The sequence below is a fragment of the Monodelphis domestica genome, chromosome 4, assembly GCF_027887165.1.
Source record: "Monodelphis domestica isolate mMonDom1 chromosome 4, mMonDom1.pri, whole genome shotgun sequence".
Classification (NCBI taxonomy): Eukaryota; Metazoa; Chordata; class Mammalia; order Didelphimorphia; family Didelphidae; genus Monodelphis; species Monodelphis domestica.
In genome coordinates, this window is record NC_077230.1 from 58,819,287 (window position 1) to 58,891,375 (window position 72,089).

The 72,089-nt window shown below is 37.9% G+C and overlaps 2 protein-coding genes across 3 annotated transcripts; both read right to left on the bottom strand.

Annotated features, from left to right (window-relative positions):
- Positions 1 to 3,036: 3,036 nt before the first annotated feature.
- Positions 3,037 to 33,315, bottom strand: ZBTB11 (zinc finger and BTB domain containing 11). 2 transcript variants are annotated; one of them, XM_001370237.4, is made up of 11 exons: positions 32,761 to 33,315; positions 19,233 to 19,468; positions 18,310 to 18,541; positions 16,573 to 17,414; positions 16,156 to 16,335; positions 14,624 to 14,860; positions 13,488 to 13,632; positions 11,323 to 11,440; positions 10,680 to 10,838; positions 10,386 to 10,561; positions 3,037 to 5,420 (listed from the first exon to the last, which is right to left on the bottom strand). In XM_001370237.4, exons 1-11 carry the CDS (start codon positions 33,068 to 33,070, stop codon positions 4,903 to 4,905), a joined length of 3,153 nt encoding a protein of 1,050 aa, XP_001370274.1. In that variant the 5' UTR covers positions 33,071 to 33,315; the 3' UTR covers positions 3,037 to 4,902. The 2 variants fall into 2 exon arrangements, with proteins under 2 accessions (XP_001370274.1, XP_007493601.1); XM_007493539.3 differs by lacking the exon at positions 32,761 to 33,315 and adding an exon at positions 21,536 to 21,726.
- A 6,290-nt stretch (positions 33,316 to 39,605) lies between these two features.
- On the bottom strand, positions 39,606 to 44,556 carry RPL24 (ribosomal protein L24). The gene is made up of 6 exons (XM_001370173.5): positions 44,396 to 44,556; positions 44,195 to 44,270; positions 43,354 to 43,464; positions 41,183 to 41,319; positions 40,553 to 40,616; positions 39,606 to 39,733 (listed from the first exon to the last, which is right to left on the bottom strand). Exons 1-6 carry the CDS (start codon positions 44,398 to 44,400, stop codon positions 39,653 to 39,655), a joined length of 474 nt encoding a protein of 157 aa, XP_001370210.2. The 5' UTR covers positions 44,401 to 44,556; the 3' UTR covers positions 39,606 to 39,652.
- Positions 44,557 to 72,089: the final 27,533 nt, after the last annotated feature.

A 72,089-nucleotide genomic window follows, 5' to 3' on the forward strand; every position in this document is an offset into this window, starting at 1 on the left:
TCTTATTCTTATAAATTTGATCAAGTTCTCCATATTTTTTAGATATGAGAACTCTAAGAAACTGTCTCTAAAATCCCCCCCCCCAATTTCTGCTTTCCTTCTAATCTTGGCTACATTAGTTTTATTTGTACAGAAACTTTTCCATTTTACATCTCCCAATAGTCTCTTATCTATTCATAAATTCCTCTCCTAATCATAATACCTGATAGGTAGAATGCTACCTGTTCTCCTAATTTGCTAATGATATTTCCTTTTATATCTACATGTGGCTGTATTTTCAAAGATGCTGTGTCAATTGGCTCCAAATGCCTGCAAATCCTGGACTATTTTAGTCAGTCAGTAAACATTTATTCAGTACTAACTGAGGAGGCAAAGAAAAGCAAAAGACAGTCCTTGAATTCAAAGAACTGGCAATCCAAAAGGGAAAGACAATGCTTAAATAGTTGCCAGTACCCAGAAGTGGGGTGTGTGTATGATTGAAGTCTTGAAGCCAGGTGGGAAAGGATAAAGTAGTTGAAGAAGGGAGGCTTGGGAAGAAGCTGGGGGCTCCCTATGTAGAGCATCTGGCAGGAGCTCTGTGATGTCTACCTTCTCCATTCAGAAGGAGACAGGCCCAAAGGTAGGGGGTACACGAAGGAGGTATGGGGTTTCAGTGTTTATGATGATATTCCTTCTTGCAAGAGGATGAGACCATGGGAGAAGTCCAAGGGAGCTGTCAGGTGGGAAGGGATTACTCTGTGCTTCCTTACAGCCTGCTAATCTAGACTTTCCTTGGCTTTCATGCTTGTCCTCCCAATTTCCAAGAGTAGTTCTGACTCCTAGAGTCTTGGCCACATGGGCATCTAGAGACCTGTTTGCCTTTCTTAGGTAGCAACTCAGTCCTAAGAACTTGTCATAAATACCTTGGGAATAAACCTTCATACTTATGGCAAAGTAAATTTTAATTTAAATACATCATCTACTCAAAAGACTGAAACCTTTTTGAAAGCGTTGAAGGAATGAAAAAAACTTATTAAGCTCTTCTTATGAGCCATACACTGAACAAGGCGGATAGGGTCCTGATCATATAGTCCTGAGATTTGAGTTTGCGTTCCCACACTAACTTTCTAGCCAAGATACCTTGAACAAAACTCTTGGCCTCAGTTTTCATATCTCTAAACAGAGAATATAATACTCATACAACCTACTTCACAGAATTGTTGTACAGAACATGCATTTTAAATTTTAAGGCATTATATGAATGCGAGTTCTTATTTCATCTTTGTAATGTTCTCTGCACTGGATGACATTTTTTTAATAAACTCTCACCTTCCATCTTTGAATCAATACTGTGTATTGGCTCCAAGACAGAAGAGTGGTAAGGGCTAGGCAATGAGGGTTAAGTGACTTACCCAGGGTCACACAGCTGGGAAGTGTCTGAGGCCAGATTTGAACCTAGGACCTCCCATCTCTGGGCCTGAGTCTCAATCCACTGAGCAACCCAGCTTCCCTAGCACAATTTTTAAGTATCCTAGAAGACATGTTTGACACAGAAGATTGGTCTGGATGAGTTATAGATTTAAAAATGTCTTGCTTGAATTGCGCGTCGGCTAGGGAAGGGGTGGCGGGGGGTCGGGGGAGGAAAAGTAAATGATCTGTTTCCAATGAAAAATGTATGAAAATGACCCAATAAAATAATGTTTTAAAAACTAAAAAAAAAATGTCTTGCTGAGTCAGACCTTAGGATTTTTCTATCAGTGACCTAGCATCCATCACAAATGATTGCTTCTGAACCATAACCTCCTTGCCTGAGAGCATTGGTTCTTTCTTCATTTTTTGCTTCGCAAGGCATTTATATACATAGGCACCAGAAATTTTTAGGTATAAGGACCAAATTCTCTCCCTTAGGAACTGGGGTGGGTGGGAAAACAAAAGATCAATCTCAAAAGTTGAAGGTGGTTTAGCTAAGATTATATAAGCAATTATCTTTCTGAGACACTTTGGTTACCCCATATCAACTTTAATCCTGTTAACCTATACAAATAAGGCATTTCTTTCTTTCTAAGAAGGGGAAGGAAAGTAAACCATGAAAATTATCCATTCATTTTCAAATGCAGAAATACAATGCCAAATAGGATTTTATACGTGCTTGTTACTGATTCTGCTCTAATAAATTCATAATCTTTAACTTTTTCTTTCAAATAGATTTCTTACAAAAGGATCCAAGATAAGGCTGCTTATTAACATTTTATACAACAAACATTTTCATTAAACAGTGTTATGAGGAATTAATTTTTACTGATGGTTTAAAGATAAAGTAGCATTTATTTAAAGAGAACATTTTAAGATTGAATGAGACAAATAAGGGTTTAAAATGGGGTTTCTAGGTTCTACTTAGTTCACTAATAGAAGGAAAAGTCTACATGGGTTACTTTTTCTGGAGGGTTTTTAAAAAAACTTTTATTTTGTGGCATTTTGTTCTATTTAACTCCACATTTAACAGTCTTTATCTAAGAAACATCATTTTAAGTTTATTCAAGCCCTCATTTAAGAAACACATGAAAATGATACTATTTTGGGGGAGAAGTTACTTTCCTTGTTTCCCTAATGTGATTAGCTGTTTCTTAACACATTACTTATTGAATAATGATGAGTTAAAGATGAAATAGTTTGTCCTATAGTAACATGAAAATATATTAAACATTCAAATGTCTTTAAACATTTACTTCTATGCTTAATACCAACTTGTGTTCATTTAAATACATTTTTCAAGTTAAGTTGGAAATTATTTACACATTACATTTGATTTGGAAGTAATATTAAATTTAATTAGAATTAGTTAGGATTGTAGCCACTTTATGGCCATATGGCCCCAGTATTCCCTAAAGGACTAGTAAGGATTTATTAAGAAACAAAACTATTTTTTTTTTTGCCCCAGTAAAAAACTATCAACTTAATTATAGACAAAATGTTATCTGGAAAAAGAAAAAATTATTTGCCTTATAGAAAGCACCATAAGTTTTAAAATATAATGACAAGCCTCTATGCAACTTCAAAGCTTTTAAACAAGATTCAACGGCTGGTTTTATTTACATATTTATGACATACATTAATGGTCTATTTGTCTTACAACTCAGTAAATCCAATACTATAAACAAGAGTATGTGTGAACAAAAATGACAGAGTTCCAAATTTTAGTCAAGTTGAAAGAAATTTTCATAAGACCTAAAAAAAAAAAAAAAGCCCTAATCACCCCCCCCCCCCCCCATCTCCCAAACAAGCAGTCTTTTTAAAATGGACTATTTTTAAATTTTCTCCCTAAAATTGAATTTGTCAGCCATAAAGCTATTACAAGATTGGAAAATTTGCAAAAGCAAATATCATATATTCAAATCTGACGCATGCATGGCTAACAGATTTTACCCCTTGCCCTTAAAGTCATGTTAAAGGCAACCTGGAATAAATATCTTGGTAATGTGTATACATCAAGGCACATCCTTTTCTTGTGCTTTAGGAACAATTCACCTGTAATTTCTTAAAAAGCAAACAAACTAACTTTGTGCGCTTTACAATTGTTCCAAACACTTAAAAGTTGAATTTTAATAATTATATCTTAAATAGTAGTTTCTTAGGTGGAGTTACCAAGGGTCTCCCCATGGTGATTTTGGAAAGGTGGGAGGCTGGTCAACATGACTATAGATGTGGACATTTAAAAAAATATACACATTTGGATAAATGTAATTTTTAGCTTCCATGTAATCTACTTTTTATTGAATTCATTTTCAACAATCAGGTGAGTTACAAATGACTTTTTATTAAGATTAGTATACTGTAGCGAGGGCTGCAAAGAATTTTCGTTATTACTGAACTTGACTATTATGCAGTATTCTTGTAACTTGTTGCATGTGTTGGTAGCTATTCTATTTCCAAATTGATCCAGTTTTTCAACTAATTAAGCAATTAAACATGATACAGTGGCTGAAAACATCAAACCCAGTTTTGACTTGTTCATGCAAAAGAACAAGATTTTCCATTTATTGTGCCTAAAGTTAACATGGAAGGATTTTCCTCATCAACAATGTTCAATTTCAACAATAACAAAGCTCTCCACCCTCAGGGTCAACTCCCTTGCCTTGAAGAGATGACAGAATAAGGCATTATTTTACTGGACATACAAAGCAATTTCATGGCATCAAAAAAAAAACAAAAAAACAAAAAAAACTAGAACTAACTAGTCAGTTATAGATTGCCTACATAGTCAAGTGCAAACTTGATTTATAACCATGTGGCTCAATAAGTGCTTTAAAATGAAAGAGTCCTTGACTTAGAAGATTGAATTTCAACAGTAAGTCACAAATCACAGATTTTAAAGACATTAAAAACCAATATTGTACACAACAGTGTACCTTCAGACACTAGCAAAATGCGTTAGTATCTGAATTCTCTTTTCAATCTGTAAATAGGGCAAGTCAAATCACAAAAATTTTACCTCCATATTTTTGATGATAAAAGGACAGAAAGCCTAATGGAGAAATATCCTTTTAAGCTCCAAATATACATTCAAAATAAAGTGAAAACAGGACTGCAACTGTACAGTTCTAAGTACAGTCTTTTATAAAAATTAATCCATTAAAATTATACCATGATAAACAATTAGAAAGATTTGTTTCAAATTTCTCTATACTAGATGACTAAAAACTGGATATTTACTGGGACAGAAAGAGAGAAAGAGAGAAAGAAGTTTCTGACAGAACCTGTGTAGGCTGGACAGACGGTTTAGCAATGCAGATAGTGTGTCATCAAGCAGCAAAACCTTGAAATAGGGACTCTGTGAGCTGTAAGTCATATGTTGTAAATATGTGCAAGTTTATGGCACAGGAAGGGTCATCATCACCAAAGTTTCTTCCAGCTCCATTACTGTGTTCACTCCGGTTCCGAAACATGCGCCACTTCCACTTCCACTGTTTCAATAGCTTCTGTTACTTCAGATATCTTCTGTCCTTGCTGTTGTGCCAACACATAATTAACTACCTGCATAATGCTTTGGTCAGAAAGAGTCGACACCGACGCACACTCCTCGGTAGCTGCAACAGCTTCGATAGCTTCAATGGTTTCTCCGGTCACGACGACAGTCTCAATCTCTTGCGGATCGCTGCTTTCTTGCTCTTGCATGCCTGAGGTTAAAATGCTGAAGGCATGCTCCACTTGAGTTCCCTGGTTATGGAACTGAAGGGTATCTTTCTCCAGCATAATCTTACAAGGCACATAATCCCTGTGGAACTTGGTCATGTGTTTCCGGAGTGTCCGAGCATCGATATAAGCTTCATTGCATACAGGACAGACATAGGGCCGTTCACCTGTGTGTGTTCTTACGTGGCGTTTCAAGGAACGGGCATCAGCCCAAGCAACCCCACACGTTAAGCATTCAAATGGCTTAACTCCTATAGGGAGACAAAAGCAATATAATAGTTAGAAGGAAATTATTTTAATTTTAATGGTTACTTAACACACATAAATATTTTAAGATTATAGAACTTAACTTGCTTTATAGTAGCTGATAGACTGAAAATATTAGAACAATAAAGATTATATTCCATATTTTGTGGAGAAAACGTGTGATTTCTCTCTTCAATCTATATCTTACATATAACATAATTTTAAAAAGGCACATAGGGGTGCAGCCGGGCAGTTCAGCGTATAGAGAGCCAGGCCTAGAGACAGGAGGTCCTAGGTTCAAATCTGGTCTCAGACATGTCCCAGCTGTGTGACCCTGGGCAAGTCACTTAACCCCCATTGCCTAGCCCTTACCACTCTTCTGCCTTGGAACCAATATTGGTTCCAAGACAGAAGGTAAGGGTTTAAAAAGGCAAATTGGGAAACTGACTGAGGTTAGGAGTCAGCTCTGTGGAGACAGACCAGAAAACTGTGCAGGGCCCTGAACTGTGGTTCTGATGCTTCTCTAGATCCAGATACAGGGCAAGTTTCAGACCAAGTTAGCCTACATAATCGACCCAACTGATGACAGAAGCAGTTCTATCAAGGACCTGGAGAAAAATATTGCTGACTGTATAACCCAATCAGGAGTGGAAGAAATAGAAAGGGGAAAATATAATACTTGTTACATGTAAGAGTTAACAGTTTTTAATCATTTATAGTCAATTCTGGAAAAAAAATTTTTTTTTCACAAACCAAGTGGTTGAATGAACAGTTTTTCTCAACTAACTATTGTGTGCAAACATTTTAAAATTATAACACTTATGATCCTAGAATATGCAATTTAGTTAGGTTTCAAGGTGATTTTTTTTTGCACATGGTAACTGACTATACAACATGAAATGTGCAGGCATAATAGTTAGTAACACATATTCTGATTACCTTTGGTTACAATTTTCAATTTCTTTTAGTACATTTTTTGTCAAGTCCTTAGTTTTGTTATTTATTTCTCTCTCCAAAGATGACTCCTAGATCAACATTAACTAGATAGCTCATCAGCACTTCAAACTCAGAATGTCCAAAACAAGTCATCGATTACCTCTTTATATCCTTTTCCTTTGGCTTTTTCAGTTGATGGCACCATCATTCTTTTCCAGGTTTGCAATTTTGGAGTTTTTACTTTGATCTTACCTCCTGCTCCTCCCTCGCTGCCCCTGGTTCAATCAGTTACCAACCCTTATTGATTCTACCTCCACACACTGCCTCAAATATATTACACTTTCCATTCATTTATTACTCTTGTTTAGCCCCTCATAGCCTGCCATTTCCTACCCAACAATCATCAATGGCTCCCTACTCTTTTTAGGATAAAACACAAACACCTCAGGCTGTGTCATTTAAAGCTCTACACAATGTGGGTACAACCTACCTTTTCAGATTTATTTCATGTTGCTCCCCTACCCCACCTTAATGAACTGTTTTAGCCAAACTGGTAAACTAGTTAGTTGATCCTTCAAGTCAGCATTCTATCTCCCATCTCCAGGCTTTCACACATGCTGTCCCCTGCTTTTACGATTCATTTTCCATTCATCTTCATCTCTTAGAAGCTTCAGGGTCCTGCAAGGCCCAACCTATGTGCTACCTCCAGCTCAAATGGAATCTGAACCTTCCTGATATCATCTAATCTGCTCTGTATTTACTCTGTGTACGAACTCTCTATACCTAATAGAGTATAAACTCCTTGATACTTTGTCTTTTTAACTTCCACCCCACTCCCATCCCCATCACAGTGCCTTGCACAGTGGTATGTGTTATAAACAAGTATAGTAAAGTCTTTTATCCCTGAAGACTGAGGAAAATGCTGTATATAGTAGTAAAACTATAAACTGAGAGAAATTGCCTAGATTTTTGCTTATATTTCATATGAACATTTTAAAAGATATCAAATAAACACTGTATAGTGATCATGATTTTCTCACTGTATTAAACCACAGCCTTCTCAATGCCTGGTTCTTCTATTGACTCTGTGAAGGCTGGTTCAAGAAAAAGCTGGAAAAGTATTAGCTATAGGGTAGCTAGGGGACTCAGTGGACAGAAGGTCAAGTCTGGAGGTATATATTGGGGGGTGGGGGAAGAGGGTGGGCTAGGTTCAAATCTAGCCTTAGACACTTCCTAACTATGTGACCCTGGGCAAATCATTTGACCTCAATTGCCTAGCTGTTACCTTCTTCTACCTTGGAACCAATACTTAGTATTGATTCTTTTTATCTTTTTAATGACTTACCTTCTATCTTAAAACAGTATCAGTTCATACAAGTATTCCCAGGTTTTTCTGAAACCATCTCCTTCATCATTTCTTATAGCATTTGATCATAATCATACACCACAATTTGTTCAGCCATTCCCCAACTGATGGGCAATTTCTAATTCTTTGATACTACAAAAAGTCCTGCTTTTAGTATTTTTTGTACATGTAGGCCCTTTTCTTTTTTCTTTGATCTCTCTGGGAAATAGACCTACTAGTGGTATTGCTATATCAGAGAGTAAGCAGTTTTATAGTCTCTTGGGCATAGTTCTAAATTATTCTCTACAATGGCTGGAACAGTTTTGAACCCCAGCAACAACCTATCAATGTACCTATTTTCCCTCATCTCTTATAGGATTTATAATTTTCTTTTTCTGTCATATCAAATTAATTTGCTACGTATGAGGTGGCACTTGTATGGTCAGCTTCATTGCCCTCAAATATAAGTGCTCAAGGTGTAGAACTTAAGCTTTAAAACATGCCAAAGACAAAAGGGCAACATTTACACAGACTCTATATATGCATTTGGAATTTGCCATGCAGTAGCTATGTTATGGCTTCAGAGAGGATTTTTAACCTCAGCTGGAAAAAACTATAGCCAATGGAAAAATTATTAATGAAGTTCTTTCTGCTCTCCAACTACTCTAAGTCCTAACTGTAAAAGGATTCCCTTTTCACAAGTGCAAACTCAGAATAGACAAAGAGAACCAAGAATTTCCCTTCATACACCTCAGAATTTTAACTTAAGTACTTTTTATTACTTTCTAAGCCACACAGAGCTCTTGATAAGTAAGAACAAATTTTATAAACTTAGTGAATAATCAACATAGGAAACTTCACAAATAGGTAAAGTTAGGTCAATAGGAATGGTTATTTCTCAAATATTTCATATATAGGGACCAGATAACCTACTTGCTGGGAGGCTCTGAAATTTCCAGATGTGAAACCTTTCCCTAGACTTGTAATTAAAGATTCTAAGGTTAGTCAAACTGCCTAAGCCTCTAAGATGTACCTGAATTTATTAAGGGAACTTTCCTGTGGTATAGGAAGATCTAGGTAGTTAATGGCTTTTTAGGTCTCAGAAGACTTCTCTACTCACACTTCCCCCATCCATCTAACTGATGAAAATAAAGAATCATCCCCTCAAATCTCCAAACCATACAATAGCATTTGAAATATCACATTTTGGAAGTTATTGTGCTTTGAACTTAATCCTGCTCCCTAAACTTCTATGGATACTGCATCACTCATGGAAGAAGCTACAGATACAAGGAGAAAGTGAATTCCCCTTGAGATACCACTGTTCTTGATATGGAATTGTATCTTTCATGGATAAGTATTCTCTTTACAATTTATTATTACCTGGAGATACTGAAGGCATATTGAATCACCATTTTCTGAAGTCATATCATCACAGTGTACTTTCTTCCTCTGTTTAGTGAGGAATATTATCTTCCATCTTAACAAAATTTAGTTAAATGAGTTTCATTATATATTGAGATGCTCATGCTTTAATCAAATTTATTCAAATAGGATTCTATTTGTAACAAAGATGATCAAATTGTACAGTGAGAAACCCTGCTCTCTCCCCTCTTAAGCCAGACAGAGGGAGAGATTAAAGATCCTAGAGACAAAAAGCCCCTTCCCTCAGAGGCTGCTTCCTTTATCTTCTCACTGACCAACTCCGTTTTACAACCTTCCTGCCAGAAAGCAATTACTACTTCCTCCCCTCAGTGCCCTGGTCTCTTTGGTAATGGAATCTTCAGCTCTGGCTCACTGCTCACTGAACCTGTCAGTTCTCTGATCCACTGAGGAACCCTGCTCTCTCCCCAATTAAGCTAGACAGAGGGAGAGGCTGAGAAAATCCCTTTAACAACAGGTAAGTTCTAGGGTCATAGCATGAATCATTTGCAATAGGAAAGGGATGGAGCCAGTGGGTACATAAGTAATAACAGAAAGCTAGAAAATGAAGAGAAAATTGTTAAGGGTAAATTTTTAGAGTTGAGGCTAAATATAATTTTAGTGGTTGCCAGGGATTTAAATTTTAAATCCCAATGAAATACTCAAGTCAGAATGGAATTTTATGGTGGTTTATTTACAATAGAAGGAAGAAATTAAGAATGAGGGAGAAAGAGGGAAAAGACAGGGGGAGTTCAGAGGCCTTTCCAGAAGATTAAATCTAGCTTGGCTTCCTCCAAGATAAGGGGCCTCCTTGGAGACTGGTGCCTTCAGAATGCCAGGGAAAGAGGATTCAGCCTTAACACTCACCACGTGGTCACCCAAGGGAAGCAGTCTCAGGTCTCCACACTCCAGCCCTCCAAGTCAAGAACTACCACAAAAAGCTGCCAAAGTCTCTCTCACAGGAAGTGATGCAAAATATAAAGACAGTTCTTTACATCACTTCCTGTGTCTCACATGTATCAATGGTGACTTAAACTTGTCTTAGGACAGCCCAGGGGGTCAGTCAGTTGTTTCTGATTTGTTGCTTGCTAACACACATGGGTCACAGACCATCCTCCTCCACACTTAATCCTTAAGTGGGGGTGTATACATTCCTGGTTGTGAAAATTCTAAAGACTAAGCAGGGTGGAATAAATCTAAAATTCACAAAACCAGTTCTAAAATGGCATCCCCTCCATCTTAACACATTTAGGCATATATAACCTACCTTCATGGTTGTTCATGTGTCTTCTATATTCCCGCAGCTGAGTGAATTTTCTTCCACACTGCTCACACACACGTTCCAGATTTTGTTTTGCTCTTCCTTTCTTCCCATGAGTAGCTTTCTTTACATGTCTTCTATATAAGGCCTTTTCATAGAATTCTTTTCCACATACATTGCACCTAAAATATGATACATTATTTTACTAAATAGATACATACAAGAAAAACCCTAAGAATCAAACCTGGAAGTACTATTTCAAATCTTAATTTGGATCAGAACTTTCCCGAGCTCACTCACCTATAAGGCTCTGTAACAGAATGAGATTTTACATGGGAATACCAATCTTTCTTCCAACTATAGCACTTTTCACAAAACTGGCACTGGAATGGCTTCACACCAAGATGTTTGTTCATGTGCTGGCGGAGATCTCGAGCTTCAAAGAAACTTTTTTCACATCTGCAATAAAGACATATGACCACCAAACTGAATCGTATTCTTATTCAAAATAAGTTTTTATTTTTATTGATGTCTGTTGTTCTTATATCACATTTGGTTTTTGATAGATCTATCTGCCTTCCTTATCCTACATGCCATCCTTTGTAACAAAGATTTATAAAGAAAAGGAAAAAAGCAGTTTGGCAAAGCCAACTAAAATATTAATCATTTCTAACAGTACATGTGACACTTTATAATGACAACTCCCATATTCTGCAATTAAATGATTGATGGAAATGTATCATTTTTCCTGAGTCCAAACTCATTCATTGTAATTACACAGTGCAAAACAAGTTTTTATAAACTTAATTAATAAATTTATGGGAACACCATCATAAGGTAACAAATTCAAACAAAGGAATTTTACATTTAAACTTTGATCAAATAACCCAACAGAACAAACTGTGTTGAAATTAATTGAATGTTTTATACTCTAAACACTTACTGAGTACACCGATAACCTCGAACCTCAGGCTTTGGCTGATGTTTCTTTAGGTGTTTGCTGAGTCCAGAACCCCTATGAAAAGACTTTCCACAGATTGAGCAAAGGTATTTTGACTCTCCTGTTAAAATATAAAACCTGTCAAGTTTGAAATTCAGGTTCTTTACCAATAGTATTTTTCTAGAAGTCTTGTATATTCTGAATTTAGGAACCAAGAAAAAAATGTTACCTGAAACCCTAAACTTTACTATTTAAAAGCTTTTTAAAAGTATATATCAATTTTAATAACACTAATAAAAAATGCCCTATATTCTTTTAAGTCCTCTTCCCAATGGTACTTATTTATTTTTAGTAGCTACTTTATGAATGTGATAAAGAAGTTAACATTTGGATAGTCACTTTTTAAGTAAAAGTCAGTATCTAAGGAATTGGGTCTGTATTGTTTATAGAAGGGAAAACTATAAATTGAGTTTTAAAACAAGTTATAAATTATAATTTTTAAAAAGACATTCCTATAAAATTTTTTATTAATGTTGCTACCACCCTTTTATTTCAAAGTGCATTGTTTAAAATGGTATATGTAGGGGGCAACGGGGTAGCTCAGTGGATTGAGAGCCAGGCCTAGAGATGGGAGGTCCTGGGTTCAAATCTGACCTCAGACACTTCCTAGCTGTGTGACCCTGGGCAAGTCACTTAACCCCCATTGACTAGCTCTTACCACTATTCTGCCTTGGAACCAATACACGGTATTGATTCCAAGACGGAAGGTAAGGGTTTAAAAAAAAAAAAGGTATGTATGGATAACAAAAAACAAAACAAAACAAGGGGTATCTAGGTAGTTCAGTGGATTGAAAGCCAGGTCCTAGGTTCAAACCTGGCTTCAGACACTTCCTAGCTGTGTGACCCTAGCCAAGTCACTTAATCCCCATTGCCTAGCCCTTACCACTTCAACGCAGAAGGTAAGGATTTAAAAGAAAAAAGTATTATCAATGCTATACCTCCCAACCTGCAGACTCTGAAGTTTTAGAGTAAGGAATTCCCATTACTATATCACATCATAAAGGAGCAAAAATATAGTTGTTGACAAAAATAACAGGATTTGCCAACATATATATTTAAATATCTGTAATTTGATTAATAATTTTAAGTGCTACTGAATTCATAGCAACTTTTTGTAAATATATATTTTCTTTTTTTAAAACCCTTACCTTCTATCTTAGAATCAATACTCTAAAAGTAGAAGAAGAGTGGTAAGGGCTAAGCAATTGGGGTTAAGTGACTTGCCCGGGGTCACACAGGTAGTGTTGGAGGCCAGATTTGAACCTAGGACCTCACACCTCTAGGCTTGGCTCTCAATCCACTGATACACACACACACATATTAAAAAATATAAAATTTTCTCAATCAATTAATATAGTCGTCCCTTACTATAGCCTAGTTCACTTACCACGACTTCACTGTATCGCAGGTTTTAAAAAAATATATCTAATTCTGTATCACAGAGTTTTGGGGATGAATACCATACTGTACACAATGGAAATGCAGTATGCCACTACTGCTTGTGCAAGTTTGCCAACAGGAATGAAAGGTGACTAACCATAGTGCTGTGTTCTGTATCCTGGGCACTGATTGGCTCAGTGTTTATAATAGTGTGGGAAAGGTTAATAAGAGTGTAGAAAAGGTTTATAGGAGAGTAGGAAGAATTTACAGTCTTAAAATATATATAAATAATAAAAGATAACCCCACTACTTCATGGATTTTCACCTATCACAGGGGTCTTTGGAACATAACTCCTGCAATAGGAGAGGGATCACTGCAAGCCATTATCATGCTAGAGCTTACAAAATTTCTTTTACATTAAAAAGTTAACATTAGGTTAGTTATTGAATCCATATCTGCCTACAGCCTGATTTCTTTTAAACATAGCCTAATTTCCTTAAGGTACTGAAGTTATAACAGAATATCAAGTAGTATTATTATTGTTAGCAGTTCTTTTTTAATAATGGAAATAATATGAATGTTCCCCAAACCAAACAAACTAATCTATTTTTACTGTCCCAACATAAGACAACTTCAAAAAACTTATCAGAATCAATTCCTTTCCCAGAACAAAAAATACATACACTCACACACATGCATTGTGCATATATCAGTATAGTCTCAGTACCTGTATGAATGCTCATGTGTTCTTGAAGACTACGCTTGGTGACAAAAGATTTAACACAGAGTTCACACTGGAACTGTTTCTGGGCTTCATGGAGAGCCAGGTGTAATTTTAAGCCATGCTTGTAAATGAAAGCTTTTCCACAGACCTATGAAATATTTTTTGTTAAAAGTTATTAATAAAAAAAGGCAAAAGGGGAAGAAGAACTGTTTCTAAAGAACAAGAGACTATTCTATTCACAAGCTGCTAAGAGACCTTGACTACTTTAAGGCCAGACTGTAAGAATTGACTGCTCCATCTGCAGAACTATACACACTTTACCCATCACACTGCTCATGAAGGGACTATAGAGGTACCCTTACATTATTTACTAACTGTCATGATAATAGCTCATGCTGTCTCTGTGAAACAGATAATTTATGTATTGGCCCTATTTTACATGAAGACTGACTCTGAAGGCAGTGATCTGTCTATGGTTAGTGTCCTGTGGTAAAGACCAGAAATGTCCCATTAGCCCATCTAACGCAAAATCGACTAAGGCATTTCAATGACTAGAAATCAGTTATGTTGTTAAATATTCCTGTCAGTCTAACCTCCCAGATGAAAGGTCAACGTAGAAGTACACCAGGAATATATAAGGTCTAGGACTCTGCTTTAACCAGAGATACCCCAAGAAATACTCTTTGGATTTTAGACAATCCAAATGTTTAAAAAAATCCTTAAGAATAACAGACTCAGAACCCATGAATGTATATGGTGGAGAAAAACAATCTGTTCCATGGAGGCTTTGATAAAATCTATTTCTTTAAAAATTTTGATGAATTTTGTTTAAACATAACCTCTCCTTTCCTACCCATGCCCAAATAAATCCACTTACAAAGTACATCCTCAGAGTTTATTATTCATTGTTAATAGAAAGGATGTGTCCTTTAATTTGGCTGTGATGGTATTCACATTGCAATTCCAAATAGCAAAAATGGCAGACCTCTCTGCAACATTTTACATGTGAGAGAGATTCGGTTATTCTGCCAGAAAAATATAGCAAACATATTCTGCCACTATAGTTAGTTCAGAGTTTTTTCTTTTGAGTTTAATGCATACCTATTCACATTCAAATACACACACATATACACACTTACCTGGCATGCATGTGGTTTAACACCTGTGTGCTTCAACATGTGTATTCTAAGAGAATATAATTTGGGCAATGTCCTTCCACATATAGAACATATAAACTCCCTCTTGGTTCTACCCTTTTCAGTTGATGTTCCTGATTCTTCTTCAGCAGTAGAGGAAGTAGGTACATCACTTTTTCGGGTATGTCGAATGAGGTGTGCTCGTAAAGAAGCACTATATTGAAATTCTTTTTTACACAACTGACAAGAAAAAAAATTGGTAATTTAGAAACACTTAACTTCAACCCAAACAATTAGAAGGAAATTTCATCAAATTCTTCCTCATTGAACATTAATTGAGCCTCTTCTTGCCACAGAACTCTGGAAGACTCCTAGACATAAGACAAAGACTTGGTTCTGGTCCCTGAAGTATTACAAACTAACTGGGAATGAGATAGTTCACATACACGTGAAAAAGAAGTCATTCTAAATTATCTCTGACATAGATTATATTTTTCATATAGAGATGCATTAATTTTTGAAAACCCACAAAACTATTGTCTAGGCTAAAAAAGTACTTAATATAAATTTTAAGAACACCCCAAAGTTACATGTGGAATTTATGATAAAAGGAAAAGAAAATGTGTATGAAATAAGAGATTCTCTGTTTCACATACAATCTTCTTTTTCTATTCTACTTTATATGTTGAAATGTTAATTTTATTTGGTATTAAGTTCAGAACAAAACAAGAATGCAAAGAGCCAATAAATTCTTCTATTTGACTTTGGGATTTTTTTTTTGCCCTTTTTCTATCACTCAGATGTCTTCTGCCTCTCTCTCCTTCAAACCAGATCAAGAGGAAGCCTTACTCTTTACCAAGGCTAACCCCTCTACCTACATGGGTGATCTCATTTCATCTCTTCTCCTCTGACAGATTGCCTCCTCTCTCTTCTAGACTTTATTATTTATTTTCAATCTCTCCATGTCTACTGACTCCTTTTCTACTGCCTACACACATGCCCATGTTTCCTCCATCTTCAAAAAACCTTGATGTGATTCTTTCATCCCTGCTAACTATCATACTTCTTTTGCCCTTTGGGACTAAAATCCTTGAAAAGGCTCCCTAGGCCTTCCGCTTTCTTAGTCTCTTAACCCCTTATAATCAAGCTTTCCAACTTCAGCATTTTACCCAAACTACTCTCTCCAAAGTCACTAATGACTTCTGAGTTGCCAAACCCAATGGCCTTGTCTCAATCCACATTTTCCCTGACCTTTCTGTAGCCTTTGATACTCAAGAAATATCTTTTTGATAAATAAAACCAAAATAAACAAATCTATAAAAAAACTAAAAATATGCTTCTAAGAGCAGCCTTACAACTATTAAGCCAGTTATTCTCCTGACTTTAACTTTTCTTTTTTAAAAATGCACAAAATGGTTACTAGAGAACAATTAACCTAAAATAGGATACCAGCATATCAAAATAACAAAAAATATCAATCCATCAGATTGAAGCCGTCATATATTTAGAGGCATTTTTTTAAGAGCAGAACTTACCGGGCATTTGTAATCTTTAGTTCTTTCATGTTTTAAAGTGTGCATGATAAGAGCATAGCGCCGCTGAAAATCCATTCCACATTCACTACATCTATGTACCGTTTCTTCTTCTGTGTTCTCATTAGTCTCTCTTTTGGGCTGCTTCATTTTTTTCCCCCTTTGAACTAATTTTAAGGCAACCTAATTGCAAGGTAGGAAACATACTTTAATGAAAGAATGTTAATTCTGATGTCCTAGTTTAATAAAAACCATTTTGTTAATATTATTTGGAGCTCCTAGAATAACTATTAGGAGCTCATTCCTGCCCCCTCCCCCCCCCAGTCAGTTATATCTTTTCTATAAGCATAATTTTTCTGAACAAATTAATTTCATCATCAGGTCAAAATGAGAAGTGTATGCACACATCAATCGTCATACCTGCTGAACCGCAGACTTAGGATTGGCTTTCCTATTCTGAAGTTTTTTCTCTATTCCTTTGTGTAGTCGTATATATCCACCTTCACTGACCGAGCGCTGACGGAGCCTACTTTTGTAAGTGTCATCAGGGCTAAGGGCTGCCTTTTCTGTTTGTATAACAGGGCTTCCCTGAACTTGTGTTGGTCGGCTACGTTTTTGCTTCTGTTCTTCTGTGATGTCTTCAGCACAGGCATCTTCAAATGATTTGTTGGACTCATTGTTTTCCATTTCTTTGTCTGCTGGAGTACTCATGTTCCCATCTTCTACTACAGAAGGCGTGGAAAGGGCACTGGAAACTTTGTCATCTTTTTTAGTTTCTATTTCAAGAATTATCATGTTGCTGTTTGTCACTGTTTCATTCTTAAGTGTAGATTGTGAGTGGGTTATATTTTCTGTTTGTACTAAAACAGACTGAGATGCTGAACAAACCTGAGGTTCTACTTGTGGTGTCGTCTCACCTTCCTGCCCAGCACCTGGAAATTCTCCATTTACTGGGGCCACAAATGCACTGGTTTCAAGTTCTGGAGGTACAACTTCTTCAATGTTGCCCACAGTTTGTGCTGTACTTTCATTCTGGTCTGGTAGATTTTGAGTAGATTCAACTGTTTGTACTTCACCTTTTTTATATACAGTAATCTGCTTTTCTTCCATTAGTTTATGTACACTTTCACAGATTTCTAAGACTTCAGACATGAAAAGATGGCGGGCCAAGATGGCAATATCTGCCATGCTACAAAAATCAAAACTTAGCACCGAAGTATAAGCAAACTCCAGCAAGGGAAGGAAACTTGATTTACAAAAGCCTGTACAAAACAAAGAGGGAAAGCAGTAGATTGTAAAAGGAAAAATCACCAAAAAAAGCAAAGATCTATGCATATTGAGCTGGTATAAATATTGATATAATGCTCTCCAATCATCATCACTAAGAAATAAGTGCATGGACTTCTATAGAATCTATAAAAAGCCAAATATAATAATTTAGTCTATCCTCAAACAATCCTTTCAATGCTCTAATCATGAACATTGATGAAAAAGAACACAAAATAAATGCCCAATATTATAAAATATCATTATTGTCACATGTCCTTTAGTGGTCAATTAAAAAGTATTACAATTTTATGCATATCTTTTATTACTCTTATCTAAAATGCTTCACTTCCCCAAGATTCACTTGAAAAGTCAAAGACACTAAATCCTAGTCAAGGCAGAGCAAAATTTCCAATGATCCATTTGAGGCAATGGATATAGAACCAAGATTACATTTGATTAAAAGTTTACTGAATTTGATAATTAACATGACTCTATATTTTCTAAATTAAGGTTTCAAAAAGTCAGATACATAGATACTTCTCCAAACAGATGTGCTACAACAATGATGCATACAAACGCATCAAGGATAGTTACACTTTGCTCCATGGTACCTAAAGCTCTGTGACAAATATCAGAGATTTGTCAGTCATTATCCCCATGGATACCTATACCTCAAGTGGTAGGAAAGGGGGGAGGGGGGGGAAGGTACTTTTTTCCAAGTCCTATCCTGTATATCATACTTAAAATAAGAAAAAGTCTAAGCAAATGCAGCTCAGTTTGCTCCCTGGCCCCACTTAACTATAACAGAAGCTCTCAGTGACTCCATATACTTCTCCCAGAAATTTATGCATGAAAAACTAAAAAAAAAAAAAAAGACTAAACGTTTACCTGACAGATCCACAACAGCTTCGTGACTGGAAACAGCTCCCTTTTCTATAAAAAGGTCTCGGAAGTACTCGCTATTAGCTGACAAAACAGATTTATGAGCTCTGTATTCTTCTCCCTCAATTAACAGAGTAACATCACAGAACTGATTGTTAAGTCTCTGCTGATTCAGCTGTTTTAAGACGGCTCGACAATGTTTGGGTGAAGACTGTTTCATAACACCTTTAGTGTCAACCTATCAAAAAGAAATTCAAGACCAAAAGCTGTATTATGCTGCTGTCTGTACTTTAAATATAAAACAAATCACTCTTCATTTCTGAAGGAACTGTCATCAATAAGCTGGTATGAACATCTTTGAAAATGTTTTTCAGTTTTTATTTTTAAATGTTTTTTTCAATTATCAAACATTTATTTGTTCTTACTCCTACTTTTCCTTGCCTGTATCAGCCTCCCACAACCCCAAAACCCCCCCAAAAGAAAAAAATGCTTACAACAATTATGTAAAGTCAAATAACTCATATTGCCTAAGGCCAAAACTCGATCTCATTCTTTGTACCAAATTCCCAAACATTTAAATAGACACAAAACCATCTTTAAATAGCTACTTTTTTCTCTTCTCTTTCCTCCTCTGCCCCCCCCCCCCAAAAGCCACAAAAGGTCATTGATTTACCACCTTCTGAAGGTAAGAACTGGAATATTTAGGAAGGTCTAAGGAGCATTACAGAACACAAATCCGATGTGCAACTATTTAGTAATATTAAACGGACAAATGGACTTTGGAGCCCTAAATCTGCTTACTCATTTAATATTAATGCCATTAGCCAAAGCTTCATAGTGGTTTTTGAAAAATAAAATTCACTAAGACCAAATTCTTTATTACAGCATTATAGTCACAAATTTTAAAGCAGTAGTAAAATGCCACTTACAAATACAAGTTCATGTTTGGATATTGGCTTCTTTTTCACCGTCTTGGGTACTGCATTTGGAACAGATGCAGGATTGCTTTGGTCATCATCTGTTTCATTACTCTCTTCAGTAGATTCTAGTTCTAATCCCAATTCTTCTAACATTTCAGAAGTATCTGATATTGGACGGGCTCGATCCAGCTTTTCCTGACATTTGCTACACTCTTTAATGTAATCTTTCACTTGCTTTAAAATACCTAAAGAGGAAATGAGAATGAAAATGTTAAATGCATATCTACTGTTAATTTAAAATTACAAGTGAGAGAATAATTTGTGACTCCCATTATTCAAGTCAAGCCAATGAGGATTTATTAAACACTCCAGGATTCATTAAGCACTCCCTATGTGCCAGGCACTGTGCTAAAAGCTGGGTTACAAAGAAAGACAAAAGACAGTCCCTGCTCTCAAGGAGCGAAATCTATTAGGGAAAATGACATAGAAAATAACTAAATACAAATAAGATATACATACAGAATAAACTGGAGATAATCAACAGAGAGAAAGCACTAGTATTAAGAGGATATGGGAAAAGCTTGTAGAAGGTGGGTCTCTAGCTGCGCCTTAACATATGCCAATGATGCCAGGAGATAGAGATAGGGGAGAGAATTCTAGGCATGGACAACAGCCAGAGAAAAAGCTCAGAATTAGGAGGTGGCCCAGCAAGAAGGCTAGTATTCTTGCATCGAAGAGTCCATGAAGAAAATGCAATGTCTAAGAAGTCTAGAAAGGTAGGGGATGGGGAAGCAGGTTATGAAGGTCTTTGAACATGAAGCAAAGGATTCTATATTTGATACTGGAGGTGATAGGGAAGAGGGGCTGACATGGTCAGATTTATACTTTAGGTAGATCCCTTTTGAGAACTGAGTGGAGAATGGACTGGAAAGGGGAGAAAACTGAGGCAGAGCATCCAACCAAAAGGCTATAGCAATAATCCAGGTGTAAAGTGATGAAAACCTGCACCAAGGTGGCAGCACTATGAAGAGAGGGATGAGGGCATATGTGAAAGATGTTATGAAGGTAAAATCAACAAGCTTTGGCAACAGATTGGATATGAAGGAGGTGGGAAATGAGAGGGTGAGTTATGGAGATACCTAGGTTGTGAGCCTCAGTGACTGGAGGATATGTTGTTGCTCTTGACAGTAGTAGGGAAGTATGGAAGGGGAGAGAGTTTGGAGGAAAAGATGAAGAGTTTAGTTTAAATAATAGGTTCAAGTTTATCATCACCATTATGTTGATTACAAAACTGTGCATCAATTGTTAGGAAGTCAAGGTGAATTTTCCACCAAAAAACATAATAATCCTAAATGTCACTGAATTTTTTGTCATGTCATCCTATTTATTAAGCTGTTTCAATGGGAAAATACAATCCCAAATTTTAAGTGAGGATAATAACGCATGTCCTCTTGCCCTAGGAAGAAGGGCTGCTCTCTTCTTGCTTCTTTGCAAAATCTTGGCAGTAGAACCAGAGGGCACTCAGCAATATTTTTCATAGTACATATTGGACTGAGGGGTTCATTACATGGTTATTCTAGTATTGGGAGTCTGAGATTCCATCTGTCAGGTCAAAAGCATGGATAATATATGTATAGAATAAAAGCTGTAGAGGCTGGGGAAGCAGTGGTTCTAGTGGGGATATAGGTCCATACTCTGCTGTCCCAGGCACTCCAGTTAGAGCAGTAGATCTAAAGATAATATCAAGAAAAGCACCTGGAAAAGCAGATTTTTTTTAAACATACAGGCCATTTCTATGCTGAGGATCTGCCCCTCAGGAACTGCCTTTATAGTCAATACTAGGAAAAATTTAAATATGAAAAAGTAGTTAAAAGCAAATTACCCTTGGAAATAAGGACAAACAAAAACATTATATGTTCATTTCCCCAAATACAAATCCTCTACCACAGTGTGTTAACTCATCACCAGTCATTCAGCTTTCTTACTAGATTACCCATGCAACAGCTGTGAAAGTTTAGTTTCAGTTTAGTTCAATGTCTGGATCTCCCTAAATTACAGAAGTATAGTGGCCACTGATAGCTTCATTGTACCACAGAAGCTTTGGCCCACTTCATTTGTGACCTAGGCTGGTTTGTCCCTTCTTAGGCAATCTGATACCCTCCCACAGTGACCCCCCCCATATTGGTGTCAGACTTAGTGTGGACACTGGATTAACTTAGTCTGCTGTACCCCAGAACTCTCTATTTCCAGTGATCCCCCAGGAGGCAGGGATTATAGGCATGCAGCATTGCTATGGAAATGTAGAGGCATACCTGTCAGATGGCTCTGCTGATGAATAAGGAGAAAGAGAGGAATGCCTCAAATCTAATTGGTATCAGGTACCATAAGAACCAGTGGATGGATTTCTTTCTTGTTGGTTTTTGTTTCAACAATTCTGGCTACCTCCATTTGCTGAAGTTTTTCAAGAAGTTCTGAGATCAATCAGTCAACAAGCATTTATTAAGTTCTAAGTGTCACGCACTATGTTCTTCTGGGAATAAAAAGGCAAAAGTGAAAGAGTCCCTGGCTTCAGGAACTTACTAGATTCCCATGACATTATAGCATCTGTTAACCCATTAAAATGGCTTAAGTAAAAAGCAAAACAAAAACCCATCTATTTGTTAAAATGAAAAAGTGATTGAAATCTGTCATCTCAGATGACAAAAGTTATTTCTTTCTTATCAATGTGACCTGGGCCTTTAAATCAATTTCTATAAGCTACTTTTGTTCAGTGAGCTGAGAATCTTGTCTCTTATTTTACTGAAAAATTGAGGACCATTCACATGGCTTATATCTTCTCTTTGTCTCAAAACTAGAAATCACACCCCAACCATGGTCTCCTTCTGTCCCCTGGTCTCAAACAATGAGGTGGTCCTCTTTGCCAAGGCTAAATCCTTCTCATTGGTCTTTGATTTCAATCTCTCCCTACTTTTTCTGTAGACTGCACTCCTCCTCTACTATTCCCTCCACCACGATCAACTTTCCTTCTCTACTAGTTATTTCCCCTATTGCCTTCAAACATGCTCAAGTTTCCCCCAACCTTAAAAAAAAAAAAAAAACTTCTCTAGATCCTACCATCCCCCTGAAGATGATATTTCTCTTCCCTTTCTCAACCAAACCCAGTAAAAGTGTCTACACTAGTTATCTCCACTTCTTTCACTAATTGCAATCTGGCTTCTTACCTCACTGAACTGAAACTCTTCTCTTCCAGGTTACCAATGCTGTCTTAATTGTGAAATCTGAAATTCTTTCTTAGTTCTTATGCTTCTTAACCTATCTGCTACATTTGACATTACTGACCACCCCACCCTGTCCTTCTGAATATTCTATATTCTGAATATCTCTATATTTTTGAGAAATTACTGTGTCCAGGTTCTCCTTTATCTCTGACCACCTCTTCTAAAATGTCCACTATTGCTTTATCATAGTCAACATGCCTCCTAACTTAAGGAGTTCTCCGAGGCTGTCCTAGGCCCCTGTCTCTTTTCTATTACCCTTTCTTGGTGACCTCATTAATTCTCATGAGTTCAATTACTCATCTCTAGATAGATTATTCCCAGGTCTATTTATCCAATCTTTTCCCGAATTTGAGTTCCCATCACCAACCACCTTTTAGATATCTTGAATTGGATGTTGCAGAGATCTCTCAAACTCAACATGCCCAAAATGGAACTTATCTTCTCCACAATCAAATTTCCCTATTTCTTTCACCACCATTTTTCTGGGTGTCCCAGTCTCACAACCTCACTTGTGAATTCCTTGATTCCTCATTCTCTTTCACCCCACATATCCAATCTGTTGCCAAATCCAACCATTTCTCACTTCACAACATCTCTCATATTTGACACCATTCACATAGCCCCCACTTTCATTCACATCCTCAGTGCTTCTCACCTCAACTATTACAATATTTTCCTAGTTGTTTTCACCACCTCAAGTCTCTCCCTATATTCATCCTCCACATTGCTGTCGAAATGATTTTCCTTAAGTACAGATCATGACCATGTAACGTCCATCCTCAAAATCCAGTGGCTCTCTATTGCCTCTAGGTTCAAATACAAACTCCTATGTATCTTTTCATTATACATCACTCCTTTGCCATACTCTGTGGGTTAGATAAACTGGTCACCGCTTTGTTTCTCACATATAGTCCTCCATTTCTAATCTTTATTATGCTAGCCACCCTCCCCCCACCCCCTCCTGGAATTCACTCCCTCCTCATCTCTTCCTCACTGAATCCTTCTCTTCCAGATACAGCTCAAGCATCAACCCTTCCTGATCCCTTCTACTGCTAGTGCCCTCCCTTCTAACTGGCTGGCACTTATTTTGTATTTGTTCCATCTATATTTACTCTGCATGTAGTTTTGTATGCCCACTAATCACGTATGCTCCTAATGTTAACCATTAGCCTCAGCCACCTTTTCTTTTCTTTATATACTCTCTTGCTTGATCTCATTGCTCCCATGGATTCAATTATCATCTCTATGTGGATGGTTCCCAGACCTGTATATCTAGTCCAAGTCTCTCTCTTGAGTTCCTGTCTAGTATTACCAACTGCCTTTTGGGCATCTTGAACTGAATGTTCTGTAGACATCTCAAACTCAACATGTCCAGGACAGAATTCATTATCTTTTCCATAAACTCTCCTGGATTCTCAATTTTCCAGGTACTGTTGAGAGTATCAGCATCCTCCTACTAATCAAAGCTTATGACCCAAGTAATCCTGGCCTCATTTGTATTGCCTTCAGACTTTCAAAATCTTTCTGTTCATTGACACTGCTATCACCACAGTTCAGGTCTTCATCAGCTGGACTACTGTAATAATCAGGAATTAATCAGTAGAACTAGTCTCATAGGTTGCAGACCCTCTCTTCCTTTTTCACTCTTCTTGACCTCACTCCCAGGGCAATGTCCAAAAACTTTAACTTAGCTGTTGATATTGTGAGATTGTCCATTCATTTAAGAACTGACTCACAGCAATCCTGATGTTATAAACCTATGTAATACCAGAAGAAGAAAAGGAATCTGTAGTTAATTGGAAAGATGGGTCACAGTTATTCGTTGAGGCAAAAAAAAAAAGAGCTGGCAATACAAGTTTTATTATATGTCCAAAGTAAAGTAAGAAACATATTACATAGGATATCTGGTTGGAGTGCTCCTGGTAAGTATTTCCAAAAAGGCCACTGAGTCAGCCTATTTTAATAACATAGGTAGCAGAGGACAATGAGTTAGAGAATTTGATAAGACTCTATGAATGAAAACATACATCTTGATACTCAATGAACTTCAATGCAAATGCAGGATTAGGTAGAGAGGGTGAAAAATATATCAGAAAGCTCAGTTCAAGAAGAATAAGAGAGGACAAAGACTGAGATCAATAAAGATCCATTGACTAGTCCAGGAATATTAACTAGAAATTGTTTAAGTCTGGATCTGAACTCAGGTCTCTGTGACTCCAGGCTGGGGGCTCTATTGTTGACTACATAGAAGCCTCACCCATTGCTTAATGATTAAAGTTTTAGATGTGGAGAATACCAAATAACATCTGAAAAACTTATTTATATTTTAAAAGAGGAAGACTCATTATTGATGTGGGAAATCATCCCTGAATTAGCTGTCTGCACATTCAGACCACTGACTTGTTAAAGCAAATATCAGAATTAATATATATCTAGAAAAAGAAACATAATGAAAAAATATGATGATCAACTGAAACTTAGTCCTGAACTACGCAAACAAGTTATTATTTGTGGAAAAAAACAGAAACAAGTGGTGGAAATGAAATCTCTACAGGTTATATAATTACCACAAACAGAAGTTTAACTGATTTTAACCAACTGCTATAATGAAAATATGAAAAGAGCCTTAAAAAGGCACCTTACTTAGTAGACACTTTGCTTATTTCCCAAGTGAACAGAGATGGAAGTTACTAAGTAAAGTCACTTATTCCAAGAATAATTAAGGATAAAAAATGGAAGGATATGGAAGATTTTTCACAAGAACTATTTTCAATATCAACAACAGGAAACAAAACCCTTAAGATTAACATCACAATTCTAGGGTGTGTTTGCACAGGCAGAACTGGCACTAAAGGGAGGAAAAAAAGTCAGGAAAGGAATAGACCGTGTGCATATAGGGCAGATCTATGCTGGAGGAGATGTAACTCTGAGGGTACTGAAGAACCTATTCACAAGGCATCCAAAGGAGAAGCTATAAAAGGTATTGGAACAATCTTGAACCTTACACTCAAAAAAAGTGACTAAAAGCATTTGAAACTATGTGTCCATTTTCCCATGTTACAAAAATGTTTATAAAAATCATCTACATTTAAGGGAACCTTTGATGAAGATTTTGGTAGGGATCGAGACTTCCAAAAACAATTTCCTGAATGAGAGCCAGGCCTAACTGGATGATACATATAATGTAAGATGCTACTATGTTGCCACTGACCATCCATGTGACTTTGGGCATATCACTTAATCTCCTTACATGTCAATGTCCTCATCTAGATGGTTTCTGCAGTTCTATGATTACTGGGGCAGCTGGTGGTGTAGTGGTTAAAGCACCCAGCCTGGAACAAGAACATTTGAGTTCAAATCCAACTTCAGACACACACTAGCTTATGGGGCCAGGAGCAAGTCACTTAACCTCTGTTTGCCTCAGATTCCTGATCTATAAAATAGCACCTACCTGCCAGGGTTGTTGAGAGTCAAATGAGATAATTGCACAGTACCTGCCACATAATAAGCACTATATAAATGTTAGTTCTTGTTATTATTATTGCTTAAAAACCATTTTATTATAAAATGCAGAACATTGCCTTAAAATTATTCTTCCAAGCTTAGGTGTTTGCCATTCATATATTAAAGTCATTCAAGATTCCCTGAAGCATGTAACAACAGAGATTCACATGTTCAATTACCCTCTGATCATAAACAAGAATATCACAAAGGGCAATGGTGGGTGTGAGAGCCTAATGCAACATATAATGAGAAACTTCAAAGAACAGGAGTAAAATAGTATGCTCATATGGAGAGCCATGAGAAGTGGAGAGCTCCATTATCCCAGTGGCATCCTAAGAGTGTTGGGAGAAAATAAAGAAGGCCTCTAGCACCTTGGATGGACACCCTCAGGTGAACTCAAGAGAGGACAAGGACAAGTTGGGCAGGCATGAATAGACTGCAATCTGCTTTGTTAGAGGGGCTATCCATTATAATGAGAACATTGACCTATTTGAGTTGTTTTATTGGATTACAAATATGTATAATCTCTAGATAAAAGTTTAATGTTGATGCCATTGATTATATTCTTATTACAATTTGTTTTATGTACACACAAAATCACACCTGGATCTTAGAGATCATCTACTCCATCTCCCTTACCAAGGTGTCAATTTAGAGAATAGCCTTTGTTTCTTTATAAAAATCTACGATATAAAACAAAATACACTAACAAGCATATATATGTATAGAATGGTTAGAAACATAATCGAAACAAATGTGAAAATCCAGTGTTGTATTTTAAAATTAAGCAATGATCAAAGATAAACTGCACTTTAGAAGTGAAGAAAATAGGTTGAATATATAATCAGAAGAATTATGAGAATTTAAAATTCAAAATCGGTTGTTTATGAAGAAGAGTCAATTTTTCTCCAGTTGATTTGGGGGATGTTCTATATAAAATGGATACTAATGTCCTTTGAATATAAATAACACTATATATTTAATCAAGGATTAATAAAATATAAGAAAGGAAATGCCATGAAGAATATATCTATAGAGTAAAAAACAACAGTGCTGCAGGAGAAGTGACAGGAAAGAAGGAAGAAAGGAAATAAGCATTTATTAAGTGCCTACTATATGCCAGGTACTCATAAAAGTCAATTAATCATCACAACTCTAGGAGATAGGTGCTATTATTATCAAGGAAACAGAGGCAAATAGGTTAACCAGGGTTACACAGCTGTATAAAGTATCTAAGGGTTTGAACTAATGTTATCCTGATTCCAGACCCAATGCTCTATCAACTATGATATTGCCTCTAAAAATACATGATCATTCCCTAACTATCCCTAACTTCAAAAAACAGAACTTGAGTAATACAAGGACTCTTATTGGTAAGAAATTTTTCCTTTGGATTCACACAGCATTTTCCCCTCTCTCTACATAATGTGCTTGTGTAATTCCATGTGTTATCATCTAGGCTTAAATCTTATCTTCCTAAAAGACAATAATCACTATGAGAGCACTGATTGGGTTTCAACAAAATTTTCTAAATATTTACTGAATGAATGACTGTTTCATTTTTTCACCTGGCTAACAAAGGATACTGAACATTCAAGTTATTCTGTAAATCAATCAGTCAACAATTATATATTAAGTGCCTTCTATCTGCCAGGCACCATGAGAAGCTCTGGGGATCCAAAGAAAGGTAGAAGACAGTTCTTGCTCTCAAGGAGCTCACAGTCTAATGAAGAGTAAATAAATGCTAACAATTATGTACAATCTAGAAATATACAGCATAAATTGGAGAGAATCAACAGAGGGAAGGCCCTAGGATTAAAGGAGATCAGGAAAGGCTTCCTGTGGAAATTGATATATTAGCTGGGTCTGGAAGGAAGACAAAGAAGCCAGGAGATGGAGATGAGAGAGAAAATTCTAGGCAAGGGCAACAGTTAGAGAAAATGCTGGAGGGGGTATGATATCTAAGAAGACTAGAAAAGTAGAGGTGGAGAAAGCAGATTATAAAGGGTTTTTAACTTAAAAAAAAAATGATTTTTAGATTTGATCCTGGTGGTGAGAGAGAGTCCCTGAGGTTTACTGAGTCTGGAGTGAGGGGTGGGGGTGGGGTCAGATCTGTATTTTTTAGAAGATCTTTTTAACAGCTGAGTGAAGGATAAACTGAAGTGGGAAGAGACTGGCATTAGGGAGACCCAGGTGGTTACTATAATAGTCCAGGCACTATTTCTGCAAAATGGATACCATAATTATTCAATTTAAATAGTTTCTTACATAAGAGGGGGCTAGAAATAAAGGCAGCTCAGAAAATAGATGGAAGGGTACAACTTTGTTAAATTGGAGTTCAGAGGGGACCCTGGAAATGCTGGGCAAGAGCAGGGTAATGTAGCGATAAGGAAAAAGATCAAGATGCATAAACAGTTCTCAAGGCAGGTGGTATTGAGAAGATGGTAGAAGAATGAGGCAATGAGAGTTTACAGAGCTCATAAGTTGAGGGTGAAGGTCTTCAACTGATCTTGATACCCTCACTAAATACAATTCTGTACTGTGTATTTCCAAAGTCAAATGGACAGAAGAGCCTTTACCAGCCTTGAAAGCAATGGCTCTGAAAAACTCAAATGGGTTTGTTTTGTCCCTCTTTAAAGTTTCCTGTTAAGACTATTTTTAAAGGGTCTATAATCAATAATTTGTTGTTCTTTCACATATGGATTTTTTAAAAAAGAACTATATCAAGCATCATTTGGAGACATTAAGTAAAGTTTAGTTAATAGACTTTGGAAATAACTTGGCTGAATACTGCCTTGATCTTAAAGACCAACTGAAGAATGTAACTGCATGGTAAGAGTACTCTACCAGTAAAGAGTCAGGGGTTGTGAGGGCATTTGGAGTCAGGGGATTAGAGTTGGAATCTTAGCTTTTCACTGTTCTGAGGATACCTTGAATAAGTCATTTACTCAGTACCTTTGGACCTAACTTTTCATACATGTAAAATGTGAGGATTGGTCAAGATGACCTCTAAAGGAAACAGTAATGGACTGGAGTCAGAAATCCTTGGGTCAAATTCCAACTCTGCTCCTTTTAACCCCTATAATCTCAGAAAAGTAATTTAATCTTTCTGAACCTCAGTTAACTGAATTGGGCAATTTACCTTTAAGGTTGCTTCCAGATCATACAAATTTGAGAGAATTCTCTTTAAAAACATATTTAATCAGATCGCATGTTATAATTAATGAATTATGAAGCACTGTTTAATTTAGTTGTTTGCAAACATACTTTAAAATTCAGAAATGACTTATTCAGGGATTCTTCATAAAATCATTAATATCTGAGTCAGATCTAAATAAGGTCTTTTGTTGTACAAGTACTAAGAATTTCTTCACTTTCAGATTATCTCTTCTTTTAAAATTTTTCATCTATGTTATTCAAGGACATTTCTCTAAAGTATATAATATATATTTCTATATACACACATTTTTTCTTTTAAAATCCTTGCTTTCTGTCTTAGAAATCAATATTAAGTATTTATTCAAAGGCAAAAGAGCAATAAGAGATAGGCAATTATGGTTAAATGACTTGCCCAGGGTCAGACAGTTAGGAAGTGTCGAGGCCAGATTTGAATTCAAATCCCCCTGACTCCAGGCCTGACTCTCTATCCACTGAGCTACCTAGCTGCCCCTTCACCTATATTTCTAAAGCAAATGCCCAGATGCAAACATGACAATTCTTAAAACTTGGATAAATCACAAAATATTTATAGCAGCTCTCTTTGTGGTGGCAAGGAATTAGAAATTGAGGGACTATCCATCAATTGTGGAAAGGCTAAATAAATTGTGGCATATGGTTGTGATGGAATATCATTGTGCCATAAGAAATTATGAGCAAACTAATTTTAAAAAACTGAAAAGAACTACAAGAGATAATGAAGACTGAAATTAGTAAAACCAAGAGAACATTATATATAGCTACAAATTAATATTCTAAGAATAACTTGTGAATGTTCATCTCTAGAGAATGAACTGAGAAAGACATAATCTATATATTTTTTGCCAGATGATGCCTTCTATGGTGTACAGAGGGGAGGGGCTGAATAAATAAATAAAAATAAAAATAAATTTGGTAAATCAGTGTTTCTAGAATTTCATGCTAAATTATAAGTAGGATGAGAAAATATAAGCTTTAGTAATTCTGATTTTTTTTAACAAAAACAACCTTTTCAACTTCATGAATCAGAATTAACCCAAAAGAAGTTTTAAAATATAATAATTAATAAATATCCAACCACAGAAATTGTAGTTTTTTTATATGTCTTGTTATTCTGAGCCTAACACAGTGCTTTGCACATAGAAAGTGCTTAATAAATGCTTGTCGAATTGAGTTGTTTCACTTTCACTCTAAAAATAAACAAAATGACAGATACATGTAACATATTAATTATCTTGTATCACACTATAAACTAATGAGCTCTGGTTTTAGAACATCAGTGTACACTGAAACCCTCACTGCCAGCTTCTCCAGCAAGCTCCTTGAGTATAACTGCTTGGTTTTTGTCTTTGTATGCATAAGTACTTGTTGAATACTATATTCTAATACACTAAATAGGTGTCAGTAAAATTTCTTTAGAAGTCCTTAAAATTCAATTGATATTAGGATTCTGCATCTAGAATCCTAGGGGGCAGCTAGATGGCATAGTGGATAGAGAACTGAGCCTGAAGTCAGGCAGAGACTAGAGTTCAAAAAATGATCTCAGAGACTTACTAGTTGTGTGACCCTTGGCAAATCACCTTAATCCTGCTTGCCTTCATTTCTTTATCTGTAAAATGATACTGAGAAGGAAATGGCAAACCATTCCAGTATCTCTGTCAAGAAAACTCCAAACTCAGAAAATCCTATACTGATTCAAAACAACAAATTAAAAACTTTGTTTTCAACTTGATTTTTGTTTACATTTATGTAAAAATTTGTTACTGAATTTTAAACCAAAAATAATAATTATTATTATAGCACTTACTCTGTACCAGCACTGTTAGACACTAAAAAATATCTCATTTGAACCTCACAACAACCCTTTCAGGTAGATACTATTATTATCTCAGATTTTACCCTTGAGGAAAGTGAAACAAAGAATAAGTGACTTGTCCAGAGCTAGTGTCCAGGCTGCCTTTGAACTCAGGTCTTTCTGACTCTAGGAAGTCTAGCAGTCTGCAAACCTAACTGTCTATGAAAATTTTAAGTCACAATTCCTTCCCACTCTCCCCAGTACTGGTCCTTTGAAAAATCAAATCAGGGATACCTATTTTCATGAAAAAAAAAAAAACAGAATGAGAAAAAATATCAAAGAGAAATTATAAAAGCAATCTGCACTTTATACTAACCATATAAAAAAGCAGTCAGGGCCTGACTTAACCTGGAGCGAAAAGAAAAACAAGTTTTGAAGCGCTCTTTGATTGCAAAACTAAATTGTTAATTCCAAGCATTTAAGGGCCTACTAGGACAAAGTACCATTTTAATACTTATTGAACAATTCATTGTTCAGCATGTTTTTAAGATTCATGGAGAAAGTTCTGTTCTGAGGCAAAGAATTGGCCAACTCTTTCTAGCAATAATTCTTTTTTTTTTTAAACCCTTACCTTCTGTCAAATCATACAAGTATCAGATCCAAGGCAAAGGAGCAGTAAGGTTCTGGCATTTGGAGTTAAATGACTTGCCCAGGATTACACAGCTAAGAAGTGTCTGAGGTTACCACTGAGACACTTAGCTACCTCTCTTAGCAGAGTAATAAAAAAGTTTTAAAAAACAATTACCCAAGAAAATCACCTCTCTGTATATAACATTAAGTATACCAATGTACTCAAGCAATTTCCTACTCTACAAGAACTTCTATCTTGTAAAAGGGCTAGAGAGTTAATAAAAAAAAAAAGTTTTGTGGGCATGGGAAAGATACATTCTGAAAGTTTGTATCTAAACTTTTTTAAAAGTCAGCTAAGTAGCAACGTGGAGAAATAGCTTTGAACTTGTCAAAAAGACAAGAGTTCCAATACAGTATCTGACACTGGCTCTTTGACTCAAGGCAAGGCCGTTCTCTATGTCTTAGTTTCTTCATCTGTAAAATAGGGATAATAATAGCATCTAAATCCCAAGGTTGTTATGAAAATGAAACTTAAAAATAATAGTAAAGCATTTAGCGCAGTGCCTGGCACATATTAAGCACTACATAACGATGTAGCTTTATACTGTTATTATTATTGCTTGGGGGCAGGATTCGAACTGAGGCCAGACAAACTCCAAGTGCAGCATACAGCCACTTTCATGATTTTGTCAACCACAGCCACCTAGAGGGTAAGATCCCAAAGTTGAGAACAACCTCCCCCTTCCCCCTACACCACCCCAGCGCCTGACTTGCGCCTGCTCCGTCGGCTCCATCTCGGACTTGGCTCCTCCCTCCCTCCCATCCAGAGGGGGGCGGGGCGGATGAGTGAATAAGACTCCACTGGTCCCTCCCTCCGCCGCCCTGGCCTGGCATCTCGGGGGAAGCCCCTTGGCCCCACCCCGGGCCAGAGCCCGCCCTCCTTCTTCCTTCCTGTGGGATGTGCCCGCTTGCTTCGAGTCCCCCACCCGCCGGCTGGCCGGTCGGGCTCTGTCAGGCTAGGATGCTCTCGGGGACCCCGAGACTGCGGGAGTCGCGGGCGCGGGGGAGGGACCCAGCTCCCTTCCCCTTCTCCCCTCTCTCCCTACTTCCCCTTTCTCCCTCCCCCAGTTCTTACCTCGCCACCAGTAGTTCTTGGACAGGTCGTGCCACGTCTGATGCCGGGTGTGGTGGGTGCCGTCTGGCCCCAGGTGTGCCGCCTCGATGAGTCCCCGACGCCTCTCGGGCTGCAGCACCACCTCGAGCTCGGCAAAGCGCTGGCGATGGCGCTGCCTCCGCTGGTAGTAGAGGGTCCCGCCACGCACCACATAGCAGGCGGCCGCCTTGCGGATCTTGCGCTTGGCGTTGCCTTCGGTCCCTGGCGCGTACGGCTCTCGCTCGTTCGTCAGGTAGCGAAGGATGGCCCGGTAGCTCTCCTCGCTCGACATCCCGGACAACTCGGGTCACCTGGCCGCTCCGCCTCGGGCCCTGGCCTGTGACAGCTGGAGGATACACGGGCCCTAGGGAAGACTGCTCTTCCTGCCCGGTCACCCCTCCGACGGCACCCGCGGGAGGTGGATGGGGGTGGGGAGGGCGGTGACCGGAGGGTTTGTAACCAGGGGGAACTGCACTTCCCCAGCGCGCGGGATCCGCTTGTGGCCGACAAAATGGCTGCTGCACCACCGGAAGTGACGTAAACTAAGAGGCTGGCGTTAGCTCTTGGGTGGTGCGTACTCTACCTGAAGAGGCCCAGATGGATTTCAAGGCGCATGGACGCCATGTTGGAAGTGGGCAGTCCAGGACCGGTAGTGCTTTCAATTGGCCATCTTAAGTCCTGGCACGTCCCCTAGATTTTTCAGTTCTTTAACTGAGTGAGGGCTATAGTACCGGGAGTAAGTAGAAACGTTCGGTTTATAAGGAACCATGAGGTCAAAAACAGATAAGTAGATTGCTTTTTTTATCCATCACCTTTTTGCCCACCTATCAAGGAATTAAGGAGGAACCTTATGTCCCTCCTTCCCACTCCTCCCCCTACTTTTCCGAGATGGAAGAGGTTCACAGGGAACAAAGCTAAATCTTTTCAGTGTATTGATTGATTTTGCTCATTAGTCTTGACCCTTTTTAAGAGGTTGTTGTTTTTTTTTTTTTTTACTCTCTGTCTTAGTATCAATTCTAAAACCAAAGAACGGTAAGGGCTAGGCAGTCAGGGTTAAGTGACATGCCTAGGGTTGCACAGCTAGGAAAGTATTTCTTTTCTAAAAATTGTTTGGAAACGCTTCACACCAGTCTTCTCGCCGCCCCCCTCTCCGCCATTCTAGTGAGGGAAGTCGACGCACTTACCAGTTTGTGGCCCGGGAAGGGCACTTTAATGGGGACAGCTCTCAAGAGAGTAGAGTAAGGGAAAACGAAAGATGAATACAAATCGATTTTTTAAAAAAGACTTTAGATCTTGGATTAAAAATCCTTTGTTCCCAAGCATATTAGATAATGTACATTTATTAGTCGTTCTTTTAACTAACTTCTTGTCCAGAGTTACACAAGTAGTAAATATCTGAGGCAGAATTCAGCTCAGTTCTTAAGGACCTCAGTATTCAAGGCACCTTCTTTCTGTCTCTTTCTTCTCCATTCTCAGGCCCTCAAGGAAACTGAGCATAAAGGGCTTAATGGTCTGTGATTGTCTGATTTTTCTATTTGTGTCCATCTCTCCCTGATTGTGCCTCCCACCTCTTTTCTGTTAACATAAGATGCATGTCTTTTTTAAAATGTATATTTATATCTGTAATTGGTTTCCTTTTTAATCCTACATATTTTATGCATTTAAAACATTCTGAAAAGGGGTTCAATAGTCAGAGGCATCCATGACACAAAAAAAGTTAAGGACCAATGCACCAAGTGCCAGGACTCACACATGCAATAGTTTACAATTCTCCTTATTCTTAAGATTCCTCCCTCACTCCTTCATCAGCTGTTTGAGGTACAGACCTGTAATTTCCTTGGTGGGGAGAACTATTAAGGAAAGCCTGTGGAATGGTTCTCCTAGGGCCTAGGACCTAGGCTGTCCCACCCACCCAAAGGAAGAAAGATTCTGAAATTTATGTCTTATGAGTTGGCTGGGCACTGAGAAATTAGGTGATGTTCTCTAAGTCAAGGAGTCACTCTGTGTCATTGGTCTTAAACTAATCTGAAGCCAGGTCTTTGTAAGACTAGCTCACCCACTACTCTGAGCTACTTTCCTACCAAGAATTTCCAATCTAGAAAATGCTGCATGTGCATAAAATGAGTTTTTATAAAATGTTTAACAGTTATACATAGGGGCACATAGGTCCTGTGTAAATATTATCATCTTAATCACTTTAATTCAGTTTCACATGATTATCAGTCTATATCAACTGCCACCTAATCGAATCTTAAACAAATCCTATCCTAGTTTCTTATGTCCTAGGAAAGAAGTATAAAAACTCCTTTTTCATTACAATCGAATATGGTCTTACATCTGAATGACATTTTCTAGGTACTAAAAGCAGAAATATCCATTAAAAAAATCTGGACAGTATCAGCTGTTAGGGCAACTAGGTAGCTAATGGATAGAGCTCTGCATCTGGACTAAGGAAAACCCAAGTTCAAATGCAACTTCACACAGGCCTTAACTGTGTGACCCTGGATAAATCCATTAATACCTTGTTGGCCTCAGCTTCCTCATCTGTAAAATGAGCTGGAGAAGGAAATGACAAACTACTCTCATTTTTGCCATGAAAACCCCAAATGAGGTCACAAAGAGTAGGGCACAACTAAAATGACTTAACCAGCTGTTGAATTTACATTCTAATGGGGAAGACTACCTACTAGCTAATTTGTGACCAGGGAGGAGCACTTTGGTATTAAGAGTTATAGAGGGGGTAGCTGGGTGGCACAGTAGATTGAGAGCCAGGCCTAGGGACAGGAGGTCCTAGGTTCAAATTTGGCCTGACACTTCCTAGCTGTGTGACCCAGGGCAAGTCACTTAACCCCCATTGCCTAGCCCTTTTTGTTCCTCTGCCTTGGAACAAATACATAGTATTGAGTCTAAGAAGGAAGGTTTAAAAAAAAAAAGTTCTAGAGATGAAGGGTAAGATGATAGTGAGTAAATTGACACTCTAGGAACTAATTTAGGAACAATTGGTATTTGATCATGGTTTCCAATGTTGGAAGAGGAGGGCAGGTTATTATGAGTCTGGAGGAGGTAGACACAGAGAAAGCAGTCAAGTGAAGGAAGGTGGTTGGGGCATCAGAAAAACGGGGCTTCAAGTTTCCAGAGTTCCTCTATAGTCTTTTGAGGACCCTTCTAGCCCTAAATCTATGATCCCCATGATTGGCTATTCACCTCTCCCTCAGCTTTCTATTACAAAACCCAAGTCTTTATCCAAACCTGCCCTCTAGTTCCTTGATCCCCTTCAAGTCTTTCCCATATTCCCTATAGTAGCCACTCTCCTTTTCCTGATCTTGACCCTTTGGTAAAATTCAACACTACATTGTCTCTTCAAATCCCTAGGCCCCTTTTTTTACCGATCGAGTCCTGCTATACCTCCACCATAGATCACTCTATTTGCCAATTTTGCTCTTAAAACATCCTGCTGAATGAAGGTGGAGGAAATCAGTCTTTCTGACTAGGTCCACTACAAATCTGTTATTCAACCTCAACTGGGCCCTCACTGCTGCTAAGTGATGCTACTAGACCTCCTTATGAACTATCCCACCCTCCACAATGGTTCTTCCAAATCTTTTCATCCCTCCTCAAAAATGTCATTGCTCCTTCTCTCCTGTATTTTCAGCTGAGGTCCTTGCTTCATTTTATAGAAAAAAATTGAGGCTATTTGCTTACAAATTCTCTTTTTTCTTGGATTTTCAGGAGTTTGATAGTTCTCAGGGTCCTGCTGGTGGTCAGAGGAGAAAGGCTTATAATGACAGCTCCAATGAAGAAAGTAACTATAATGGACCTGGAGTACAGTATGCTCACCAGTAAACATTACCAGTAAACAAAAAAGTCATCCAAGAGGAAATACTTTCCAGTTTTGCCTGATTTGTTTTCAGTAATCCAGATGGATTGCTTAAGCAATCCAAAAGAATTAATGGACATCTATTGCTGTGTAACTTTTAAATTGGTTATAGTATCTACAGAGTATATAAACTAACCACAAAGCTTTACATCTCCATTTTGACTGTTCTATAGCAGAATAAAGCACTTGAAAGGAAAAAAAACTCATTGAATACCTTCTTACACACGAAGTCACCTTACCAAGGCAATCTCATTCCATTCCATCCCCTCAGATTGCCCCCTCCATCATCTCCATTCTATTACTTTTAATTGCTCCCTATTGGCTCATTTCCTACCATCATTCCCATGTCCCATTTTAGAAAAACTCACTTGTACTCATCCCCCATAACTAACATCCTATTTCTTTTCTGCCCTTTGTAGCTAAACCCTTTGAAAAACAGGTGCCTCAACTTTGCCCTCTTAGTCTCTTTAACTCTATAGTCTGGTTTCCAACCTTATAATTTCCTTCCAAAGATCTGTCAAATCCAATGGCCTTTTCTCAATCCTCATTCTCCTTGACTTCTCTGTAGCCTCTGATACAAATAACCTCTTTACACTTTCTTCTTAAAGTTTTGGGGAGTTAATCTCCTGGTTTTCCCCCCTATCTGGCTTTATTGGATCCTCCTCCAAGATCCATCTTTTAAGGTGTTCCTCAGGGTCGTTTTGGATATTCTCCCTCTATACTATTTTATTTGGTGATCTCATCAACTCCCATAGATTTAATCAACATTTGATTATTTTCAAATCTACTTTTCCTGCCCCAGTGTCTCTACTGACCTTGAATCTCCAACTGTATCCAGTAGATATCTTAAAACTAAATGTGTCCCAAATAGATCTTTCCCTTTCCATCTTGCCTGTTGCTGTAAAAGGCAACACTATCATCCCAGTCCCTCAGCCTCACAACCCAGGAGTCTGGCTTGGATTCCTCACTCCCCTCCATAGCCAAAACCTATGAAGGCTAGTGTTGCTATACTGCTACCACTCTAGTGTAGGCCCTCATCACCTCACCTAATCATGCTTGGATTATTGCAGTAGCCTACTGGTGGGTCTACTTGCCTCTTTCTTTCCCTTTCTAATTCATCCTCCCATTTCAATCACCAAAATGATCTTCCCAAAGCAAATGTCTAACATCACATGCCCTTATCTGCCCTACCTCAATAAACCCCAGTGACTCCTGATCATTTCCTCCAGCCTTTAGTCTTACACTGCTCCCAATACACTCTTCCAATCCAGTAACTCTTCTGCTATTCAAACTAGATATTATCTTTTCCTCTGACCCTAAGGTGTAGAACATTCTCAACTTTGCCTACTGGCTTTCTTTAAATTCCAACTAAAATCCCATCTTTTACAGGAACTTAATCCCTTTTTAATTCTAGTGCCTTCTTTTAGCAGGTCTCCCTTTTTAGGTGATAAGCTTAAGAGCAGGGACTGTTTTTTATATCTCAGTGCCTAAGTGCAGTGCCTGGCACATACGCCTTCAATAAAAATGTTTGATCCAAGTAGGATAAATGGATTAACTACAATTATATATATATTCCCCACCCCCACCAGTCAACCAGAATACAGACCTTGGTCTGAAATCAATCTGCTTAAGACTGAAAACTAGGTGATGTGTGATCTAGGACTAAGTATTTGGAGTAGTTCACATTTCAAAACAAGCCAAATTGGTATCTTCTGGCTAGTTTTCACATGGCCCACTGCATGGCTTTTCTCTATGCTCATGTATAAAGCCTGCAGTGTATAACTGCCTTTAACAGTCAAGTTTCCCTAAAACTGCTATTTCTTTCATGGGGCCTTTTCATACATTCCCAGATGTTCATGGCACATGTTTATTATGTGAACAGAAAGACAAGACTGTTCATTTCCTTTGTATGCCCCAGGGCCTCAGAGAAAGCGAGTAGTTTAAATGTTAAGTTGATTGATATATTAGCATGGTCAAATAAACCAGAGTTGGAAACTACTAGTTTTAAAGAGCAAAATGACAGTCACAAAGACTTGCAAGTTATACTAATTATTTTTGGGAAGAATAACTTTGAAACCTTATTACAGAATCATCTGCTCAGGTGAAACATTTCTGTGTTAATCTAAACAAATGGGAAGTTGCTTTGACAGAATCAAACAATCCTGTATCCCATTGTATTATAGCCATAAATACCATAAAAATCCTAAAATTAAAAATTGCAGTCAGATCTATACAGAACTTGACTACATTAAATAACTGATCTGAAGAAAAGCCAAATTATATCACATGAATGTAATTGACTGGGCAATAGTGAATACAGGAGTGATGCAAAGTAAATAAAATTAGTAAAACAAGTTTTTACTACTATGTAAGTGAAAGTAACACCTATAAAACAATCAAAATTGAACATATAAAGAATAAACTTGACCCCAAAGCAGAGAGGTACACCTCAGATTTTCCCTATTATGTTGGTTTTACTACCCCTCCCCCTTTCCTTATGTCTTTAAAAAAAGGAATGACTCACTGGGAGGAGGGGAAATAATTCATGGTGAAATGTAGACAATGTAAAGATGATAAACACTTTAAAAATTTATTTTAACATTGTCAAATGTCTGTCAAACATAAATGAACTAAGATTTAGCGATTTGTAGGAAATCAGAGCAAAATGACCTAATTTTATGTCCTCACAGCCTTTGATATACGTGAAAATCACATGAGAAATCCAACTTGATAAAAGAGTAAGCAATTAATATACCTCCTCAAAAATGTTTTCAATTAGGGCAATTTTATCATTTAACCAATGTAGAATAAGAGATTGAAACAGGAAGAGAAGCATGACTTCAGCAAAAATAAAACCAAAAGCATACTTTGTAAGCAATCATTATCATAAAGCAAACATTAACAACAAATCTTAATAGTTAAGAAGTAAAATTCATAAAGCACTCAAAAGTCAAGTTACTTTAAATTTTATTTTACTTAATCCAATTTAGAAGACAATTAACGTTTTCCACCAACTCTGGGTGCAGAAACTTTCACAGGTTTCACAATCTTTTGTTTAGGTGCTGCCTTCGTAGGAGCCTATAAAGAGACAAAATGTTGATTCCATTTTTCCTATACATCGTTAAATAGTTTATCATCTCAAATCAGGCACAAAAATAAAAATTAAGTACCCCCCCCCCATTTTCATCTCTTCAAACCCTTTCTAGCTATTATTAGTGTATACCCGGCTTAGGATTCTTTACATGAACTTAAAAAGACCTAGACTAACTTTGTGTGGTACAAGTATAGGGAGATAGACAACTGGACCTTCCACAATTTCCTTAATACCTCATTTGACTTTCACAACAACCATTAAAGGAGGAAACTCAGGCAAACTGGTTATGTGATTTGACCAAGGTCACACAGCTAGTAGTCTGAAGCTCTAAACTCAAGTCTTCCTCCCTCTAGGCTTGTGTTGGCAAAGTCATGGCACTGGTGCTCAGGTGGGAGTGGTCACACTCCTTTCATTAACCCTCTCCAGAAGACCTGAAGACATTTTTCACATGCTATGCCTAGCAGCCAAATTCAAGTACAAGCACTTCCTCTGCATTCTGGGGTAATGGGGGTGGGGGGGGGGGTTGGGTGGGTGCGAGGGGGGAGAAGGAGGAGCCCACAGGCATTTTAGATGGGGAAAAAAAAAGAAGCTGCTTATGTGTGACTAACTTAGCTAGGTTTTCTTATTTATGTACCTCTAATGTGCAAATGTCGCAACGGAAGCAACTCCATTTATCTGAAACCACCTCCATTCTTCAATAGTCCTAACTACAGAAGCCACCTGCTTGAATCTTTTTCCCATATTGTAGAGATTTAGTATTTGAAGTAAATTTACTTCAAGAACCAGAGTATGATAATGATTACCTTAGCAGCAGATGCAGCTGTCTTCTTGGTTGCTTGCTTAGCCTTTTTTGCTTCCTTGGCAGCCCTGGAAAGTAAAAAAAATTTATCTTAAAGCAGAAATACAAAGTTGACTGCCATTGAACCAAGTATCAGAAACAAAACAGAAAATTCCATTCATAACCACCCACCCACTCTCAAGAACATTACATTTCCAACATGAATTTGAGAACATTCTTGTGTTCTCAGAGCATAGCACAATGAGGTGGTATGGAGTACACAAAGAGTTGTTAGTAAAACTCCCAAGTCAACAGAGTATCCAAACCCTAAAGTGACATAACCATCAATTTTATACAAGCTGAGCTTCAATGTCACTTATCACTAATCATGGTTAAGAGAAGCAAAATATTTTCCAAACTGCTTAATTATCATTCAACATACCATAACAAGTTTGCAATACTAGGAAAATGTTTCCAATATTGATCCTATTTTAGACAGCAAATGTTCATAGACCATATAATGGCCATAATGCTTGTAAATCAACTTTTTAGGTATAAGCTTCTAACATTCTACAACACATGTAAACAGAAAAACTGAGGATGTGTGACCATTAACACAAACTACAAACCTAAAAACTAATAAATGATTTCTCACCTGATAGCTTGTTCTCGTTGAGCCTTTCGAACTTCAGGTTTCTGGTTCCTCTTGGCCATTATATCAGCTAAAGAAGCCCCAGTGATGGCCCTCTGGAATTTAACAGCTCGGCGAGTTCTTTTCTTTTGAATCTCTTCCTGAAGAAAATTAACAGAATTTAATTGACTGGGGAGTGTAAACAGTTTAACCATAGAAGAATTTGCACATTGACTTAGTAATCAATACTTGAAACAATAAAATGGGCACATTTTCTTTCCAAGTATTTTGGCTAGGAGCCAAAATAATTCATGTACCCACAACAATTCCATTTCAAATATTCTGTGATAATTGTCCTTTTATTTTCCTACTCTGGCCATTTTTACTGAAGTTAGAAAACCTAAGAACCCAGTTTTAATTTTACCTAGCACCTGCCTTTTACAGGAACAAGCAACAGGATATATGGATCCATCCAACAACTAACACCAATACCCAAAAACCAAAGTGAAAAAAAGTGAAATACATACAAGACATCTGACAATGTTCCTATGTATTCTGTTGTCAAAGGCACCATCAATCCTATTCAACAAGGTTCAAAGTCTCTTCACACAGCAAAGTACTCTACATTCTACCCAAATTGGCTTATTTCCTATTCTCTATAAATGATGAACCTCTGTGTCTAGCACAAAATGCCTTCCTGACTTCATCAAGGCCTGGCTCGCTTCAAATCTCAGTTCCTTCCACTTCCTAAATAAGGCTACTCAGCAGGTTCACTTCAACTGGTAGGCCTTTTCTTGCCCCAAGTCCTTGTTTTTATACTTGAGCATATTTTCCTAATGCCAGAAATAAACTCCTTCAGGGCAGAGGTTATTTTTAATCTTTGTCCACAATACTTGCTGCCTTAAATCTGTATATAACTGATGCATTTGATCTGTCATTTGAAATCAGATAATTGGGGGGGGGGGGGTGCACAGTGGGAGGAGGGAGGGAAATAAGCATTAAGTACCCACTATGTGCTAGGTACTATGCTAGTCACTTCACAAATATTTGTTTTCACAACTGTCAAGAGCTATTATCCTCCTTTTACAGGTAAATAGTCTGATGTGACTTACAGGATTACACAGCTATGAAGGATCTGACATTATACAGAAACACAACTAATACAGATCTCAATCCACTGTGTCACCTAGATGCTTCTTAGGTTAGTTAATAAATTAGAAGTCTATCAAAAACACTAGAACCAGAAAGCTTGGATTATGTTTAGCTTTTTTCCTAGACTGCCAATTGTGAACTTGGATAAGTCACAGCATCCCTGGGCCTTGTCATCTGTAAAATAAGACAGTGATCTATGTTCTATGGTCCAATATAGTTTACATAGCTATACAGAAAGTGACATGTAAATGTAAAGCCATTGGACTATTAAAGTTTTATTTCAAATGGGACATCTTCAAAAAGGCTTGATTCTTTACCTCTGTCCTATCCTTGCATCTCATTTCCCAATTTTAGGCTCAAACTTTCAAAGTACCTACTCATTAAAAACAAAACAAAACACCAAGACTTAATCTGAGACATGTTTCATTCTTATATAATTTAACCACTTTTGGTTCTACTGTGAGTGGTTCTAACTATGGTTCTCAAAAATATATTTAGAATTAAATCAATACATTACTAACCTCCAATCACAACATCAAATGGACCTCATACTAAATAGAAGACCAATCCAGTTATCAACTGAAAAATTCCCTTTAACTTTTGTTAAAATCATTACTTGATTGCAAAGGAAAATAAAATATGACACAAATTAAGGTTCTTTTAAGAGTTTACTAAAGCTTACTTAAAAAAAAAAACAACACTCTAGCAATTTATTTATCTGTTCTAGATCCACCATAAAAACTATCTTATATTTCTGGCTGGATAACCCTTCACTTAGAACCCTAAGCAAGGTGTTTTCCAGGCTGCTATGAAAGGCAGGTTGTGATCCTTGAGGATGGCTCTAGATTCAAGTCCTGCTTATGATATACATTCTGATCATGTCAAAGTTAAGTTGCTTAAACTTTTAAGAATCCCATACAAGTTAGCTAAAACTTGTCTACCTAATGTTATATGCCTTGGTGGACAAAGTGTTCCCCACCACAGGTTAAGGATGAAAAAAGGCCCACCCAAACCCCTCTGGATAACAAATACATTTTACTAACCGACTGTCCCTTCTTGTGCTTTCTTCTATAAAGGACAGTCCAATTGATCTGCCGAGGATTCCTCTTTGAAAGGAATGCAGACTCACATTTTGCATTCAAGAACTGGAAAACCTATAAGAAAATTTTAAAAGGTTACCTAATCACAAGAACTCTCAAAAGATTCAGCTATTTGTTGTCCTGCTATAGATAAATGACCAGTAAGAGGGATAATAACTTCAATTTATGGAAACTTGGAAGCCCTTCATCATAAACTACCAGAAGCACGGCTAAAGGATAAAAGTTTCTGAACAATGACTGGAAGGCATATGCACAAAGAAGGTATGACTTTTTGTAGTGGAAAACAACTGGAAACTAAGGGTAAATGCCTACCAATCTATTGGAAAAAATGGCTAAATTATGGTATATAAAGTTAAAGAAATATTATGTTGGGTCATAAGGGATGAGAGATGAGGATTCAGGGAAACCTTGGAAAACCTCTATGAACTAATTTAGAATGAAGTCTGCAAAACCAGAACTTAGGCCCTCCAATCAATGTGTTGACCAGCCATTATTCCAGTGGAGTCAAAACGAAGAATGAGTCTGGGCAATGTGGGAATTTGTTTTGCTCGATTATGCTTATTTATGAAGGCTTTGCTTTAACCTTTAGCCTCTGAATTGAGATGGGGAGAAAATAAGTAAACAGAAAAACAAAACAGGACTATAAAGTGACCCGGTTTGTGGTAACTACGGGTAAATGGGAGATGGTGGCTTCTCCGCAGGTCAGGTCAGGAGCTCGCTGTCTGTCCAGGCCGCTGCCTCCTTCGCGTCCCCGGGGCCCGGGAGCGGCGCGAATGCGTCTTACCTTCCCGTCGGTGCGGGCGTAGCGTCTCCCGTGACCCGGGTAGATCTTGTACCCGCTGAAGCTGCACAGTTCGACCCTGAAACGAAAACCGGGGAAGTCAGTCACGGAGGCCGTCCATGGTAAGAAAGCACCATATCGGCGAGCACGGCGGCCTCCGGGCGGAGGATGGACACGGATTAGGATGCGAGATTCTTTACTTACTTCATGGCTGCTAGCGGGAGGAAGATGGCGAAGAGGAAGAGAGGATTGTGGGAAGGATTCTTATAAACTCGGTAGACCTTCTCCGCCCTCTTCCGCCCTGTGCTCTCGTCAGAATCCCCGGGACTACAACACTTCCTGTGACAGGTCAAACTCTCATGCGGCTAGTTGTAGGGCTTGTTCACTTCCGGGGGGAAGGGAAGGGAAGGGGAGGGAGGGGAGGGAAGGAACGGAACGGAACGGAACGGACCGGACCGGAAGAATAGAACCTGGTGGGAAACCCAAAAAATACGGGCTTGCTTCCGGACCCCAATAGTTTTTTTTTTTTATTGGATTACACCCCACAACTTAACTCACATTTTACTTTGGAGGCAATTATCGTCCTCGTTTTATAGATGAAAAAGCGACTTGCACATAGTGACCACTTAGTAACAATCAGTTCAGGATTGAAGAAGAGTCCTTTCCCGGGTACAAACCGGTGAGGACTTAACACTTAGCCGCTGTGCCCGAGTGGGCAAGAAATCAAGGTATGACCGTGAGCTTGACAAACGTTCCGCACCTGAACCACAAGCTCCGAGAATGCTCATTGTCGCCCTTTCTGCAAGTTCTCGTCGCGGCTACCCACGACCATCCCTCCTGCGCCAAGAATCCAATGGGCTTAGTCCATCGGGCTCTGGGGACTGAGGTGACTTCTGAATGAATGGCGGGGAGGTGGGGGCGGAGGTAGGCTGTGTCAGCATCTCTCCTCTCCCCCCTCCCCCACGGTCTTTGGGACGGGGCGTGGCCGGAGCACAGTCTTGGCAATTGCTGGGATGCCAGAACGTGGGGCCTACTCGAAGGACATATGATGCTACTCTACTCTTCCTTTCTGGGGTGTGGGGTCGTCTCTGACCCATCCTCGGGGTGGAAAGACGTTGTTATGAGAGGCCAGGTCCCCGGATCCGGTCAGGAATACCCAGGTTCATAGCCAGATGCTTTGTATGTTTTGGGCGAATCACTTTCCCTAAGCCTCAGTTTTTTAAAACTTTTGTTATTTTAAACAAGTATTTATTGACTCTCACTTCCTTTGTTGGAGAGAGAAAAGCAAAACTCTTAAAAAAAACGTGCTTTGGGGGCAGCTGGATAGCACAGTGGATTGAGAGTCAGGCCCAGAGACAGGAGGTCCTGGGTCCAAATTTGGATTCAGACACGTCCCAAGCTGTGTGACCCTGGGCAAGTCACAACTCCCATTGCCTAACCCTCACCACTCTTCTGCCTTGGAATCACAGTATTGATTCCAAGACAGAAAGTAAGTGTTTCTATTAAAAAAAAGTGCTTCATGTAAAATCCAGTGGAATTGTGCATTGGCTATGGGAGGGGGGAGAAGAGAAAAAGAACATGATTTTTATAATCCTGGGGAAATACTGTAATCAATTAAATACAATTTTAAAAAAAATAATAAATAATTAAAAATAAAATAAAATGTAAAAAAAAAAGCCAAATGTGCTTAATCAGTAAAAACAAAATCCCACAGGGGCCACACTTACCCCAAAGTGTGTACCTCATTTTGCTTATGGAAACAAAGAGGTAAATCTGTCTCAGCTTCATCTGAAAAATGAGGTTGGACACTAGGATATCTATGGTCCCCTTTACTCCAAAATCTCCTTTTATCTACTGCCACTTTCTTCTCTTTTCCCTTTCACAACCAAATTATTAGAACAGTTACTCTGTCACTCCACCGCCTTCAGTCTTGCCTTGCCTTTCCAGAACCTTCCAACCCTCAACTGCTTGTAACCTGGCTTCTTCACTAGACCGAAACTACTCCCTTGCACGTTCCCAAAGACCTTTTAATTAATAGATTCAACGACCTTTTCTCAACCTTTATCCTTTATCTAGAGGCAGGGGATGCTGCAGAGGATTAGGGTACTGTTGGATCTGGAATCAAGAAGACCTGAATTCAAAGTGCCTCAGATAGCATGTGACCCTGGGCAAATCACTTAACTGCTGTCTGCTTCAATTTCCTTCATTGTAAAATAAAGATAATAGCACCCATATCTCCAGACTGTTGTAAGAATCTAATGATATTTATAAAATGCGTGGTGCATGATAGGTACTTGATAAAATGTTATTCTCTTTCCCCCTTTTGTCCAATTTGTAGCATTTTACACTGTTTTCTATTCCCCTTCCTTGTCCTTGATGCTTTTTAGCCACATTTGACACTGCTGACCCCTCCTGGCATTTGGGTTTTAGTGAAATTGCTCTCTTTGATCTATATGATCCTTATTTTCCTTTGAAGTGTCACTATTCATAATCTGCTCTATATCTTACCTCTTTTACATTTTCTTGTTAATTTCTTAAGATCTCTGGAATTCAACCACCATCTCTATAAATGTTTGTTAATTGATGTAAATGAATTCCTTTCCTGAATGTCTTGGTTCTCATTTCTTTCCTGAAATCTAGTCTTAAATCTCTACTACTATCTATCTACTACTATCTACTGACTATCTCTACCTTGATGTCTTTTTGAACCAGGTGTGAGTCAAGGCAGTCTGGTAGTTCCTGCTCAGAACTGAAATTCTAATCAGAATGAAATGAAACACCCATAATCTATCTAACATTCAACAACCATCACAACAAAAGATTACATAGTAGCATGGAAAGGAATTCAGCAGAGATACAACATTAGTTCCTATAGATACAGTTTTTCAGCCTCCATATTTGCCACAGTGGCAAGTCCTAACTCCAGAGCTGGCCTTTTATTTGTAGTTGGCAGAGAAGCTATATCCAGCAAAATCCTAGTATCCTGAAACGATTAGGTCTTGAGAATTGTTTTTTAGGTGAATATGATGTTTTAGAGAAAATACTCTTTTCTTTAACTTAAGTAAGGGTTTATTTGGGGAAGACAGGAAAAGATGGAGGATAAGGTAAGAGGGATAGGTTTTCCTATTCTCTACAAGAAGCCTTGGTTTGGAGGATATTGAGGAAATGTGAATCAAAATCAGTCAGAGAGATATGAGGACAACTATCTGTCTTCTTTCTTCTTCTGTCAATCAGCCAGGTTAGTCTCAGAGATACAAATAGGTTCTTCTCCACCATCAGCCACCAGCCAAAGCCTCAGCTTCTTCCCCACTCTGTCAGAAGCCAAAAGTTTAGTCCACCAAGGCTCCCAGCCCAGTTCAGAATAAGTTCAGCCTGGCTTGGCTCCAACTGTCTTTTCCATTAACATTCCAAATGTAATGTTCCTTTTGATTGACAGGTGATGTCCTTTGCATGCATGCCTCTTTGACAGCCTACATGGCATAGATATTGTTCTCACCATAATAGCACAGATATTTAAAACTTACTGTGTCTAAAATGTAACTTGATTTTTCCTATAAAATGACACTTTTTCCTAAATTACATATTTCTGTCAAAATCACTTCTATCCTTCTAGTCATCCAGATTGGATTGGAATCATCCTCAACTCTTCACCCTCTTACTTCCCATATTCTATTAGTTTCCAAGTAGTACTGATCTTACCTGTACAACATTTTTGAATCTTCTCACTTTCTGCTCACACTGCCACATGGCATACACAATTCGCAATAGCTACATGGTACAGTACCTAGACTAGATTCTAAGTGAGGGAGATCTGAATTTGAATCCTGCCCAGCACACTGGGCCAGTCATATAATCTCTCAGTTTGAATTTCCTCATCTATTAAATGGTAAAAATAATAGCATTTACTTCTCAAGATGGTTGTATCAAACAATATGACACATGTAGAACATTTTGCAAGCCTTAAAATACTATTTAATTGCCCACAATTATTAAAGTTACCACCCTGGTTAAAGTTCTCGTTGCCTCTTGCCCGAACTATTATAATATACTCCTAATTGGTCTCCCTGCCTCCAGTATCTTCCCCTTCTAATCCATCCTCCATATAACTGCTAAACTGATACTGCTACATAGAGTATAAATTTGACTTTTTTTTTTTTTTTGAGATAGGATTCCTTCATCTCATCCAGGTTGAAAGTGCAGGGACTTATGGGATGATCTCATTGCTGACCTAGGTCAGTTCCATCCTCCTTAAGCAATCTAGGGACATTCCTTTACCCCTATTCCCTTGGATTCACCATATTGATGCCAAACTAATCTGCATAGCCCATTGCAGCCTACCAACTACTAAACTCAGAAGATCCTCATTTTCGATCTCGTTCGTGGCTGAGACTAGTGTGTACCACCATTTCTGGCTCAGGAATGACCATTTGACTTTATAGGTTGGAGCTAGATCTCATAAAATGAAATCAAGTGTACTTTATACTAAAATAAAGTCCTATACACTTAGGTTAACTGCATTGGGGAATATATGACTAGAAAGATACCTGAGAGTTTTTAGTGTACTACATTCTTGGCATGGAAAGCGAAACTAAATTATAGTCCTTAGAATGAGGTAAAAGTCCTAATGGACCTTATCATAGTTAGACAATATCTAGAGTTTTATGTCCACCTCCTAATAATGCATCTTAGGACAGATTTTCATAAATTGAAAATATCTAGAAGAAATTACCCAGGATTAATCAGCATAGCTCCTACTACATGTCAGGCATTGTAGTTGGTGCTGGGGATATAAATGCAATGAATGAAGTATTACTTATTCTTAAGACTCCAGAATGAAATACATATTCTAAATTTTATCAGATGAGAGCAGAGTACAGTGTGACTAATCTCTCTTTTGTCCTAGAACCTATACCTCTCATGATACAGACTGTGGCTCAAAGTCTACTAAAAAACTTTACTTCTTTTTAAATGAATTACTCTCTAGCCACCCATCTCCCAGACCTTATACTTGTGAAAATACCTTACTAAACCCAATTTTAAGACTTGACATTTATACCTGTTGAATTTCAAACTACAAGGTTCAGCCCAATGCTCAAATATCACTAGATCTTTTAGAAGCCTGAGTCTGTCATCTAGCTTGTTAGATAATCTCATTTTATGCCATTTATACATTTTATGAGCCTTCCATCTGTGCCTTTATCCACATCATTGACGATAATATTAAATACCAGTAAGCTAAGCACAGATCCCTAGGAATACAATATATGGTTCCAAGTCAGCACAGAATATAATCAATGACTACTCTATGTTTGGCAAATCATTGAGTCAATAAATAAACATTTATTAAGTGCCTACTATGTGTCAGAAACTGTACTTAGCTCTACAGATGGAAGAAGAGGCAAAAGACAATCCCTGCCCTCATGAATCTCATTTTTAATCTATTATCTAGCCTAGAAGACTTTTTTTTCTTGTCCAGAAAAATAGAGTTTGTCTTTTTTTTTTTTCTAAAATAGAGATCCAGTTTTTTTACAATGGCAAGAAAGAGATTCCAGACTTCTGCTGATGCAGCAAAAGTGACAAATCCTGTCCACTAGGAAAAAGAAGAAAAATTATTTCATTCTTCCCTTCCAAAAATGGCCAATCAGTTCTGTAACAGTCAGGCTAATTCTATACCTGTTAACTTTCTCTTCCTCCTATGCTTATGTCATGACAGAGGCTGAAGCAGTAGCAAAGGCATGGTATGGGCACACATATATGTATATGTAGACATGTATGCATGCACACTCAAGAACCATAAAGTCAATTGAAACATGGGACTTTGGGGTCCTTAGAAAAAGATTATAATTGCCTGATCACATAGGTTTTGATTGTCACTTCAATGGGATACCTTTACAAGAGAAAAATCAAGTTCATGAAACTTTTTTCTATTGATATTAATTTTTGTTTTTGTTACTCTACATTAAATAAACACAATCACATATGAGCATTTATATATACAATGAACAGAAAAAAGGGATTTGTTCATGAAACTATGAATCTTTTTTTTCTTTTAAATATTATTTTATTAAGTCACTTTCAAACATTATTCATTGGAAACAAAGATCATTTTTTTTCTCCCAGCCCCCTCCCGCCACCCCACCCATAGCCAGCGTGTGATTCTTCTGGGTATCACATGTGTCTTTGATCTGAACCCATTTCCATGTTGTTGGTATTTGCATTAGGGTGTTCATTTAGAGTCTCTCCTCAATCAAAAACCCTCAACCCCTGTAGTCAAGCAGTTGCCTTTCCTTGTTGTTTTGACTCCCACCTTTTGTCCTCTGCTTGTGGATGGTGTTTTTTCTCCTAGATCCCTGCAGATTGTTCAGGGACATTGCATTGCCACTAATGGAGAAGTCCATTACATTTGATTGAACCACAGTGTATCAGTCTCTGTGTACAATGTTCTCCTGGTTCTGCTCCTTTCACTCTGCATCACTTCCTGGAGGTTGTTGCAGTCTCCATGGAATTCCTCCACTTTATTATTCCTTTGAGCACAATAGTATTCCGTCACCAACATATACCACAATTTGTTCAGCCATTCCCCAATTGAAGGGCATCCCCTCATTTTCCAATTTTTTGCCACCACAAAGAGCACAGCTATTAATATTCTTGTACAAGTCTTTTCCCTTATATCTCTTTGGGGTACAAACCCAGCAATGCTATGGTTGGATCAAAGGGCAGACAGTCTTTTTTTTTTTAATAATATTTTATTTGATCGTTTCCAAGCATTATTCATTAAAGACAAAGATCATTTTCTTTTCCTCCCCCCCACCCGCAGTAGCCGACGCGTGATTCCACTGGGTATCACATATGTCTTGATTCGAACCCATTGCCATGTTGTTAGTATTTGCATTAGAGTGTTCATTTAGAGTCTCTCCTCTGTCATGTCCCCTCAACTGCTGTGTTCAGGCAGTTGCTTGTCCTCGGTGTTTCTACTCCCACAGTTTATCCTCTGCTTATGAATAGTGTTTTTTCTCCTAGATCCCTGTAGAGATTGTTCAGGGACATTACACCGCCCCTAATGGAGAAGTCCATTACATTCGATTATACCACAGTGTATTAGTCTCTGTGTACAATGTTCTCCTGGTTCTGCTCCTTTTGCTCTACATCACTTCCTGGAGGTTGTTCCAGTCTCCATGGAATTCCTCCACTTAATTCCTTTGAGCACAATAGTATTCCATCACCAACATATACCACAATTTGCTTAGCCATTCCCCAATTGATGGGCATCCCCTCGTTTTCCAATTTTTAGCCAAAACAAAGAGCACAGCTATGAATATTTTTGTACAAGTCTTTTTGTCCATTATCTCTTTGGGGTACAGACCCAGCAGTGCTATGGCTGGATCAAAGGGTAGACATTCTTTTGTCGCCCTTTGGGCATAGTTCCAAATTCAAAGGGCAGACAGTCTTTTATCACCCTTTGGGCATAGTTCCAAATTGCCCTCCAGAATGGTTGGATGAATTCACAACTCCACCAGCAATGAATTAATGTCCCAACTTTGCCACATCCCTTCCAGCATTCATTACTTTCCTTTGCTGTCATGTTAGCCAATCTGCTAGATGTGAAGTGATACCTCAGAGTTGTTTTGATTTGCATTTCTCTGATTATAAGAGATTTAGAACACTTTTTCATGTGCTTATTAATAGTTTTGATTTCTTTATCTGAAAATTGCCTATTCATGTCCCTTGCCCATTTATCAATTGGAGAATGGCTTGATTTTTTGTACAATTGATCTTTGTAAATTTGAGTAATTAGACCTTTGTCAGAGGTTTTTGTTATGAAGATTGTTTCCCAATTTGTTGCTTCCCTTCTGATTTTAGTTACATTGGTTTTGTTTGTACAAAACCTTTTTAATTTGATGTAATCAAAATTATTTATTTTACATTTTGTGACTCTAAGTCTTGCTTAGTTTTAAAATCTTTCCCTTCCCGGAGGTCTGACATGTATACTATTCGGTGTTCACCTAATTTACTTATAGTTTCCTTCTTTATGTTCAAGTCATTCACCCATTCTGAGTTTATCTTGGTGTAGGGGTGAGATGTTGATTCAGACCTAATCTCTCAGACACTATCTTCCAATTTTCCCAGCAGTTTTTATCAAATAGTGGATTTTTGTCCCAAAAGCTGGGGTCTTTGGGTTTGTCATAGACTGTTTTGCTGAGGTCATTTACCCCAAGTCTATTCCACTGATCTTCCTTTCTGTTTCTTAGCCAGTACCAAATTGTTTTGATGACTGCTGCTTTGTAATATAGTTTTAGGTCAGGGACTGCAAGGCCCCCATCATATGTGTTTTTTTTCATTATTTCCCTGGATATCCTTGATCTTTTGTTCTTCCAAATGAACTTTGTTATGGTTTTTTCTAAATCAGTGAAGAAGTATTTTGGTAGTTCAATGGGTATGGCACTAAATAGATAAATAAGTTTGGGTAGGATGGTCATTTTTTTTTTTAAATATATTTTATTTGATCATTTCCAAGCATTATTCGTTAAAGACATAGATCATTTTCTTTTCCTCCCCCCCACCCCCCATAGCCGACGCGTAAGTCCACTGGGCATTAGATGTTTTCTTGATTTGAACCCATTGCTTTGTTGATAGTATTTGCATAAGAGTGTTCATTTAAAGTCTATCCTCTGTCATGTCCCCTCAACCTCTGTATTCAGGCAGTTGCTTTTTCTCGGTGTTTCCACTCCCATAGTTTATCCTTTGCTTATGAATGGTGTTTTTTTTCTCCTGGATCCCTGAAAGTTGTTCAGGGACATTACACCGCCCCTAATGGAGAAGTCCATTACATTCGATTATACCACAGTGTATTAGTCTCTGTGTACAATGTTCTCCTGGTTCTGCTCCTCTCGCTCTGCATCACTTCCTGGAGGTTGTTCCAGTCTCCATGGAACTTCTCCACTTTATTATTCCTTTGAGCACAATAGTATTCCATCACCAACATATACCACAGTTTGTTCAGCCATTCCCCAATTGATGGGCATCCCCTCGTTTTCCAGTTTTGGGCCACCACAAAGAGCGCAGCTATGAATATTTTTGTACAAGTCTTTGTGTCCATTATCTCTTTGGGGTACAGACCCAGCAGTGCTATGGCTGGGTCAAAGGGTAGATATTCTTTTGTCGCCCTTTGGGCATAGTTCCAAATTCAAAGGGCAGACAGTCTTTTATCACCCTTTGGGCATAGTTCCAAATTGCCCTCCAGAATGGTTGGATGAATTCACAACTCCACCAGCAATGAATTAATGTCCCAACTTTGCCACATCCCTTCCAGCATTCATTACTTTCCTTTGCTGTCATGTTAGCCAATCTGCTAGATGTGAAGTGATACCTCAGAGTTGTTTTGATTTGCATTTCTCTGATTATAAGAGATTTAGAACACTTTTTCATGTGCTTATTAATAGTTTTGATTTCTTTATCTGAAAATTGCCTATTCATGTCCCTTGCCCATTTATCAATTGGAGAATGGCTTGATTTTTTGTACAATTGATCTTTGTAAATTTGAGTAATTAGACCTTTGTCAGAGGTTTTTGTTATGAAGATTGTTTCCCAATTTGTTGCTTCCCTTCTGATTTTAGTTACATTGGTTTTGTTTGTACAAAACCTTTTTAATTTGATGTAATCAAAATTATTTATTTTACATTTTGTGACTCTAAGTCTTGCTTAGTTTTAAAATCTTTCCCTTCCCGGAGGTCTGACATGTATACTATTCGGTGTTCACCTAATTTACTTATAGTTTCCTTCTTTATGTTCAAGTCATTCACCCATTCTGAGTTTATCTTGGTGTAGGGGTGAGATGTTGATTCAGACCTAATCTCTCAGACACTATCTTCCAATTTTCCCAGCAGTTTTTATCAAATAGTGGATTTTTGTCCCAAAAGCTGGGGTCTTTGGGTTTGTCATAGACTGTTTTGCTGAGGTCATTTACCCCAAGTCTATTCCACTGATCTTCCTTTCTGTTTCTTAGCCAGTACCAAATTGTTTTGATGACTGCTGCTTTGTAATATAGTTTTAGGTCAGGGACTGCAAGGCCCCCATCATATGTGTTTTTTTTCATTATTTCCCTGGATATCCTTGATCTTTTGTTCTTCCAAATGAACTTTGTTATGGTTTTTTCTAAATCAGTGAAGAAGTATTTTGGTAGTTCAATGGGTATGGCACTAAATAGATAAATAAGTTTGGGTAGAATGGTCATTTTTATTATATTGGCTCGTCCTATCCATGAGCAGTTAATGTTTTTCCATTTGTTCAAGTCTAGTTTTAGTTGTGTGGTGAGTGTTTTGTAGTTGTGTTCATATAGATCCTGTGTTTGTCTTGGGAGGTAGATTCCTAGGTATTTTATTTTGTCTAAGGTGATTTTGAATGGGATTTCTCTTTCTAATTCTTGCTGCTGAGCTGTGTTGGAGATATATAGAAAAGTTGATGATTTATGTGGGTTTATTTTGTATCCTGCAACTTTGCTAAAGTTGTTGATTATTTCCACTAGCTTTTTTTTTGATTCTCTAGGATTCTTTAAGTAGACCATCATGTCACCTGCAAAGAGTGACAACTTGGTCTCCTCGTTGCCAATTTTAATACCTTCAATTTCTTTTTCTTCTCTAATTGCTACTGCTAGTCTTTCTAGTACAATGTTGAATAATAGAGGTGATAATGGGCATCCTTGTTTCACTCCTGATCTTATTGGGAATGCATCTAGTTTATCCCAATTGCAGAGGATGTTTGCTGATGGTTTTCGATATATACTGTTTATTATTTTTTAGGAACGACCCTTCTATTTCTATGCTTTCTAGCATTTTTAATAGGAATGGGTATTGTATTTTATCAAAGGCTTTTTGTGCATCTGTTGAGATAATCATGTGATTTTTGTTGGTTTGCTTGTTGATATGTTCAATTATGTTGATGGTTTTCCTAATATTGAACCATCCTTGCATTCCTTGTATAAATCCTACTTGATCATAGTAAATGACCCTCCTGATCACTTGCTGGAATCTTTTTGCTAGTATCCTGTTTAAGATTTTTGCATCTATGTTCATTAGGGATATAGAGACCCACAATGGAGTCCTATATTATTTATTTGTGGGTGGATGACCTGAGAAGGAGAATGGAGGCTAGAGGAATATGGATGTGAGAAGATAAGGCAGTCAGGGCAAGAGACCACAAGTTAAAACACCTGGGGACAAGCAAGCTCTGTAATTACCTCTCTAGAAAGAGAAAGCAAGAGGAGAAATTATAAGTATGAGGACCAAGAGAACCTGCGTAGAGCTGAGAACTCTGGGACATCCCCATGGGCCACATGGCCAAGAGATTAATGGGAGATGTGCGGGGAAGCTGCACTGCGTAAGTCAGTCAGACACAAGGAACATAATAGGCCACAGCAAGATCAAGATTGTAAGAGGCAAGAGGGAGAGCAAACCCTGTGAGAGTAAGAGGTGTAAGAGAAGAGAAGGGAAGAGGAGGCTCGCACATGTTCCCCAGCCTTTATTGGGGACCTTGGGAATCTCAAGTGGGAGGTTATTAATGAATACGTGACATGATATAGATTTTTACTTTGGTAGCATTCACAATGACAGAATCAAAGAGAAGGAGATTAATCCAACCTGTGCTTTGCAAATGAATGTACTCTGAGCCAGGACACTGGTTTTCAATGCCCAGTCCAGGAATTTGCTAGTCCTTTGGACTGTCCATTTCCATACAATGAACATCAAGCCCTCTGACCATGTGTCTGGTAAATGAATATACAGGATACAATATCAATACATTAATCATAATTCCAAGATGCTAAGATACCTGGTATGCTACAAGGGAGATTGGTCTGTAGTTTTCTTTCTCTGTTTTTGACCTGCCTGGCTTTGGAATCAGTACCATATTTGTGTCAGAAGGAATTTGGTAGCACTCCCTCTTTGCTTATTATGTCAAATAGTTTGTATAGTATTGGGATTAGCTATTCTTTGAATGTTTGATAGAATTCACTTGTAAATCCATCTGGCCCTGGGGTTTTTTCTTAGGGAGTTCTTTGATGGCCTGTTGGATTTCTATTTCTTATATGGGATTATTTAAGAATTCTATTTCTTCTTTTGTTAGTCTAGGCAATTTATATTTTTGTAAATATTCATTCATATTGCCTAGATTGGCATATTTATTGCCATATAATTGGGCAAAGAAGTTTTTAATGATTGCCTTAATTTCCTCTTCATTGGAGGTAAGGTCCCCCTTTTCATCTATGATACTGTTAATTTGCTTTTTAAAGCCTCCCGCCAGCAAGAAGCTTTATGGTAGGAAAATAGAAAAGGGATAGAAGTTTTGGATCCCTCAAAGGGCGTGAAGGAGCCAAGCTTTCGAGATGTCAAAAATGAGTCAGTAATCAAATATTATTAATATTTGGGAGCCGCAGCCATGCTCCGATCAATGGACGTCACTGAAAGGCTATTTTCCGCCAAGAGATCCCTTTTAACACTACACTAGTCAAAGGTGATATAGCTCAGCTGGGAGAATGAATAGAGACTAATAGAATTAGAGAATGCTAGGTATTAGCATTGGAAAAGAAAGGGAGACACACCTGGCCGAAGGCCAGGCCTCAGGTAAAGATAGAGAGGAGAGAGAAAGGTGGTGATAGCAAACCTGTAGCTCGTCCAAGAAGAAGGAGGAGCTGGCCAGGGGCTTCTCCATTTATTGTCTTTGAGATACGCAAATGAACTCAATACATATTGATAAGTTACATAGTGTATTGCCATTGGATAATTGCAAATTACGACAAGGTGAAGGTGGGGTTTTTATCCTCAGGTGAGTGCCATGCACAGAATGGCCATGTGCCCATTCACAAACCTTGTCTCTTTATAATACCTATGGGCTGGACTGCTACACTTTTCTTCTTTCCTTTTTTAAATTAGATTGACCAATACTTTGTCTATTTTGTTTGTTTTTTCAAAGTACCAGCTTCTAGTCTTATTTATTAGTTTGATAGTTCTATCACATTTGATTTTATTAATTTCTCCCTTAATTTTTAGGATCTCTAATTTGGTTTTCTTCTGGGGGTTTTTAATTTGTTTGCTTTCGAGTTTTTTGATTTGCATGTCCAATTTATTGATCTCTGCCCTCCTTAATTTGTTAATATATGCACTCAGGGACATGAATTTTCCTCTGATTACTGCTTTGGTTGCATCCCATAAGGTTTGAAAGGATGTCTCACCATTGTCATTTTCTTCAATGAAATTATTAATTGTTTCTATGATTTGTTCTCTAACTAACCGATTTCGGAGTATCATATTATTTAATTTCCAATTGATTTTTAATTTGGCTCTCCATGTACCCTTACTGATCATTATTTTTATTGCCTTATGATCTGAAAACATTGCATTTATTATTTCTGCTTTTCTGCATCTGTTTGCCATGTTTTATGACCTCGTTTATAGTCAATCTTTGTGAATGTGCCATGTGGTGCTGAAAAGAAGGTGTATTCCTTTTTGTCCCTATTTATTTTTCTCCATATATCTATTAACTCTAATTTTTCTAAGATTTCATTCACATCTTTTACCTCTTTGTTATTTATTTTTTGATTTGATTTATCTAAATTTGATAGTGGTTAGTTGAGGTCTCCCACTAATATAGTTTTGCCATCTATTTCCTCCTTCAATTCTCCTAGTTTCTCCATTAGAAATTTGGGTGCTATACCATTTGGTGCATGCATCTTGATTAGTGATATTTCCTCATTGTCTATACTCCCTTTTATCAGGATGTATTTACCTTCCCTATCCCTTTTAATCAGGTCTATTTTTACTTTGGCTCTGTCAAATATCATGATTGCAACTCCTGCCTTGTTTCTATCAGTTGCGGTCCAATAGATCTTACTCCAACCTTTAATTCTGACCTTGTGAATATCTACTCACCTCATGTGTGTTTCTTGAAGACAACATATTGTAGGGTTTTGGTTTCTAATCCACTCTGCTATTTGTCTATGTTTTGTGGGTGAGTTCATCCCATTTACGTTCAAAGTTCTGATTGTCACTTGTGACTTCCCTGGCATTTTGGTCTCCTCCCCTAATTGTGACCTTTCTTCTTTTGCTATAACCTTTTAAACCAGTGGTTTACTTTAAATCAATCCCCCTAGTCCCCTCCCTTGATATGCTTCCCTTTCTAGGCCCTTCCTTTTTGTTCCCTTCTTTTTTTTTAATTTAAATTTCATTTTATTTTTTAGGGTCTGTTAATTTCCCTCCCCCCTCTCCTTCCCTCCCTTTTTGTACTCCCTCCCCCCTTAATTTTCCCTTCTCCCTTACCCTGTTGGATAAGATAGAATTCAAGATCCCAATGGATCTAGATGCTCTTCCCTCTCAGAGTTGATTTCACTGAGAGTAAGGTTTAAGTAGTACCAATTATCACTCTCTTCCTCTCCTTCTCATAAGAAAATTCTTCCCCTCCCCTTCCCATGTGTATCTTTGTGTGACAAGGATTATTCTATTTATTTCTATTTCTTCAGGTATATTTTGATACCATCATCGATTCCCCCCTCCCTTTTTCTTTCTTTTATCCCCCCTTTCTCCATATGCCCCAATCTTTCCCTATGAGTGAATTTTCTAATTACTCTAATAATGCATACAATTTTTGAGAATTACACATAACATTTTCCCCACATATTAATATATATATATGTATATATATATATATATATAATTTGATCTAAATGTAGACTTTATAGAAGAGAGTTTGAATAAAAGAAAAAAATTTTTTCTCCCTTTCCCTTTCTTTCATATTTACCTTTTCTTGTTTCTATTGATCTTTGTATTTGGATATCAAACTTTCTACTGAGTTCTGGTCTTTTCTTTACAAATATTTGGAAATCTTCTATTTTGTTTAATGCCCATACTTTCCCCTGGAAGAATATAGTCAGTTTTGATGGATAGCTGATTCTTGGTTGAAGGCCCAGCTCTCTTACCTTTCTGAATATTGTGTTCCAGGCCTTGCAGTCTTTCAGTGTGGAATTTGCCAGGTCTTGTGTGATCCTGATTGGAGCTCCTTGGTATCTGAATTATTTCTTTCTGGCTTCTTGTAGGATTCTCTCCTTAGCTTGAAAGCTTTGGAATTTGGAAATTACATTCCTGGGAGTTGTCTTTTGGGGATTTAGTGTAGAAGGTGTTCTATGAACTCTTTCATTTTGTCCCCTTGTTCTAGAATCTCAGGGCAGTTTTCTTGAATGATATCTTGTATTATGATGTCAAGTTCCTGTTTATTTCTGGCTTTTCAGGTAGACCAATGATTCTCAGATTATCTCTTGTTCCTCTGTTTTCCTGATCTGTCACCTTGTCAGTGAGATATTTTATTTTTTCTTCTAATGTAAACCTCAAAATTTCTCAGACTTATGAATGTTAGGGGTTACCCCCATCGGGGAATCTTCTACTTAAAAAAATTCCCTAGCAGATGGTGAGAACTCTACTTGAGTGTGGGGGCTCCTAGCTTTGGGAGTGTCCCTGCTCCACCCTACTTAAGACTGCTTTAGGACAGAAAACGGCTTAAGTACTTTGATCCATGCTTATGGAAGGGACAGGAAGTTCTTTGAGTCATGACTGTTTTAGAATTGATACAATGGGATACTAAGTACCTATAAAGGTGGGGCAACTTGTAAACTACTTAAACCTAAAAGGGTGATAACTTATTCAGAGGTTTTTTCTTAATGAAATTTGTTGACACAGCAGCATTTTTTCCTGACTTACTAAAGAGATTAAAACTACTCAGCTGTGAATTCAAAATGGGCGGTCCTTTAGAAACATCTACAGTGATTGGTAGATGTAAGGACTTAGGGGAGGTGACAAAGGAGATTTTGCCCTTAAAAATAAGAGCTCAGAGAAGAGCTGGATCTGATTCTGAGGGAGCTCATTTTGAGAAGGATCTTGATTTCTGACTCTCATTCTGAAGGAGAGTTCCTTGAGGAGCTCCTCTGAGGGGCTCTGTCCCTCTGGGGTAGGAGCTCTGGAGGCTCTTGAGAGAGGCCCTTTGAAACAATCTCTGGCTGGGAGACTCTTTGAGGAAGGACGCTGGCCTGGTGTTACTAGAATTCTTGTTTAGTCAGACCTTGTGGTGAGTGCTAAAAAACTGACTGATTTCTCCTTTAAGACTCAGGTCTAAATTTTGACTACATCAAACTAAAAAGCTTTTGTACAAACAAAACCAATATAACTAAAATCAGAAGGGAAACAACAAATTGGGAAAAAATCTTCATAGAAACCTCTGACAAAGGTTTAATTACTCATATTTATAATGAGCTAAATCAATTGTACAAAAAATCAAGCCATTCTCCAATTGATAAATGGGCAAGGGAAATGGATAGGCAGTTCTCAGATAAAGAAATCAAAACTATTAACAAGCACATGAAGAAGTGTTCCACATCTCTTATAATCAGAGAGATGCAAATCAAAACAACTCTGAGGTATCACCTCACACCTAGCAGATTGGCTAACATAACAGCAAAGGAAAGTAATGAATGCTGGAGGGGATGTGGCAAAGTAGGGACATTAATTCATTGCTGGTGGAGCTGTGAACTGATCCAACCATTCTGGAGGGCAATTTGGAACTATGCCTAAAGGGCGACAAAAGAATATCTACCCTTTGACCCAGCCATAGCACTGCTGGGTCTGTATCCCAAAGAGATAATGGACACAAAGACTTGTACAAAAATATTCATAGCTGCGCTCTTTGTGGTGGCCCAAAACTGGAAAACGAGGGGATGCCCATCAATTGGGGAATGGCTGAACAAACTGTGGTATATGTTGGTGATGGAATACTATTGTGCTCAAAGGAATAATAAAGTGGAGAAGTTCCATGGAGACTGGAACAACCTCCAGGAAGTGATGCAGAGCGAGAGGAGCAGAACCAGGAGAACATTGTACACAGAGACTAATACACTGTGGTATAATCGAACGTAATGGACTTCTCCATTAGGGGCGGTGTAATGTCCCTGAACAACTTTCAGGGATCCAGGAGAAAAAAAAAAACACCATTCATAAGCAAAGGATAAACTATGGGAGTGGAAACACCGAGAAAAAGCAACTGCCTGAATACAGAGGTTGAGGGGACATGACAGAGGATAGACTTTAAATGAACACTCTAATGCAAATACTATCAACAAAGCAATGGGTTCAAATCAAGAAAACATCTAATGCCCAGTGGACTTACGCGTCGGCTATGGGGGGTGGGGGGGAGGAAAAGAAAATGATCTATGTCTTTAACGAATAATGCTTGGAAATGATCAAATAAAATATATTAAAAAAAAAAAAGAAAAAAGAAAAAAGAAAATTCTAGAAACCCAGAAAAAAGAAAATTCTTGCCAGTCTTTGGCATCTCCAAATGGCTGTGGGAGAAAACAGATACCAGTTTCATCAATAAAGATAACACTAAAGAAAAAAAAAATAATTATTTTATATTTCATTTATAAATAAAACACTTTTTATTTTAGATATTTGGACTTCAATTGTACAAAGTGTAATTATTTTGTATTTAAATAAAAAATTCATCTATCTGTAAAAAAAAAAAAAAAAAGAAAACCCCAAGCCACACTCTGATTGGATACAAACATATAAGGTGTTTGAATCATATTTTCCTTTTAGCTTCTAGGTGACTGAACCATAATTCAACTTAATAAATATTTATTAAGTACCAAAAAAAAAAAAAAAGACTCAGGTCTAGGCCATATTGGCTTGAGGCCCTTCATACTTATTCCTTTCTTACTTTCTCTCTTTTTCTTTGATTACTCATTGTATTGTTAATTAAAATCTCTATAAAACCCAATTGACTTGGGTATTTGAATAATTGAGAATATTTCCCTGGCGACCACCTTATATTTGATTTTAACCCCAAGACACTGTAGTGAAACATATTTCTGCGGTCAAATTTATTCACCCTCTCTTATATCTATCACAATTTATATCTTTCCACTATTTTAATCACTACAGTTTAAGACCTCAACCATTTTAAATCTCACACTAATTTGTTAATTTTTAAAATTTCCTTTATTAATTCTTGCTGTTTTGCAAGATCATTGTCTTTCAGTTGCCTAATTCTGGTATTTAAAGACTGGTTTTCCTTTTGTTTGGTCTTTCCTGTTTTTTGAGACTTCCAGCTGTTTCTCCAATTGGGAGTTCTTGTCCCTCAGATTGTTAAATTCTCGTTGCATTATTTCCCATTTTTCCTGCCAGAAGGCTTCCATCTTTTTTTTTTAATTTTTAAACATTATTTTATTTGGTCGTTTTCATACATTATTCACTGGAAACAAAGATCATTTTCTTTTCCTCCTCCCCCCCCCCCACCTTTCCCTCTCCCATAGCCGACGCATGATTCCACTGGTTATCACATGTGTTCTTGACTCGAACCCATTTCCCTGTTGTTGGAATTTGCATTATAGGGTTCATTTAGAGTCTCTCCTCAGTCTTATCTCCTCCAACCCTGTAGTCAAGCAGTTGCTTTTCATTAGTGTTTTTACTCCCACAGTTTATCCTCTGCTTGTGGGTAGTATTTTTTAGATCCCTGCAGATTGTTCAGGGACATTGCATTGATACTAATGGAGAAGTCCATTACCTTCGATTGTACCACAATGTATCAGTCTCTGTGTACAATGTTTTCCTGGTTCTGCGGCTTCCATCTTTTTGATAACCTCCAATTTAAATTCTTCAAGAGCTTGTGGACAATTTCCATTTCTTTTAGAAGGTTTTGGAGCATTTATTTGGGTTTCCTCTTTTGCTATTTCCTCTGTATTCTGTATTTTTCCTCCGTAAAAACTATCCAAAGTCAATCCTTTCTTCTTGCTTTTCTTAGTGTTTGGAAGTTGTTCCTGGGCACTGTTTGCCATCTCTATAGTTTTCCCTTCCCTTTCCCATCCCATCAGGAATCTGAGTGAGGAGGGCTAGCTCTCTGTGTATGGATCTAATGCTCAAGGCTTTTTGCCTCGGGCCAACTCTCAATTCTCCGAAATTGGGCTATCTTCCCTGGGGAGCCCAAGGTCTGCCTTCCCCTGCCTGCCAGTGTTTCGAGTGTTACTGCTCTAAAAGGTGAGTCCTTGGTGGTCTTAGTTAACTCGCAAGACCTATAGGTGCCCCTTGCTCACTTCAGGGGTGCACTTCACACACTCCTTGATTATGGTGTGCTGGTTCTGAGTGCTCGAGGTCTGAGCTCCCCTTGCCTGTTTGCAGGGGTTTTGGATGTTACTGCTCTCAGGGGTAATTCCTTGGTGGTCTTAGTAGCTCCCCAGACCTGGAGCTGGCTGTTGCTCACTCCTGGTTAACCCCTCCCTTACTTGTTGGTTCTGGCATGCGCTGACTTTAACTCTGGCTCTGTAGGTGTGGTAGGGGAGGGTAGGTCCGCTCAGGTTTGGGTGGGAGCTTTTTCATTCCCTTATAGTGTGGAAATGCCCATATCCCACTTACCTTCAGTGCTGCTCCCTGCTGTAGATTGCCTCCGTTCTTATGAGGATGGTTTTTTGGGGGTCTTTTGAGGTCATCTGTATCGTTGGCCACGTCTAATCTGCTGCCATGCTTACCTGGAAGTTGAAACTATGAATCTTGGTTATGCATAGCTTAGATTTTTTAAAAAACTATTTTCTTTCAAAGCTATCTTGCTTTTCTGTTTTTTTCTAATTGATAGAACTTTGTATAATTTTCTAGATAAGTCTTAGTCAAGTGAGAGTCATGAATTTGTAATGGCATCAGATATCAGTGAATTTCAGGGTAATTCTGCATCCATTGAACAAGAAGAAATCGACAATCCAGACACTGACTTTATTTTATCTTTTTTTTTTTTGTAAACAATTTTATTTAGTTAGTCAATTTAGAACATTATTCCTTGGTTATAAGAATTATATTCTTTCCCTCCCTCCCCTTTCCCACCCTTCCCATAGCCAATGTGCAATTCCACTGGGTATTACATGTGTCCTTGATCAGAAAATATTTCCATGTTGTTGATGTTTGCACTAGGATGATCATTTAGAGTCTACATCCTCAATCATATCCCCTCCACCCATGTAATCAAGCAGTTGTTTTTCTTCTGTGTTTCTCCTCCCACAGTTTTTCCTCTGAATGTGAATGATATTCTTTCTCATAAGTCCCTCTGAGTTCACTTACTTTTAAAAGGTCAAAGTAGAATGTATGGTACAAATATATCCAGAGCAACTTTGAAGAGATTTTTTTTAATATCTTAGAACTTTATTATGTGTCATTTGGGCTAAAAAGAAATGAAACTTCTGAAATAGTCACCCAAATTTGTACAGGCCAGTAGGAACAGAACCACTTAATCCAGGCCTGTGTTCTGATTGGGGTAGGTGGTTTTGTCTGATTTCTTTTGAAAGGGAGGGTGGGATATGAGTAGTTGGCCCTACTGGCCAAGCACAGGAGTGGGGACTGTAATAAGTTATTTGTTAATTAGGAAAGCAATTAGAGACTCTTGATAAATTAGAATAAGTGATAGGGCTAAAGATGTGTTTTTTTTATAAGCTGGACTCCTTTAATTCAGAGTGGAAAGGTCAGTTAACTAATGATCATTCTTTGGACAGTCCTGGTTAAGGAAGGGTGTCCAAGGAGCTTGCTCTGAGAAATTTGTAAGATTTAGAGAGAAGACAATTTGAAACATCTTGAAACAGTTGCTGTGTAGTTCCTCGGAATTTCCACCAGGGGGCAGTATAGAGCAAAAGGCTGGAGTGAATGTGTGAAGATCTGACAGGCTGAAGAGGAGCAGGTTGTGGATTTCTGATTTAAGGAGATTAATAATTAGCTTAAGATGGTAAGTTAGATATTATATATTTTAGATAGAATAAGGAGTTAAGAAACCAAGGAAGAAACAGTCTCATGAGAGACAGATTTTGGGGGGGTCTGGCATTTAGCTGGTATTTATTAGATATAGGGAAATATAACTACTAACTAATTCAATATCTACGTTTCCTTTTCCTATCCCTGTTCCTTTAGAATTTGATATAAATAAATAAGTTTATTGTATAACCAATCTCCAGCCAATTCTACTTAACAGACTAGTTCAACCATCAACCCCCAACAACTAAATCTACAATAGTCTATCAATAGACTATCAATAGCTACCAATTAATAACAGATCAAATTCCCTACAACAGGACAGAGACAGTTTAGGAAACCACACAATCTGAGGCCCAGGTGGTAAAAAAAAGTTCTTGGAGGGTTGGGCCTCGTTACACAGACACATGGCCCATGTCCTATTTCAGATAGGGAGGGGTGGGACACTTCTGCTATTATCCAGTCAGAGGGTGTAGCAGTCTAGGGGTAAGGGAAACAGTATGTACAGATTGTCTTAGAAGAGAGCATGCTCAGTCTTGAGCATGGCTGGGAAAGCCTCTGACCCTTGACCCCAGCTTCCCCCAGGTTAGGCGGGGAAAACAGGTTTCTTTGTGTTCACCTGGTTAAGAGAAACCACACCTATACCTTGTCGCTAACCAATGATAATCATCCCTATGTGTTGTGTATATTTGCATATCAAAGAGATTAAATACAGCCGCAGCAGGCTCCACCTCTCTCTTCCTCTCTTCTCTCTCTTCCTCACTTGGATCTCAGCTCTCACTGATGTCTGTCCTTGCTGGAGCTTGGTCTCTTTAATCCTTCTCTATCTCTCTCACCTGGGACCTGGCCTTCGGCCAGGCACCTTCTTTTCTCTATCATCTCTCCGACCTGTGTGGTATTAAGTTTGGATCACTGGACGGGTACAAGCCTTCTGAGTAGTCCACTGATCAGAGTATTGCTGTGGCTCATTGATAATTAATAAGGCCTGGATTTCTGACTCATTCCTGCTACCTCATATCTATAATTTGGCTCCGCCATCCCCCTCGTGGTATCCAAAACTTCTATCCTTCCTCTATCTTCCTACCTTAAAGCTTCTCTCCCCTCGGGAAGCTTTAGAAGGAATGCCAACAGGTTGGGGGGAGAGACAGGATGGAACAAATGACATAATGGTGGTTTAAAAAAAAAGTAAGAGCAAAAACCAACACAGGGAATGAAAACTCAATGGCATGGAAGGAAGAGGGGAAGAGAAAGAGGGAGAGGGGAGAAAGAGAAAGAGAGAGAGAGTACACTTGATTCTTCAAGAGATTTTTGAATCTATTTTTCCAGAAGTGGCCTCCAGCAAACTAATGATACTGCAGAAAACCAAAACAGGCAGAACTATATAGAATAAAGAGGAAAAAAATCAGATGGATTGTGTAACAAACAAAAGGTAGGTTGACTTTGTTGATCCATCATCTGGATAGGGATTTTTTGGATCAAATATAAGCGATACTCTAGAAATAGCATTGTCAATATTTAGGATTCTCTATTGATCTTGGTTACTACACGATGATTCACTTAGTGTCAAGGCACCTTTGTAGTCATTAGAAATATATGTGTGGATGTATCTATGTGTGTGTGTGGGGAGGGTATATGTTATATGTATATTTTTATAAAAAATAAATCAGGAAAAAAATTCAGGCAAATAAATCAGATTTCTGATAGCTGTTACCTTCATAGTCTTTCCATTCATGATGGTTGAAAATGGTGAAATTGCAGGGAAAATAGGGTTATTATTTAACTGTGATGAGACAAACTTAGAATATAACCATTCAAAATGATATTCAAATCAAATTCCAGCTACTGATTTTAATTTGGGAATAAAGGTCATTATTTCAAAATATCTTCTATTTAACAAACTTAGTATTGTATAGAAGCAGTTTGTGGCACTATTTAACTCTGGGAATCTTTCATTTTCCATTAAGAAAATAATAGAAACATCAACTATAACTGTTATTCACCTAAAGAAGAGTTTCTTTAAATGTATGCTGAATTTTAATGAAAAGGTTAATGAAATGCAGTCTCTGGTATGTCTCTAGTATGTAATAAGAAAACTGAAATTTTGGTGCTTGAAGTGATTTTCAAGGGAGATGAAAGAAATGTACTCCCTCCCACTCAGATGGCAGACTAAGACCAGATAGTTGGAGTTGAGCCAGAAACAAAGAAGTTAAAAGACAGATTTAACATAAATCTAAAACTTGTGTTTCTATGTGTATGAATGAATGAAAAAGCACTTAATAAGTGCTTACTATATGCCAACCACTATACTAAGGACTGGGAATATAAATATTTAAAAATATGCCTACTTTTGCTCTTGAGGAGCTCACACTGTAATCGGAAGAAACAAGATATATACATGTATATGTCATGTATATGTACGTGTATATATATATACACATATACATATATATACAAATATATGTATAGGTAAAGGGTTCCTTCTTATTGTAAATTTATGATATTTAGAAATCTGAGACCTCTACCTTGTGGGAAAGAGGCCTTATAACAGCTACCGCTTTTGGGAGAAGCCAGTAGCCATTAAGAGTCACCACCAAAGGAAGACCAGAAGATGGCAGCCCAGGGGAGGAAACTCCAACAAAAGTCACCAGTAGCTTGCAGCACATCAATGAAAGTAGCAAGTGACAACCTCAGAAGCAGAGAGGAGCTCTCAGAGATGTAAGCTTAGAAGAAAAATTATTCTATCCATTTCTATGTGTATTGTGGGAATTTGTGGGAGAATGTACTCTAATGTACATGGAGGCTTTTCTTATTTATCTTGGTATACTTCAGAGGTGTGTTGAAACCAGCTGGGACTCAGTAGAGAATGTCAAATTTTTAGTGTGAGAATTTACAACTTGGAAATATATAAGTGCTATATAAATTAGGGCTTGGTTTATTCTCTAAACTTATTAAAGTGATGGAGGAAGTATTAATAATACAAATAAAGCTTAAAAGTTTGTCTTCCATATATATTCTTCCATTTGAGATCTGGTTGTTAAATATTTCACCAGTGTATGACTATTGAACTGTTTATTTAAAAGTATTTACTTTGTATTAATGTATCTTGCTCAAGGTTTGGTAAATATCAGTAGGGGATGGTGAGCCATGGTTCTGAACAGAAGCAGGAAGTATGCCTTGAACCTGGAGTAACTAATTGAGCCCCTAGAAGTATTAAAATTAAATTGTGGTTGGACTCTGAATATTTATATAGGTGGTTCTATTATGTGGTCATCAGGGATTTAATTTCTAGATCCCAAAATGAATTACTAAAGTAAATGGAATTTATGGTAGTTTATTTACAATATTTACAATAGAAGGAAGATATTAAGGAATGAGAGAGAGAGAGAGAAAACTCTGGCTTCTTCTGATACCAGTTAGAATCTCTAAACCCCAGCCAGGGGAAGAGAGTCTCAAGAAGATAGGCCTTACCTGGAGGCTTCACAACTCCAGAAAGGTGGGGTCACTAAGTCAGCTTTTCACTCACAAATGGTGACAGTCTAAAAGAAGTCTGGGTGTCTGCCTTCGGGTTTCTCCTCAAGGATCTGTCTTCCATTCGCTCCTCCAAGTCAGTGCCTGAATCTCCGAACGACTGTCTGAATATCTGAGTCCAAATGAATGAATCTCCTTCTGCCTTTTGGTCCTCTTTTTAAAGATCTTTTCCTCTTGTGTCACCTCCCCTAAACTTTCACATCTACCAATCACAGCAGACACTTTTCTCCAGGACTGCCCATTCTTTAGTTCTCACCTTCTTTTGGTTAGATTTTCTCCAGGACTGCCCACTCTTTAGTTCTCACCTTCTCTGGTTAGATTATATCTTTTTGGGTTACTTAACACCTCTTTTGTTAAGTTCACATTTTATAGTTACTTAACACCTTTTTGTGGTAATTTACCTTTTGTAGTTAAAATCTAAAAATAGATTGTAGCTTACAATTCTAGCTTCACTATACAGGAAGAGCTAAGAATCTTCATTGTTACAATCAGGAGATAGCAATATGGATTAATGTGAAAAAGGATTACTTTCTAGGATATTTTACAGCTGATTTGACCAGTCCATAAAAGAAGGTATTCTTTTTAAAAGTTATATAAAGAAATATTACATTAATATTTGTAGTCTTTTCTTTCTTTTTTTAAACACTTATTTTTTGTCTTAAAATCAATACTGTATATTGATCCCAAGGCAGAAAAGCAGTAAGGATTGGACAGTAAAGGTTAAATGACTCACCCAGAGTCACATAGCTAGGAACTGTCTGAGGCCAGATTTGAACACAAGACATCTCCTCTCTATTCCTGGCTTTTAATCCACTGAGCTACCTAGCTGCCCCCTATAATCTTTTCAAGGACTCCCACAAAGGGAGATTTTTTTCCCTAAACAAGATTATAAAGTCTGGATAAGTTCTTTCATTTTGATTTGTTAAGAAATGCTAAATCGGAAGGGATGTACCAATATTCAATAGTCAAGGGGCTAAGTTCACCTTGAGTTATGGAGCCTTTGGGCTACCCCAGAGAACCCTGAGAGGAGATATAGCAGTTATCCTCTGACAGGACTTATTACTATGAGTAAGGAGTTGAAAGAATAGCTCCTGAAAGTGTTACAAGAATATATTCAAAATGAATACGAGTTAGATTTGAGGCACTGACAGCAAAGGAATCAGCATATAGAAAGAAGTATGCAAACTGAGCTTTGAAGGATTTCCAAGAGGCAGAGTTGAGGACAAAGAAGGTTTGAAGCATGGGAGACAGTCAAAGCAAAATAATGAGAGATGGAATAAGGAATGGCAGGTAGGTCACTTGCATCTGTATTATAGAATGTCTGGGAGGAGTAATGTGTAAGAAAACTAGAAAGGTACAAAGGGACCAAGATATGAAAAGCTTCAAATTCCAGAAAATAATGTATATTTAATCTGATATGTAATAGGGAGCCACTGAAGTTTAGAGAGCAGAGGAAAGAAGAGGTGATATGGTCAGACTTTTAGTTTAGGAAAATCTGTGGTTGACTGGATATGTTGTATAGACATGATGTGAAGGCTTTAAAATGCCAGGTTGAGGAGTTTATATTTTGTCGCATAGGCAACAGGCCCCTAAAGATTCTTCAGCAGGGAAATGAAAGGTATGATTAGGTCATGATTTCTAAATTCCCTTTAAATTCTGGAATTCTGTTTTAAATGCTCCCAGAAAGCACTGCCTCTCATTGTTGGGTTCTTCCTGTAATTTTTTTTTTGCCAGCAGATGGCAGAGATAGTACACCTTCTTATGATTCCTTTTACAGTATTTTTTTCCCCCTTCAAACAACTTTAGTAGTTTTCCGCTGTTAAAAGAAATAACATGTATATATTTTGTGAATACTATCAAAAAAATTTATCAGGTTTTTGTCATTGTTTAAAGTTGTCTTTACTAGCAATTATTGATATTGATCTATGGGTTCTGGGCTCACTCTCCATCACTTCATACAATTTCCTCCATACTTCTTTGATTTCTTCGTATTTATTTCTCATTCCTTAAGGAACAAGAATATACCATTGTCTATGTACTATAGTTGGGGGGGGGGGCTTACAGTTTGTTTCTGATTTTATAACTATTCCAAATAATGCTGTCATGTCTTTCAGTATTATCAATAACCTTCAGGTAAGGCAATAAGAATGCTTGTTGGACTATGGTCCAACATTAGTTTGTGTAGCATCCCAAGCATATTCACATCTATGAAATATAGATGACTGTATTACTACTGTGTCTCCAAGCATGAGGCTTTACCGATAAGCTTTGTGAAGGTAACCTTGACCTGATCACGAGACCTATTGCCCAACACAAGTCCATTAACATGTTCGGAGACTTGCCCGGGAAAGTGTGGTTATGTCCTACACGCCCAAAGGTGTTCCCTCTACCTTGCCACCCAATCTTGATTGTCTATACTTTGTGATGTGGTTACTACGTCCTTGGGAGTACCGCCCAAGCAGGACATGAATAAATTCAGAGGCAATCCCATGAACTTCCTCTTGGCCTTTCTCCCTTCCATGGAGCTCCACTGGGCTCCTCAATGACTATCTCTCTCTCTTCTTGACCTTCTCCTTCCCCGAGGCTGTAACCATCTCGGCCTGCATTCTCTATCTTAATCTCCTCAACCACCTCGTATTCCATTATCCTCATTTTCCGCCTTAAGGAAAATCATAGGGGTTGCCTGCCCTATCCAATCACTGATTTGTCCCTGTCTTTCATTTCCACCCTGGTTCTCGGTTCCTACCTCTCCTCGGGTCCCATCACAAAGGTGAGCCCCTTCCCTTGTGGGACCCTGCTGGTCAGGGAAGTCCATTAAGGAAAACCCCACAGTTTGGGCTGTGGAAAGAAACACAAGTGTACACATTGCTGAATTTTCAACATGTAATCGGGTAGAGGATTTATTATAACTGGTAAAATGATGCTTTTTAGTTGTTTTCAAGGCTAATTGTTATACAATATACTCTTTGGATTCTTTAGAACTCTGAATGAATGTGTGTGTGTGTGTGTGTGTACATGTGCAGATATATGTACATGTATTATAACCATTACCATGGTAAGAGAATATTCTTTTTCAGATATAGTTTTCAAATTAGGGATATATGTAAATTTGAAATTCTTCTCATTCCCTTTGAGGAAATCCTAGTTCAGATCCTCAAAACATTCCTCTTGGATTATTCCAATAATCTTTTTATTGGTCTTCTTACCCCAAATTTTTTTGCACAAAAGTCCATTTCCTACTCCTTCCAATACTCCAACCTTGAGAATAGTGCGCTCAAACTTAAAGTGGGGTAACATTTAATCTAGCTCATCAAGTTTGCTTTGGTATGGCATGGTATGGCACAGGACCACTGACTTCCTTGTTTCTGGAACATGGTATCTCAGCTGATGAGTTGATTCACTTCTGGTTTGTAGATAAAGCAAATTGCTGCTCATAGCTGGTGCTTCACTTGCTCAACTACTACTACAGGCCCCTATTGACCTGTGTAGTGTTTGTGTAGGTATGGTTCATGTAGGTTATGGGTATGTTCACTTGGGTCTATCTAAAATGGACCTCAGAG

Coding starts and splice junctions, on each gene's coding strand:
- ZBTB11 (XM_001370237.4), bottom strand. CDS start 33,070: ATGTCGAGCGAGGAGAGCTACCGGGCCATCCTTCGCTACCTGACGAAC. Junction 17,415..18,309: donor AGCTGTTGTGGATCTGTCAG/GTAAACGTTTAG, acceptor TGTTTTGTACAG/GCTTTTGTAAATCAAGTTTC. Junction 16,336..16,572: donor CTAAGTCTGCGGTTCAGCAG/GTATGACGATTG, acceptor CCTTGCAATTAG/GTTGCCTTAAAATTAGTTCA.
- RPL24 (XM_001370173.5), bottom strand. Junction 43,465..44,194: donor ACGCCCGCACCGACGGGAAG/GTAAGACGCATT, acceptor ATTTTCTTATAG/GTTTTCCAGTTCTTGAATGC. Junction 41,320..43,353: donor AGCACAAGAAGGGACAGTCG/GTTAGTAAAATG, acceptor AATTTTCTTCAG/GAAGAGATTCAAAAGAAAAG.